The sequence below is a fragment of the Sphaerodactylus townsendi genome, linkage group LG15 (genome assembly GCF_021028975.2).
Source record: "Sphaerodactylus townsendi isolate TG3544 linkage group LG15, MPM_Stown_v2.3, whole genome shotgun sequence".
Taxonomy (NCBI): domain Eukaryota; kingdom Metazoa; phylum Chordata; class Lepidosauria; order Squamata; family Sphaerodactylidae; genus Sphaerodactylus; species Sphaerodactylus townsendi.
The window spans coordinates 34,004,705-34,074,097 of record NC_059439.1 but is presented as its reverse complement, the minus strand read 5'-3'; the positions used below and the strand labels follow the sequence as shown (position 1 = coordinate 34,074,097).

Here is a 69,393-nt window from a genome sequence, read left to right as displayed (position 1 = left end):
CTCCCCCCCGCAATCCCCAAGCACCAAAGAAAGACGATGGGGTCCCTTTTTCAACTGCCACCTCCCACCTGTTTGTAACCTGTTTTTCTCAGAAATTCCTTTCATGACACATTGACAAATCCGGGTGTTCCCAAATGTCACCTGATGCCGTTGTTATTTTCGTTATCTGGTCAGATGAGTTATGCTGAGGAAATGATCAAGAATGGGATGTATTCAGCTTGGATGTTGATTAGCAAATAGCCTGAAGTGTTTCTGAAGTTCAGCATTCCACTTAAGATGCAAAACTTATCCCACGCTGAACACTTACGTTACGTCGAGCGCTTGGGGGCTCATAGTGGACTCTCCTCACATTGATGTTCTTTTAATCTTAGCATTATGACCAGAGGTGGGATCCAGCAGGTTCTCACCAGTTCCCGAGAGTGGGTTACTAATTATTTGTGTGTGCTGAGAGGGGGTTACTAATTGGGTCTGCTTTTCCGTTAGAAATTCCATTAGGTCCAAAAATCATAAAGTCCTGTTGTTTCCTATGTGGCTGGTTAGCGAAGGTAGAAAACGGGATCATTCTCCCTGTTGGGCTTTTTTAAAAACATGTTTTAGTAATATGGCCAAGTTCCTTGTTTAAGGAAAGTATCCTTCTTTTGATTTCTAAAAACAAAATGAAGTATTTGAAAGTATTAAGTATTTGACAGGCAGTCAATTAGAGGAGAAGTAGTTGTTTCTGTTGGCAGTAGACGATAGGACTTGCTATAATGAGTTTAAATTATGGACAGAAAGATACCAGCTGGAAATTAGGAACTTTTTTTTTACAGTAAGAGTTTTTTTACAGTAACAGAGAAATTATTAATGCCCCGCCCCTGGAATGCCTGGCCACACCCCCGTCGTGCCCCGCCCAGCCCCATTGGTGCTACGCCACTGTTTGAATCCCACCACCATGGGAACCTGTTACTAAAATTTTTGGATCCCACCACTGATTATGACTTGAGGACAATAAGCCACTTTTTAAAAAACCTAAATAAATTTGATACGATGCCATTCCAAAAATACTTTCCTGGGAATTATCCCCACTGAATAGGGTTGAGTAGAGTTCTGAGTTTAAGAACACTCTCAGGGTCCTCATAAAGAAAACATAACTGTGTGGACCTTTAGGAAGGTAAAGTTTTTTAAAGTCACTTTTGGTAAATATACTACTGATCTATGATTGTAATAAATTCAGTTAGTTCATTCTGCTCTACCCTGCATCTTATTATTTATTAGATTTATTATTGTGTTCATTGTTGTTTATTGTGCAGTAGCTTATGTTACAAAATGTGTGTGTAGGGGATGATAACTTAATTGGGGAAGGGGGAAAACTATTTGGGACCCCCGTTGACTGTAACTATCTTAGGCTCATTCCGCACATCCAGAATAATGCACTTTCAAACTGCTTTCAGTGCTCTTTGAAGCTGTGCGGAAAAGCAAAATCCACTTGCAAACAGTTGTGAAAGTGGTTTGAAAATGCATTATTTTGCGTGTGCAGAAGGGGCCTTATCTTCTCTTATTCCCCCTTGTTTCATATTCTCCGCACCCCTCATTCATATTAGCTTCTCCCCTTCTCATCCTTTTCTCTCTCCTTTCCCCCCCAAGCTCGGCTGGTAAGGACCCCCACGGATGCATTTTCTACCAGATCTTCACCGAGGGGCACCCAACCCAGGCGGTGCCCACTGTTCAGCAACTCCTGGAAGGGTCGCTTGTCACTGCAGACCTCAAGTTCACAGAGGTGAGATACAGAAGGATGGTAGCACCGTCATTTTGCCTGCACCGCACAGGCTCTTTACTTGCTCCATCCCATAGTCTGAGGCCAGATCAAAGTGGCTCGTGAGATATATATTTTTTTAAAAAGTAGTACTATGTTTCCAGCAACCTAATAGTCATCAATAACAACTCAGCTCCCCAATTTCCAATTCCAATTCCAAAGCCTTTATTGGCATTATAAATTACAGAGTTAGTAAAAAGGGGCATTTATCTACTAACTGAGACATTCAAACATTAAAATACATTAAAACAACGTTGAACATTCACAACCATGCCTTGTAAACCGCACACATAAAATAATTTAGCCGTTAGTACTATGTAGGCAATGATTGCGCCTGACCAAATAGTGCCTCAAAAAACTTGCAACATTCTCACATACAAGATCACAGGAACCGTTGAGTAGAAAATTCATAACAGATGGTGGCCTGACAGCGTTTGAGCTCTCTATCAATGGACAGATGTGCATAGAGCGTAACGACTCGTATATTGGACATTCCAATGGTACATGTTGAACAGTCTCAGCAACGGCCATATTACATTGACATAACCTGTTCTCATATGGAGTGTTATTATACCTGCCAAGAGTCATAGCGTTAGGCAGAGCGTTAAAACGAGCCAAAGTGTACGCTCTGCGTTGTTTGGGATTGCACAGAATGTACAGATAGTTGGCACAGTGACCTGATCGGACAATTCCCAAGGCCTGTGGAAAGCAGCTCCCCCCCCCCTGCAACATTTCCAGTTTCTCTCGTTCAACTAAAACAGATTTAATTTCGTTATGAATTCTGATGGCAGACATAGTTTGGAGCTCCCCAATTTAAAATATCTCGAGGAGACCATTCCGCAAGCTAGAAGCAGGCTATGAAGGCAGCTAAAAGGGAGCAGCAGTGGCATAGGAGATTAAGAGCTCGTGTATCTAATCTGGAGGAACCGGGTTTGATTCCCCTTATCTGGGGAATTCAGATTAGCCTGTACACTCCCAAACACGCCAGCTGGGTGACCTTGGGCTAGTCCCAGCTTCTCAGAGCTCTCTCAGCCCCACCTACCTCACAGGGTGTTTGTTGTTAGGGGGGAAGGGCAAGGAGATTGTCAGCCCCTTTGAGTCTCCTGCAGAAGAGAAAGGGGGGATATAAATCCAAACTCCTCCTCCTCCTCCTCTTCTTCTTCTTCTTCTTCTTCTTCTTCTTCTTCTTCTAAAAATGACAGGATACTTCCAGTTAAAACTGTAACAGGCACACAGAGAGAGGTTTGGAAGGCTACCTTAACTGGTGGACAGTACAAATTATGAATTCAGTGAATTACAAAGGTTCTGCTAATAGTGGAACCTTCTACTAGTGGAACATTCATTTTTCACTGGAGTAAAGCTTTCGTACCAGGTGAAAGCTCCATCATTAGGACAGCAGCGTTCAACCCAATATAAGGCAATGTGTGATGGACCACGAAAGGAAATTGTTCCACAAGTTGTATATGAGGTAGTTCTTCTTACGACAGGGGAAGGTCTACTATTGAGGGAATGGATCTGCTAGATTCAACTCCGCAGTTTTTATGACAACTCTGCGGAATAGTAAGCATAAGCATAAGCATTTTATTGTCATTGTGCACGCACAACGAAATTTACAGCAGCATTCCTCGATGCACACAATTTCAGACTCATCCCCCATCCTCACTTTCCCCTTCCTCCACCCATCCCTACACAGCCCCAAACACATCAACACGAAGCTGCGGAGTTTAGCATAGCCACAGGTCTAGAGTAGAAGCTGTCTCTAAGCCTCTTTGTCCTAGTTTTGATTGACCTGTATCGTCTGCCGGATGGTAACAGTTCAAAAAGAGAGTGTGCTGGATGAGACGGGTCTCTCAGAATATTTTGGGCTTTCTTTAGGCTTCGGGAATTATAGAGTTCCCGAAGGAGGGGAGAGGGCAGCCGATAATCCTCTGTGCAGTAGTGATCACCCTTTGGAGCACCTTCCTATCTGCCACTGTGCAACTGGAGAACTGTACACAGATGCAGTAGGTTAAGACACTCTCTATAGCACAGCGGTAAAAGGACACCAGGAGTTTTCCATCCAGTTGTTGTTTCCTTAAAAGTCTCAGATAGTACAGTCTTTGCTGGGCCTTCTTAACCACCGCGGCAGTCTGTACGCCCCAGGTCAAGTCCTCTTTAATCATAACGCCCAGAAATTTAAAACTAGCCACCCGCTCCACTTGATCTCCATTTATAGTCAAGGGCTGAATTCCTGAGCTATTCCTTCTATAGTCCACTATAAGCTCCTTTGTCTTGTTAGTATTAAGAACCAGGTTATTTTCCCTGCACCATGAGAGCAGTCGGTCCACCTCACTCCGATAGGCAGACTCATCCCCTCCAGAGATGAGCCCCACCACCGTTGTGTCATCGGCAGATTTGTACCTGAGTGCCACAGAAGTGTCCCTCGACAACAACGCATCCCTTCTTCCATCCTTGCTCATTCCTGTTGCTTCCTTGTTCCCCACCAGGCCCCTTCCTGTCTCATCCTGCAAATGCCGAGGAACGGGAAGAACTTCAAGGCCTTCTGCACCATCCAGCCCAGCCTAGAACTTGACCTCACCGACCTTCTGGAAGACAGTAAGGAAAGAGACAGAAGCTGGCGCAAAAGCCTTCTGGGGATTTGTGGGGGAAGGGGGCAGGGTGAGGACACAGGGTGCTGGCCAATCCGTCCTGTGCACAGCCGGATGTTCTTTGCAAGCTGCAATGTTAGGTTTTTCAGGAGGTTATTTTTGCATGGAGCATCCAAGTGTGCTTCCACAGTGGCCTCACAGCTCTCAAAGCATTAGGCGCCTCTGGTTGTCGAGACTGACTGGCTTGTGTCTGCCTGAACCATTTGCAGCCCCTCGGGAGTGCTGTATCTGTCAAGGGCTGGCAGCGACAGAGTGTCTGGATTGCTACGGGGATCACAGCTTTGGTTTTGGACGCATCAAGCAGTTCTGCAAGACCTGCAGCCAGCAGGTATGTCGTGGGGGTCGGTTTCTCAGCGTGGGAGACTTTGTGTTAGAACCCACTGACAATGGTTTCAGCCTTCAACACCCCAGGGAAAGTGCCTCCCTTTGCAGAATTGGTCCACGAGAGCCTGACCCTAGCAGGGGCGTACCGCACAGGGGGACATATGGGGACAAATGCCCCTGGGCTACGGCCATTTAGTCCCGTGGGGGATGGAAAATCGCCCCCCACACCCCTCCTCCTTCTCCACGTGTCCATACACTGACTTCAAGACCCAGTGCAAAAAAAAGTTGTTTAGTCGTGGTGGAGGACGGTGGCCGTCCATATGGGCGGGGGGGAGAGGGGGTAGGAAAAACTCAGATTTTGCACCAGGCTACGTTTTTCCTAGATATGCCTGTGGAACCTAGGCCCCTTCCGCACACGCAAAATAATGCGTTTTCAAACCACTTTCACAACTGTTTGCAAGAGGATTTTGCTATTCCGCACAGCTTCAAAGAGCACTGAAAGCAGTTTGGAAGTGCATTATTCTGCATGTGCGGAATAAGCCCTAGTCACGTGACTGCACAGAACTCCTCCACAAGAAGCATGCACAAGTTTAGCCAGGAAACTAACTACTGTCCGTTCAAGTCAAACCTTTGCAACAAATCAGAGTGGACATGTAGGGCTTAAGATCCAACCATAAACGACTGTAGAATACAGAGTGGTCATGACAGTCTGTTATAAGAGCCTGTAAAAAGACTACGTTCCGGTCCAGTCAGCTGCTTACATCTTGTAATGAAGGAGAATACTGAAAGTTGGTGCCAAGAACCGGTGCCAGAAGGAAGTGAGGAAGAACTAATCCAATCCAATCCAAAAACCTTTATTAGGCATAAACCAGAAAGTACCATACATTCCAAGTACAAAAACAGAATCATTGTTATATATCATGTAGAACATGGATTAAAAATGTAGCGACTGCTTCAGAAATTTCTACATTAGCGCTGTTCAATAGCTTAGACATTTTTAGTTTGTCTGCGAGAAACATAAATTCTAGAGGTAGTAAAGCTCCCAGATCAGTTCTAATATCATGATACCTCAAACAGTAAAGCAGGATATGAGGGATTGAGTCCATAGCGTTGGGATAGTACCGACAACAACGCTCACTTTGTGGGATGTTAAGGAAACAGCCTTGAAAATAGACAGAGGGGAATGAGTTGCACCTTGCTCTTGTCACGATCCATCTGCAATTATAATTAACAAGCTGTTCGAAATATACAGCAGGGCTAGATTTCGGGGGTGTGATCAAATAGTATAGAGAGGAAGAACTACAAAAGAAGGAACGACAGGATCACCTATTAGCTCAGGAGCATATGGTGTTGCCTTGTTCCGAGTTCGACCCTCGGTCTACCAAGCTCTGAATTTTCTGCTCTGACAGGCAATAGTTTCTCCACAGTTTTGAATAGGGGGCTTTTACTCCGCCTCCTACCTGATCCTTTCAACCTGGGTCTGTCTTAAGAACATAAGAACAAGCCAGCTGGATCAGCCCAGAGTCCATCTAGTCCAGTTCTCTGCTATTCGCAGTGGCCAACCAGGTACCTTTGGGAGCTCACATGCAGGATATGAAAGCAATGGCCTTCTGCGGCTGTTGCTCCCGAGCACCTGGACTGTTAAGGCATTTGCAATCTCAGATCAAAGAGGATCAAGATGGGTAGCCATAAATCAACTTCTCCTCCATAAATCTGTCCAAGCCCCTTTTAAAGCTATCCAGGTTAGTGGCCATCACCACCTCCTGGGGCAGCATATTCCAAACACCAATCACACGTTGCGTGAAGAAGTGTTTCCTTTTATTAGTCCTAATTCTTCCCCCCAGCATTTTCAATGGATGCCCCTGGTTCCTAGTATGCGTTGAGAAAAAGAAGAAAAATCTCTTCTCTCTTGGTCCAAGCATTTTTCTACTCCCATGCCATACAATTTTATGAAAAGACTTCAATCCTATCCCCCCTCAGACGTCTCCTCTCCAAACTGAAGAGTCCCAAACACTGCAGCCTGTCCTCACATAGGGGAAGGTGCTCCAGTCCCTCAATCATCCTCGTTGCCCTTCTCTGCACTTTTTCTGTCTCTTCGATATCCTTTTTGAGATGTGGCGACCAGAACTGGACACAGTACTCCAAGTGCGGTCGCACCACGGCTTTATATAAGGGCATGACAATCTTTGCAGTCTTGATGCAATGCTGACGCTCTACCGCCGAGCATCGACCCCTCTTCACCCTCTCCTTTTATGTCATTTTCATGGCACTTGGCTTACCTTCACAGGTTCACAAGCACCGTGCCCGGCGCTGCCACAAGCCCCGCCCGTTGCATCTGCCCGAAGAGCTTTCCCGTTTGGGCCATTTGCCCAGCGTCATCCCCCGACAGACCATGCAACTCTTTGCCATCCTCTGCATCGAGACCAGCCACTACGTAGCCTTTACCCGCCACGGCTCTGGTGTCCACCAGTGGCTCTTCTTTGACAGCATGGCCGACCGGGAGGGTAAGCAGCCCACAAGGAGAAGGCAAGAGCCTCGTCCTGGGAAGAACAGGAATTGTGACTCCTGGGGGAAGAACTCTTTAGGGATCTTTAGGGATGTTTGTACCTCTATCTCTTGACAACCAGCGTGGTGTGGTGGTTAAGAGCAGGTGGATTCTAAACTGGAGAACAAGGTTTGACTCCCCACTCCTCCACCTGAGTGGCAGAGGCTTCTCTGGTGAACCAGATGTGTTTCTGCACTCCTACATTCCTGCTTTGTGACCTTGGGCTAGTCACAGTTCTCTCCAAACTCTCTCAGCCCCACCTACTCCACAAGGTATCTGTTGTGGGGAGAGGCTGGGAAAGGAGCTTTTAAGCCACCTTGGGTCTCCTTACTGGAGAGAAAGGTGGAGTATAAATCCAAACTCCTCCTCCTCCTCCTCCTCCTCCTCCTCCTCCTCCTCCTCTTCTTTCTTCTTTCTTCTTCTTCTTCTTCTTCTTCTTCTCCTTCTCCTTCTCCTTCTCCTTCTCCTTCTCCTTCTCCTTCTCCTTCTTCTTCTTCTTCTTCTCCTCCTCCTCCTCCTCCTCCTTCTTCTCCTTCTCCTTCTCCCTTCCTCCTCCTTCCTTCTTCTTCCTCTTCTTCTTCCTTTCCTTCCTTCTTCCTTCTTCTTCTTCTTCTTCTTCTTCTTCTTCTTCTTCTTCTTCTTCTTCTTCTTCTTCTTCTTCTTCTTCTTCTTCTTCTTCTTCTTCTTCTTCTTCTTCTTCTTCTTCTTCTATGTTCATCTTTGGCCCCTTCCAGTCCTCCATTTCCCTCTCTTGCCTCCTCATCTAATCTATATGTTGCGATGGTCACGTATCTTTTCGCTTCTTCACTTTGCTATCTCAGACTCTTCACCGTTTGTTCTCCCCTCATTCCTCTGCGTTTCAGGTGGTCTCAATGGCTTCAACATCCCTCGCGTTACGACCTGTTCAGAGGTGGCGGACTACCTGGAAATGTCCCCGAAAGAGCTGCAGGGCCTGGACCCCAAGACCTTGCCCACGTGTGCTCGCCGCCTGCTCTGTGACGCCTACATGTGTTTCTACCACAGCCCTTCCCTTGGCCTCTACAAATAAGCCGCTTGCTATAGAACTCAAGGATTTCAGCCAGAGCAATCGGGCATGGGTCTGGAGTCCTGGAGCGAACTTCACTTGGGGGTGCGTCACAAGATGTGGGTCTTCAATCAGAGCAACGGGGATAAGCGGCAGAAGCCTGATCCGGCCAGAAGTCTGGAGATAGACGCTACAGCCAAAGACGGAACCTGTGGTGGGATTCAGCCAGTTTGCACCACTTCAGCAGAACTGGTTGTTAAAATGGTGCTTGTAAACAACCAGTTGTTAAATTCTTTGAACCCCACCACCGGAACCAGTTGTTGAATTATTTGAATGCCACCACTGGAGCAGCTGTGTTCTCGCCCTAACTTGACTGAAAGAATGCAAACCCTGGTTGACTGCAGCTGCCAACTGTAGTTTAAGAAATTAGTGGAGATTTGTGGGTGGGGGGTGGAGCCTGAGGAGGACAAACTTTGGAGCGGGGATGAGATGTGAGTCCACCCTGCCATTTCCTGTAGGCGAATTGATTTCTGTTGGCTGGGTATCAATTGTAATTCCAGGAAAACCGTGATACTGGTTACCCTAACACAGTGGTGGCGAACCTTTGGCACTCCAGATGTTATGGACTACAATTCCCATCAGCCCCTGCTGGCAGGGGCTGATGGGAATTGTAGTCCATAACATCTGGAGTGCCAAAGGTTCGCCACCACTGCACAGGTACTAGCCCACACGGAGTCTTTCCATGAGGTCAGTGCTGCCCGGAATCCAGTTCTGCCTGCCCTTCTCTATCCCACTTCTGTACCGTGTTTCCCCGAATATAAGACACTGTCTTATATTAATTTTTGCTCCCAAAGATGCGCTATGTCTTATTTTCAGGGGATGTCTTATTTTTCTGTGTTCTGTTCGTCGGGCATGCTTCCAAACAAAAACTTTGCTATGTCTTACTTTCGGGGGATGCCTTATATTTCACACTTGAGCAAAACCTCTACTATGTCTTATTTTTCGGGGATGTCTTATATTAGGGGAAACAGGGTATGTATTGCTGGTAGGCAGGACAGGTTATAACTGGCCCCTTCCGCACATGCAGAATAATGCAATTTCAATCCACTTTCAAGGCGCTTTGCAGCTGGATTTGACTGTGCGGAATAGCAAAATCCACTTGCAAACAATTGTGAGAATGGATTGAAAGTGCATCATTCTGCATGTGCGGAAGGGGCCACTGAGGGCAAAACATTTCACAGATGAAAAAATAAGGACGATTTTGTACTGATAATCGATACCTCTTGTTTAGATCTCTTCCAGTTTGGGTTTCGGCCTGGTTATGGGACTGAAAAAAACGCCTTGGTAGATGCCGCCTACCAGGAGATGACCAGAGGAAGCGTGACTTCATTGTCTCCAGGGTTAGAACCATGGAATCATAGAGTTGGAAGGGGCCAGACAGGTCATCTAGTTAACTCCCGGCTCGATGCAAGATCAGCTTAAGTCATCCTTGAAAAAATGTTCATCCAGTGGCTGTTTGAAGACCGCCAGAAAGTGGGCTGGGGGGGTCACCACCTGATTCCACAGTCGAACTATTCTCACTGTAAATTATTTTCCTAATATCAAGCCGGTGCCTTTTTGTCAATAATTCAAACCCTTTTTTATTTTATTTTTATAGATAATTTACAAAACAAACAAAAATGGAATCAAATCATAATCACAATAAATTCTAGAGACGAATACAGGAAATGCAATTATACATATCATATAAAAATGAAAAAGAAAATATTGATAATGGAAGTTTTAATAATCCTAAGTATGTTAAAAATGCACTGAGTGGTGGTGGTTATAAATTTCTAGTATTTTTCTCACAAAATAAAAGTTTTATTGGCATATTATTGTTTATCATCACGGTTAATCGTTTTAACTATTTCCACTTTTGGTTTCTTGATAATTAATATACACTATTTCAGCAATATTCTTCACATTTTACCATTGTTTTCTTTTTTTGTGGAATAGTATAAATAATATGCTTTCTGCAACCCCTTCCGCACACGCAAAATAATGTGTTTTCAAACCACTTTCACAACTGTTTGCAAGTGGATTTTGCTATTCTGCACAGCTTCAGAGAGCATTGAAAGCAGTTTGAAAGTGCATTATTCTGCATGTGCGGAATGAACCTGCGAGTGGTCTAGTTCTGCGGATGGTCTAGTTCTGCTGGTGGTCTAGTTGTGTATGATCATAATGAAGGGGGCATCTACTATTAGAGGGAGTGGTGTGTGATAGTCACTGGTGGAGAGCCAGCATGGTGCAGTGGTTAAGAGCAGGTGGATTCTAATCTGGAGAACCGGGTTCGATTCCACACTCCTCCTCCATCACTTTACTGCATCACTGGTAACTACATTGACATTCCTGTGGCAACACCCCATAGAGTCATCTTACGTCACAATGGGCCACTGGCCTATAAGCAGGCTGGGCAGGTATCTCAGGCCAGAGGTGTTGGGGTGCCTCAGCTCGCAGGTGCTATGTCTGCTGCTCCTTGCGCTTACGTGACGAACCCATCAGGTCCCAATGGCAAGATTCCAGCGCAATAGGAGCGCCGGCCCCCATTGCCGCTGGATGCGGAAAGGAGGTCGCCGAGGAAGGGGTCGGTCTGGATGGAGGAGGAAGAGAGGAAGAAGAAGACATGGCAGGAGGAAAGGTGAGATTGTGGTTCAGTGGTTGAACATCTGTGTGACATGCAGAATGTCCAGTGTTCAATTCCAGGCATTTCCAGTTGAGGACTTGATCGAAAAGACCTCTAACCAAGACCCCGGACTGATTTGACCCAGATGATTTTGATAGATACAGGCTCTAATTTAATCAAAGGCAGCTTTAGGCATTCCTGAGTTGCAGATGTTCACATATGTCATGTGCCAGTCTTGAACTATGAAGACAGCTGGAGTGGCCTGGGTAAAATCTAGGATTTGGGCACACGCTGACGTAGAGGGCATAAAGATGGCCAATTATCTCAGACTCCTTCTGGGAAGGGTGGGATAATATTGGGATATCACAGAAATTCTTAGTGACAACTTGGAACGTGTCCAAAAAAAGGATTTAAGGGGTCATGCAAGGATAGAAGGCTGGGTTGTCAATAAGGGGGAACTGGACAAGAGCTGAGCAGAAAATCTGGTCAAATCAGACGAGCTTTTTTTCGTCACCCTCTTTTCCGGTACCTGAACAGAATGGACAGACCAATTCATAGCAAAAGTAACTTCCTTTACTTAACCTTTCCTTTATTCAATAGCATTCATCCAATTTCTCATGGGTTGACTATGCATAACCATCTTTCATAACCCAATGAGTTATGGATGGAAAGGACTAACTCCTGTAGAAGCTACCACTTTTCATTCAGTTCTGGGGGGTGTTCCTGAACAGCCTTGGCTTCTCTTGACTGTTTCTGTATGTTTGCGTGTCAACAAGAGAAGAGGTCTGTCTGGTAACAGCCATGTTTGTGATATCTCTATAGAGAAAGGGTTGTTGAAACCAGAGACATACTTGGGTTCTTTTCTGCCACTCGCGTCCTTCCTGACACATGCTCCAAGCACAGTAGAAGAAGAAGAGGAGTTTGGATTTATATCCCCCCTTTCTCTCCTGCAGGAGACTCAAAGGGGCTTACAATCTCCTTGCCCTTCCCCCCTCACAACAAACACCCTGTGAGGTGGGTGGGGCTGAGAGAGCTCCAAAAAGCTGTGACTAGCCCAAGGTCACCCAGCTGGCGTGTGTGGGAGTGTACAGGCTAATCTGAATTCCCCAGATAAGCCTCCACAGCTCAGGCGGTGGAGCTGGGAATCAAACCCGGTTCCTCCAGATTAGATACACGAGCTCTTAACCTCCTACGCCACTGCTGCTCTTTTGTTCATTGGACTTTAATTTTGATATATGTTTTTATCCAGGCCGCAGAGGCACTTGTGGGGGGAGGAGGAGAAGACGACGCCATTAAACTCCGGACCTCTCGCCTCCCACCAATTTCAAAGCCAGGCTATGAGGTAATGAAATCCGTCCGCTGTCAAGGACCCTGAGGCCATCTGCCCCTACAAGATTCTAAGAGCCTGCTTAAAAGAAAACACTGTCCTCCAACAATAAACTGTGAGAGTTCACCATAACATGATTTTTGTGGTTCACTATGAGACACAGAGGGAATTGGTCACTGAGTGACTGGTTTTATTTAAGGGGATTTGTGGGAACACCAGACAACTACATAGGCAAGAGTTCTGATAAATGGGAGCACTGTTTCATACACTTTCACTGATGGGTTTACATCAAAGACTCACAGAATCACTGCCTCTTTCTTGGTCCATTCCAGTTCAAAAGTACCGTTTGCTCACACACAGATATACCTTCCTGCTCCTTCCTCTCAGTAGGGACAGATGGCCTTTGAAAAGAATTATGGGATTATCTCCTAAAATTTAATTCCCACGAAGAAACATCTGCTGACCATTCAGAGAAATCAGAATAATAAGGAAATGTTCAACATGGTCTTTATGGCTTATTTCTCTGTAGTGTGGCTGGTTTACCATTTATTGTCTCAAAGCTATGAAATAAAAACAACACTTTAAACAATTAGAAATCCAGTCTCTAGTCACAAACCATAGTGGGCTACTTCTGGACAAAATTAGGACCCAGGAAGGAAAAGGCTAATAGTCAACCTTTTTGTTCAGAGTCTTTTCTTCGGAGCACTCTGATTACGGCTGCGTGGACATCTTTATTTCTCAGGGTGTAAATGATAGGGTTAAGAAGGGGGGTGATCATAAGGTAAAAGACTGCGATTCTCTTGTCAAAGTCAGAACCCGATCCCAACCCTGGTCGCATGTACATGGTGATGACTGTACCATAGAACACCGTAACCACTACGAGATGGGAGGCGCACGTGGAGAAGGCCTTGCTCCGCCCCGCTCTTGACTTCATGTGTAACACTGACGACAGAATGAGTCCATAAGAGGTCAGAATAATTGATAATGGACCCAGAAGGATCAGCGCGGCTGTGCCCAAAACAACCCTTTCCGTAAGATGCGTGTCACCGTGTGCGAGCTTCAGCACTACCGGCAACTCGCAGACAAAGTGGTTGACGCGGTTGGGGCCGTAGTAGGGATGGCGGAAGGCGCAGCTCACGTTTATGGTTGCCAGGAGGATACCTACTCCCCAGCAGAAGGAAGCGAGCAGCAGTCGGCGCCACCTGTCCATGGCAGCTGCGTACGTCAAGGGGTGGCAGATGGCCAAGTAGCGGTCATAGGCCATGGCGCTCAGCAGAACGCACTCAGTGCCGCCCAGGGTCAAAATCAAATGCATCTGGACTGCACATCCTCTGAAGGAGATGGTTCTGTTTCCAGACAGAAGGTTAAACAGCGTCTGAGGCAACGAGTTGGTGACGTAACACATCTCCATGCCCGCCAGCTGAGCGAGGAAGAAGTACATGGGGGTGTGGAGGCGGGAGTCCACCCACACCAGAAGGATGACCGCTCCGTTCCCCACCAGAGTGAGCAAGTAAGTAATGAGGATGAGCACAAAGAGAAGAACCTGTACCTTGTGGTGGTTGGAGAGTCCCAGCAATACAAACTCAGTGACGGAGGTGAAGTTCTGAGCCGCCATTTTGGTTCCTTGCTTTCAGGGGGAAAAAGGAGAGAACAGGAGAGACGGTGGCCGTCTCTAGGAATGAGGCAGCTTGTAAAAAACAGGCATGGGTTCTCCCATTACTTTCATAAGCGAAGAAGAGAGACAAAGAAAAGTTGACTTACAACTCCTTTCCTTCCCCTCCCCGAAGTACTGACCTTGTTAGGCGGGTGGGGATGGGAGAGTTCTGAAGAACCATGAATGGTCCAAGGTTGCTCCATGTGGAGAAGCAGGGAAACAAACCCAGCTCACCAGATTAGAGACCACCGTTCACGTGAAGGAGTGGGGAATCGAACCCAGTTCTTCAGTTTAGAGTCCACTGCTTTTAACACTACATCACACTGGCTTTATGCTGAAAAAATGCCTAGCTGCATCTCTCTAAGTTTCTGAATAGAGAAATCTGGTTCATGGAGATCCTTTATCTGGAAATATAGAGAAACTGATGCATTCAAAGTGTAGACTCTTGGTCTAGGAGGCCAGTTTTGTAAACGGCTTTGGCCCCTGCTCTTCCAAGCAGTCTGCAGTTACTTCAAATGTGAGAATCCGCACAAATTGGCTCCTTTCACTGCCTAAGAAATCTCAGCTTTGAAAAACCTGACAGCAATCTATCCACCCCTTTCTGGAACTGTATCATGGTCTTTTAGGTAGCTGATAAAGACTGTAGATCTGCTTCCCTGGGACTGCTTCAGTCCCTTGATATCTTGGAATGGCTAATTGTTAGTTGTTTGTTAGCTTTACCTCTTGGGGCTGTTGAGCAAACTCAATAATTAGCTGTTGGGGGGGGGAATTCCTTGCAGGGCAATTTCAAACTGAGTTGTCCCCCTCTAAACCCATTAACTTCAGCAAACTTGGAAGATTCTCACAATGCGTAGGATGGGGCTATCAGTTTTACATTATTTATTTACTTCCATGATGCACATAGTCAGTTTGTTTACCCTGTTTTGGCAAGGGAGAAGAATAGCATATTTTCTGTGTTTTATCTGAAGCCCGCCTGTCTTCCGAGGAAATGAGAATGGGCATTTCTGCAAGATCTGTTGGCAAGCCTAACATCTGACCAGTGGCCAACTGAGTAGGCCTTCAAGATGCAAACTATTTTTGCAACCAAACAGAAAGGAAGGGCAGGGCTGGTGGATGATTCAAAGTTGTGAGCCCAGGCCACATTTCCACTAATGGTTGCAAGATACGGTCGTGGTCACATGGGTGACGGAAGGGGTCAAATGACTCTCCTAAGATGCATGGGGAATCTACTCAAATGGGTTTAAGTCAGTGGTGGGATTCAGCAGGTTCACACCACTTGAGCAGAACCAGTTGCTAAAATGGTGATTGTAAACAATCGGATGTTAAATTATTTGAATCCCACCACTGGTTTAAGTCTGTCATTTGCGAGCTCAGGTGGGGATTGGCCAATCACAGTGCCAGCCTCCTGCCCATGAAGAATTGAGGAGATGGAGAAAAAAATGGACTGAATTAAGTTTATCAATAACTGGAAACACAGAGAGAGGGGGGGAGAGGGAGGGAGAGGGAGGGAGGGAGAGGGAGAGGGAGGGAGGGAGGGAGGGAGGGGGAGAGGGAGAGGGAGAGGGAGAGAGAGAGGGAGAGGGAGAGGGAGAGGAGAGGAGAGGGGGGAGAGGGAGAGGGAGAGGGAGAGGGAGAGGGAGAGGGAGAGGGAGAGGGAGGGGGAGAGGGAGAGGGAGAGGGAGAGGGAGAGGGAGAGGGGGAGGGAGGGAGAGGGAGGGAGGGAGGGAGGGAGGGAGGGAGAGGGAGAGGGAGGGAGGGAGAGGGAGGGAGGGAGAGGGAGGGAGAGAGAGGGAGAGGGAGGGAGGGAGGGAGAGGGAGGGAGAGGGAGGGGGGGAGGGAGGGAGAGGGAGAGGGAGGGAGGGAGAGGGATAGGGAGGGAGGGAGAGGGAGGGAGGGAGGGAGGGAGAGGGAGAGGGAGGGAGGGAGAGGGAGGGAGAGAGGGGGGGAGAGAGATTTTTTTGAGTTTGAGGACTCGGACCTAGTAGAGAAAAGTGTGACTCCTGCTAATTTAGTAATCATAAGTAAGAACTAATTGAATTAAATTTTCTTTATTTTGATTAGGAAACAATTGTTAAATTTTCAACTGCATTTATAATTGGTGCAGAAGAAATCAGGAGCCAAGAGTTTTTCTTCTCTTTGGGGGCATATTTTAATTTCTATTGGTTGGTTTCCTTAAAAATTCAAACAACCCTCAATAAAACTGTAAATTGCTTAAAGGTAAATGTACCGGTCTTTATGTCACTATCGTACCAGAATGTCTAAAGTTGCCTAAACTGTGCTTTGAAGCTTTGCAACTGTTGTGGATTCTTTTAGCTGTTGTGCACTTGCTTGGGCTAACCAATAAACATGGTAGTTTTCTAGAATAAAGACTTTGAATCAATTGCCTTGATATGGGTACTGGGCTCCCTTTCCTGGAATTTAAATTTCCCCCCATGGTAGTGAATTCTCTGCCACATTTCTGCCACAGGAGGCGGTGATGGCCACTAACCTGGATAGCTTTAAAAGGGGTTTGGACAGATTTATGGAGGAGAAGTCAATTTATGGCTACCAATCTTGATCCTCTTTGATCTGAAATTGCAAATGCCTTAACAGTCCAGGTGCTCGAGAGCAACAGCCACAGAAGGCCATTGCTTTCACATTCTGCATGTGAGCTCCCAAAGGCACCTGGTGGGCCACTGCGAGTAGCAGAGAGCTGGACTAGATGGACTCTGGTGTGATCCAGCTGGCTTGTTCTTATGTTCTTATGTTTTCCTGGAAAACTGAGGGCCGGAGCTCTCCACAGCTCTTTTGGAGAGGCCACCCTTGACTTGCTCCTCTCCCTTCCAACGGTCTTGCCATGGGATGACTCGAGTTCATGGAAGTCTTTCTTCCTAGATCAGACCAGAAACCTTTATTAGGCATCAAAATAGAACATCAACAGAGTAGAAACAAACAAAATGAAGTAGCTGCAAAAAAAATGTATACGTACATATCCAGCATTCATGGAGGTTCATATAAACAGGAAAAGAAGAAGAAGAAAACCAAGGAATTCAGAGTGTTAGGGCCTTTCCTCACTTACCTTAAGCCCTGCGCTACTCTCCTCAAGTAGCGCAGGGTCCTGGGGTACTCCCCACAACATGGGCGGCGACAGCGCAGCCGCCCCGATGCTGCCGCTGTCGCGCCCCCTCAGCGCGCAGCATCCCTGGCGCTGGAGAAAACAGAGCCTTTTGATGACCGCGCGCTCTGCGGGGTCATGGGGACTCCCGGGCGCACACCAGGGATGCCGCGCGCTGGGGGGATCGGGGTGAGTGGGGAAACGCCCTTAGTCAGAAACTTGGCCACCATTTCCAACATTACAGGATCCTGGTTATTCAAGAGGTAGTTCAGTATAGAATTAAGGGAACAGGGGCCTGCCAGGAGAAAATAGTTGGGTATAAATCCCATGAATTTCAGGCAAACCAACAGGGTGTGCTCAAGCAACTCTTCGAGAGTTTGGCAGCAAGTGCAAGCACGCTTCCGATATGCAGATTTCAGAAACCTCTCTAGAGATAACGTGAGAGGGAACGTGTTGATTCTTGCCCTGGTGATTACCCATCTCAGTTTAGGGTCAGACAGTATATTTTAATAATCAGCTATCTGACATTTCCCGGGTATACTGTCAAAATGGAGGGGTGGACAGAAGCTCCTTGCTTTACCAATTGATGATTGCTATTCCTGATCAAATAATCGCTCCTTAATCTTTCTTCCTAACATATAACATACGTCTCTGGCCTGTAACCCCATTGGCTGCTGACAACGAAAGGAATAATAGAAGGAATTCATGGGTAATGGAGGAGTTTGGACTTATACCCCCCTTTCTCTCCTGTAAGGAGTCTCAAAGTGACTCAGAAACGTCTAGCATAAGCATAAGCATTTATTGTCATTGTGCACGCACAACGAAATTTACAGCAGCATTCCTCGATGCACACAATTTCAGACTCATACCCCATCCTCACTTTCCCCTTCCTCCATCCATCCCTACACAGCCCCAAACACATCAACACGAAGCCGCGGAGTTCAGCACCACCACAGCTCTAGAGTAGAAGCTGTCTCTAAGCCTCTTTGTCCTGCCGGATGGTAACAGTTCAAAAAGAGAGTGTGCTGGATGAGACGGGTCTCTCAGAATATTTTGGGCTTTCTTTAGGCTTCGGGAATTATAGAATTCTTCCAAGGAGGGGAGAGGGCCGCCGATAATCCTCTGTGCAGTAGTGATCACCCTTTGGAGCGCCCTCCTAGCTGCCACTGTGCAACTGGAGAACCATACACAGATGCAGTAGGTTAACACACTCTCTATAGCACAGCGGTAAAAGGACACCAGGAGTTTTCCATTCAGTTGTTGTTTCCTTAAAAGTCTCAGATAGTACAGTCTTTGCTGGGCCTTCTTAACCACCGCGGCAGTCTGTACGCCCCAGATCAGGTCCTCTTTAATCTTAATGCCCAGAAATGTAAAACTAGCCACCCGCTCCACTTGATCTCCATTTATAGTCAAGGGCTGAATTTCTGAGCTATTCCTTCTATAGCACTAGCATAGAAGAACAGTTTGGGTTTATACCAGGCTTTCCTAAAGAGTGTCAGCTTACAACCACCTTCCTTTCCTCTCCTCACAACAGACACCTTGTGTGGTAGGTGGGACTGATAGAGTTCTCTCAACAACAACCAAGACAGTAACTGAGAGAACTGTGACTAGCTCAAGGTCACCCAGCAACCTTCATTTGTAGGAGCGGGAAAACAAATCCAGTCCACCAAATTAGAGTCTGCTGCTCATGTAGAGCAGTGTGGAAACAAACCCAGTTCTCCGGACTATAGTCCACTGCTCTTAACCACCACACCATGCCAGGTCTCCAGGTATTAACGTTGTAACTTGGTTTTGAAGACCCATCTTTGGAACACTTTAACCGCTGCATTATGGACATCCTTGTTCCGCAGGGTGTAAATGAAGGGGTTGAGTAGAGGGGTGACCAAAACATAAAAGACGGCAGTTCTCTTGTCAACGTCGGTAGCTGTGCCCGACCGAGGTCTCATGTACATTGAGATGACTGTGCCGTAGAACAAGACGACCACAGCCAAGTGAGACACACAAGTGGAGAAAGCTTTGTGCCGTCCGGACGCTGACGGCATTTGCAAAACAGAGGCCAGAATGAGGCTGTAAGACGTCAGGATGACCGAAAGGGGAACCACGAGGATCACAACCGCTGCCCCAAAGATGACCGCCTCTGTCATTCGGGTGTCAGCGCATGCCAATTTCAGAACGAACGGCAGCTCACAGGTAAAGTGGTTGACACGGTTGGGGCCGCAGAAAGGGAGGCGAAGGGTGCAGCCCACATTCAATGTGGAGAGAAAGATGCCACCTGCCCGAGCGCCCGAAGCCAGCTGCACCCGGCGCCACCTGCCCATGGCGATGACATAAAGCAAAGGGTGGCAGATGGCCAAGTACCGGTCGTAGGCCATGACACCCAGCAGAAGGCCCTCAGTGCTGCCCATTGTTAATCCAACGTACATCTGTAAGGTGCAACGGGTGAAGGAGATGGCTCCATTGCCAGCTAGCAGGTGAGCTAGCGCTTGAGGCACCGAATTACTGATGTAGCAGATTTCCAGGCTGGAAAGGTGTGTTAAGAAGTAGTACATGGGGGTCTGGAGGTGGGAATCCACCTGAATCAACATGATGATGATCAGGTTCCCCATGACGGTAAGCAAGTAGAGGAGGAGGAGGACCACGAACAGCACAATCTGAATCTTGCGGTTGTTGGAAAGTCCCACCAAGTTGAACTGTGTGACAGAGGTGATGTTCATGCTATCCTGGGCTCCTGCCTGCAGAGAAAGGAGAGAAAGACATTTTTCAGAAAGGGTTCATCCTAAAAGAAGAAGCACCGCTTCATTGTCTGAAATACGGTATAGTCTGTCTCAGAAAAGGTATTGGTGGTGTTGTACATTCCTCCTCCACAGAACTCAACATGCTGGACCTTCTTTGTGGTAGAACGCTCTGCCTGTATCCTAGAAAGCCAGGGTGGTGTAGTGTAAAGACCAGGTGGATTCTAATCTGGAGAACTGAGTTTGGTTTCCTACTCCTCCACCTGAGTGGCGGAGGCTTATCTGGTGAACCAGATGTGTTTCCACACTCCTCTGTTCCTGCTGGGGGACCTTGGGCTACTCACGGTTCTCTCAGAACTCTCTCAGCCCCTCCTATTTCACCACGTGTCTGTTCTGGGGAAAGGAAGGGAAAGGAGTTTGTATGTCACCTTGAGTCTCCTTGCAAGAGAGAAAGGTGGGGTATAATCCAAACTCTTCTTCTTCTTCTTCTAGTGCAGTGGTGGCGAATCTAGGGCATGGGTGCCAAAGGTGGCACTCAGAGCCCTCTCTGTGGGCACGCACAAACAGAGTCGCCCCCCCACACACACACACATCTAGGCTGGCCTGGGCCGCTGGACTCAATTATTAGCATTAAACCTAAGACCTAGTTTTGGGGAAGTGTAGGTAACCCTGTTAAGCGATGTTAAACCTCACTGATTTTGATGTGAAGAACAAAAGCGTGATCCTTTACCTGGGAGTAAGCTCAGTTGCTGGCAATGGGGCTTGCTTCTGAGTAAACCCTCCTAGGATCGTGATTCACCCATTGGAAGAGTTGCATGGTTGCTTCAAAGCAAAGCCACCGACTACCACCAAGCTTACTCCCAAGTAACGCACGCCTCGGAGCCAACCGCTTTTTCTAAATGAAAACCTCAGTATTCAGGTTAAATTGCCGTGTTGGCACTTTGCGATAAATAAGTGGGTTTTGAGTTTCAATTTGGGCACTTGGTCTCAAAAAGGTTCACCGCCACTGTTCTAGTGCCTACCTAGTATTGCTCCCCACCGCCCATCCATTTGCAAGTAAAAATACATTTTGTCATTCAGTTTACCATATCAAAGTACCATGTTCAATAATGCACAAAATAATAGTTTTGACTAAGGCAGTGAATAAAAATGAATTATCGTATTCGTTCGGGACTATATTCTAATACGGAAGCATACCATTTTCTTGACCCCTGCACCTCAACTGACCGTACGAACATCTTTTTCTGAGACAGAGTATAGTGAAGAAGAACTGCCTTCCAGATATTATGGGTGGAGACTGTTTTTTGCATTTCTGGCTCCTCCCTGCAGGTTTCATTAAAGAAAAACATATTGTTCTCTCCTTACACAGGTGTAAGTTGGCAGCTAGGAAAATAAGGGACAATCTAGTGTCTATGAGAGCAGTTACCCAAAATTGATCTTATTGGTTGATTGGATGCCCTGACGGTGTTATGTTTTTTAAAAATCATTTTAAGGTTATTTATAAGCTTGAGCGATGCTGAAAAACATCAGTAAAATTCGGATGCAGCTTGATTCGGCTGTAAAATTTTTGTTCTAGCCGAATCAGCCGAATTCCTGATTTGGTATAATTTGTACTTCTGTGATTCTAATTTTAATGATAGTATGTATTTTATAAAATGTGAAATTAGTTTACAATATTTTGTAAAGGCTTAAGGCCATATGCAAGGAAACTCTATTCACCATACAGATGTAAATAGCTTGTTCTTCCTTCCTTTATCATCACAACTGGTCTGGGAGTTGGATGAGGGCTGGGATGAAATCGTGATGCATTCTTGTTGTCCTAACACATTCCATGGTAGATTAAGGTTGGGAATTTAAGCCTCTCAGATCTTTACCTAACCAAAGCACTACCAGCACAATGTGGTGGATAAGAGCAGGCATATTCTAATCTGGAAAATTGGGTTTGATGCCCCATTCCTACACATGAGCGGCAGACGCTAACCTGGAGAACTGGAATTGTTTCCCCACCCCTTCACCAGAAGCCTGCTGCGTGACTTTGGGCCAGTAACAGTTCTCTGAGAACTCTCTCAGATCCACCAACCTGACAAAGGCGTCTGTTGTGTAAAATCTTCTGCAACAACCTTGAAATCCATTGCTTTCACATCCTGCATGTGAGCTCCCAATGGCACCTGGTGGGTCTCTGCGGGTAGCAGAGAGCTGGACTAGATGGACTCTGGTCTGATCCAGCTGGCTTGTTCTTATGTTCTTAACACATATAATTTCTCAGGAGCTGCTTGCTTGCATAAGCTTGTGAGCAACTAGAAACGCCAGCGGGGATACAGTAAATGCAAGCAGCTACAATGATTCTTTTCTTAGATTTCCACTTCTTTTGCTCTGGATCCAACCCATTCGCGAGCTAAGAATATTGGTTTTCTAGGCTTTTGGACAAAGGGGACAGGGCCTGCATACATAGGTTCTACACCAACATTAGACTAAATGTGTTTGGTGCTGTCGTGGTGTAGTGGTTGAGAGTGGTGGACTCCAATCTGGAGAACTGGGTTTGATTCCCCACTCCTTGACATGAGTGGCAGGACTCTGCTGTGGTGAACTAGGTTTGTTTCCCCACTTGTGCACATGGAGGCTGATGGTGGCCTTGGGCTAGACACAGTTCTCTCAGAACTCTCTCAGCCCGGCCTACCTCATAAGGTGTGTGCTGTGATGAGAGGAAGGAAAAGCGTTTGTAAGCCACCATGAGACTCCTTACGGGAGAGAAAAGCAGGGTATAAACCCAATCTAATCTTCTTATTCTAGGATGTGTGATCCCATTTCCCTGTCTACTTGTATTGTGTAGTGGTAGTGACTGTAGCAATGGAAATTAAAAAGGAAAAATCATTGAGAACTCCTGCATTTTTTGCATTTTTCTAAAGACCAAAATGTGTGTGGGGAGGGGAATGCCCCCTCTTGACAAACTTAGGCCTTGAGGTCAGTGCAAGTTCCAGTAGAATAACACGTCAAGGCTGAACTCTTCTTCAGTTCAATTCAATTTACTGTGCCCATGACAACCAAAACAGCAAATGGAAATCTGCTCCCCATAATCCAATCCCAAATTGTAGAATCTTATTTTACCTCCATGTTTCTCCCGGGGTTTTTCAAGATCTACCCACAGGCACTGAGGAAAAGTTGCCCCATGCAGCTCTGTATAATCCTTCCCTTCCCCAGAGTGGTGACCTTGTTAGGCAGGTGGGGATGGGAGAGTTCTGAAGAACCATGAATGGTCCAAGGTTGCTCCATGTGGAGAAGCAGGGAAACAAACCCAGGTCACCAGACTAGAGGCCAGTGTTCACGTGAAGGAGTGGGGAATCGAACCCAGCTCTTCAGTTTAGAGTCCACTGCTTTTAACACTACATCACACTGGCTTTATACTGAAAAAATGCCTAGCTGCATCTCTCTAAGCTTTCGAATAGAGAAATCTGGTTCATGGAGATCCTTTAACTGGAAATATAGAGAAATTCATGCATTCAAAGTGTAGACTCTTGGTCTAGGAGGCCAGTTTGGTAAACGGTTTTGACCAATGCTCCTCCAAGCAGTCTGCAGTTACTTCAAAAGTGAGAATCCACACAAATTGGCTTCTTTCACTGCCTAAGAAATCTCAGCTTTGAAAAACCTGACAGCAATCTATCCACCCCTTTCTGGAACTGTATCATGGTCCTTTAAGTAGCTGATAAAGACTGTAGATCTGCTTCCCTGGGATTGCTCCAGTCCCTTGATATCTTGGAATGGTTAATCGTTAAGTTGTTTGTTAGCTTTACCTCTAGGGGCTGTTGAGCAAACTCAATAATTAACTGTTTGGGGGGAAAGTTCCTTGCAGGGCAATTTCACACTGAGTTGTCCCCTTCTACGCCCATACACTTTAACATACTTGGAAGATTCTCACTCTGCGTAGGATGGCGCTGTTAGTTTTACATTGTTTATTTACTTCCATGATGCACACGTTCAGTTTATTTACCCTGTTTTGGCAAGGGAGAAGAACAGCATATTTTCTTTGTTTCATCTGAAGCCCACCAGGAAATGAGAATGGGCATTTTTGCAAGATCTGTTGGCAAGCCTAACATCTGATCAGTGGCCACTTGAGTAGGCCTTCAAAAATGCAAGTTATTTTTGCAACCAGACAGACAGACAGAAAGGGCAGGGCTGGTTGACAGGCCACATTTCCACTAATGGTTGCAAGATACTGTAGTGGTCACATGGGTGAAGAAAGGGATCACATGACTCTTCATGTGAAATCTACCCAAATGGGTTCAGGTCTCTCATTTACTAGCTCAGGTGAGGATTGACCAACCACAGTTCCAACCTCCTGCCCATGAAGAATTGAGGAGATGGAGAAAAAATGGCCTCCAAAGAGACTGAATTAAGTTCATCAATAGCTGGAAAGCCCTGGTAGACTTTTTGCTTAAAACACGCACGCGCATGCGCACGCGCACACACGCACACACACACACACACCCCAACAGCTGATTTCTGAGTTTGAAGACTAGGAGAATAAGACAATGGGCCTAGTTGAGAAAAGTGTGACTCCGGCTAAATTAGTAATAATAAGTCAGAATTAATTGAATTAACATTTCTTTATTTTAATTAGGAAACATGTTAAATTTTGAACTACAATTATAATTAGTGCAGAAGGAATCAGGAGCCCACCCTTTTTCGTAGTAGAGTTTTCCTTCTCTTTTGGTGCATATTTTAATTGCTATTTTTTGGTTTCCTTAAAAATTCAAACAACTCTCAATAAAACTGCAAATTGCTTACATGAAAATATACCTGTCTTTATGTCACTATGATACCTGAATGTCTATAGAATGCCTAAACTGTACTTTGAATCTTTGCAACTGCTGTGGATTCTGTTAGCTGTTGTGCACTTGCTTTGGCTCACCAATAAACACGGTAGTTATCTACAATACAGACTTGGAATTGATTGCCTTCATTTGGGTACTGGGTTCCCTTTACTGGGGTTTAAATTTCTCAAATTTGACAGGTTCTTTCGACAATACATTTCTTCTCTTTGTCAAACGCATTGGGTGGTTTAATAAGCTTTACATCGCTACTTTTAAAAAAGTCCACACCATGCCGCACCTCAAGATATTAATGTTGTAACTGGGTTTTGAAGGCCCATCTTTGGAACACTTTAGCCGCTGCATTATGGACATCCTTGTTCCGCAGGGTGTAAATGAAGGGGTTGAGTAGAGGGGTGACCAAAAGATAAAAGACGGCAATTCTCTTGTCAACGTCAGTAGTTGTGCCTGACCGAGGTCTCATGTACATTGAGATGACCGTGCCGTAGAACAAGACGACCACAGCCAAGTGAGACGCACAAGTGGAGAAAGCTTTGTGCCGTCCGGACGCTGACGGCATTTGCAAAACAGAGGCCAGAATGAGGCTGTAGGACGTCAGGATGACCGAAAGGGGAACCACGAGGATCACAACCGCTGCCCCAAAGATGACCGCCTCTGTCATCCGGGTGTCAGCGCATGCCAGTTTCAGAATGAACGGCAGTTCACAGGTAAAGTGGTTGACACGGTTGGGGCCGCAGAAAGGGAGGCGAAGGGTGCAGCCCACATTCAATACAGAGAGTAGGAAGCCACCTGCCCAAGCACCTGAAGCCAGCTGCACCCGGCGCCACCTGCCCATGGCGATGACATAAAGCAAAGGGTGGCAGATGGCCAAGTACCGGTCATAGGCCATGGCACCCAGCAGAAGACCTTCGGTGCTACCTAGGGATAATGCAATGTACATTTGTATGACGCAACGAGTGAAGGAGATCACTCCATTGCCAGCTAGCAGGTGAGCTAGCATTTGAGGTACTGTACTACTGATGTAGCAAATTTCCAAGCTGGAAAGGTGTGTTAAGAAGTAGTACATGGGGGTCTGGAGGTGGGAGTCCACCTGAATCAACATGATGATGATCAGGTTCCCCATGACGGTAAGCAAGTAGAGGAGGAGGAGGACCACGAACAGCAGAATCTGAGTCTTGCGGTTGTTGGAAAGTCCCACCAAGATGAACTGTGTGACAAAGGTGATGTTCTCCATGCTATCCTGGGCTCCTGCCTGCAGAGAAAGGAGAGAAAGACATTTTTCAGAAAGGGTTCGTCCTAAAAGAAGAAGCACCGCTTCATTGTCCGAAATACTGTATAGTCTGTCTCAGAAAAGATATTGGTGGTGTTGTACATTCCTCCTCCACAGAACTCAACATGCTGGACCTTCTTTGTTGTAGAATGCTCTGCCTGTGTCCTAGAGAGCCAGCGTGGTGTAGTGGTTAAGAGCAGGTGGATTCTAATCTGGAGAACCGGGCTTGATTCCCCACTTCTCCACCTGATGAGTGGTGGAGGCTTATCTGGTGAACCAGCTGTGTTTCCACACTCCTACATTCCTGCTGGGTGACCTTGGGCTAGTCACAGTCCTTCAGAACTCTCTCAGCCCCACCCACCTCACAAGGTATCTGTTGTGGGGAGAGGAAGGAAAACGAGCTTGTAGGCCACCTTGAGTCTCCTTATAGGAGAGAAAGGTGGGGTACAATCTAAACTCTTCTTCTTGTCCTCGTCCTCCTCCTTCCCCTCGTCCTCGTCCTCCTCCTTCCCCTCCTCCTCCTCCTCCTCCTTCTCCTTCGTCTTCATCTTCTTCTTCTTCTTCTTCTTCTTCTTCTTCTTCTTCTTCTTCTTCTTCTTCTTCTTCTTCTTCTTCTTCTTCTTCTTCTTCTTCTTCTTCTTCTTCTTCTTCTTCTTCTTCTTCTTCTACCTAGTTCTGCTCCCCACCGCCCATCCGTTTGAAAGTTCAACATATCAAAGTACCATGTTCAATAATGCACAAAATAATGGTTTTGACGAAGGCAGTGAGTAAAAATGAATTGTAATTATCGTATTCGTTCAGGACTATATTCTAATGTGGAAGCCTAACATTTTCTGGACCTCCACTGACCATACGAACATCTTTTTCTGAGACAGAATATAGTGAAGAACTGACTTCCAATCTCTATTGCGCTAAGGGTGGAGATTGGTTTTTTTTTTTCATTTCTGGCTCCTCCCTTCATCTGCAGCTTTCATCAAAGAAAACTATTTTGCCCTCTTCTTACACAATTGGCAGCTAGGAAAATAAGGGACAAATGCTGGCCAGCAACAAGAAAACATGAACAAACCCTTCATGTCATGAAATGAGGATGCTTCAATGGATGCTAAACCTGACTCTGTTCGACCACGTGCCGAACGATGACATATGGCAAAGACTTAAAATAACACTAATTAACCGATACATGAGGCAGGCACGGCTAAGATGGTATGGCTACGTCTTGCGCAGTGAGGAAACATCCGTAGCAAAGACAGCCCTGCACCTTGAACCTGGTGGATGCTGCCCATGAGGCAGACCCAAAACACGGTGGATGGACACAGTCAGTGAAGACCTGCGGACAAAGAACCTTACCCCGGAAGACACTCAAAATCGTGACCTTTTAAGAGACAGTTTCAAAACTGACCCTACACATGCAGGAAACCAGTCCAGAAAGAAGAAGAAGTGTCCATGAGAGCAGTTACCCAAAACTGATCTTATTGGTTGATTGGATGTCCTGACTGTGTTATTGTTTTTTATCATTTTAAGGTTATTCATACTCCTGTGATTCTAATTTTAATGTTAATATGTATTTTATAAGATGTAACATTAGTTTACAATGAGCCCTTAGGGGGAGGGTGGGTTATAAATTTAATATAATAATAATATTATAATAATGTTTTGTAAAGGCATATGGCCATATGCAAGTAAACTCTATTCACTACACAGGTATAAGTAGCTTGTCCTTCCTTCGTTACTATATCTTCACAACTGGTCTGGGAGTTAGATGAGGGCTGGGATGAAATCAAGGGATGGATTCTTATTTATTTTTATTTTATTAAATTTATATCTCACCCTATCTCCATAGGGCTTGCTGTCCTATTAAGGTTGCGAATTTAAGCCTCTCAGATCTGTATCTAACCAAAGCACTACCCGCGCAATGTGGTGGTTAAGAGCACATCTAATCTGGAAAATTGGGTTTGATGCCCCATTTCTTTATATGCTTGAGCGACACCAAAAAAAATTCGGTAAAATTCGGATGCAACTTGATTCGCCTGTAAAACTTTCGTTATAGCCGAATCAGCCGAATTCCTGATTTGGTATAATTTTTACTACTGTGATTCTAATTTTAATGTTAATATGTATTTTATAAGGTGTGACATTAGTTTATGATATTTTGTAAAGGCTTTTGGCCATATGCAAGTAAACTCTATTCACCCTGTTCTTCTTTCCTTACTTTATCCTCACAACTGGTCTGGGAGTTGGATGAGGGCTGGGATGAAATCAAATGATGCATTCTTGTTGTCCTAGCATATTCCATGGTAGATCAAGGTTGGGAATTTAAGCCTCTCAGATCTTTATCTAACCAAAGCACTACCTGCGCAGTGTGGTGGTTACGAGCAGGTATATTCTCATCTGGAAAATTGGGTTTCATGCCCCATTCCTCCACATGAGCGGCAGACTCTAACCTGGAGAACTGGAATTGTTTCCTCACTCCTTCACAAGGAGCCTGCTGGGTGACTTTGGGCCAGTCACAGTTCTCTGGGAACTCTCTCAGACCCACCAACCTGACAAAGGCATCTGTTGTGTAAAATCTTCTGCAACACATACCATTTCTCAGCAGCTTCTTGCTTGCGTAAGACTGTGAGCAACTAAAAATGCCAGTGGGGATACAGTAAGTTTGACTCAGCGCAAGCAGCTACAATGATTCTTTTCTTAGATTTCCACTTGTTTCGCTGTGGCTCCAACCCATTCCCACAGCTGAGAACATTGGTTTTCTAGGCTTTTGGAACATACATAGGTTCTACACCAACATTAGACTGAACGTGTTTGATGCTGTCGTGGTGTAATGGTGGAGAGTGGTGGACTCTAATTTGGAGAACTGAATTCGATTCTCCATTCATCCACATGAGCAATGGATCAAAGAACTGGATTTGATTCCCCACTCCTCGATATGAGTGGCAGGACTCTACTGTGGCGAACCAAATTTGTTTCCCCACTTCTGTACATGAAGCCTGAAGGTGACCTTGGACTTGACAGTTCTCTCAGAACTCTCTCAGCCCCACCTTCCTCATAAGGGGCCATTGTGATGCGGGGAAGGAAAGGAGTTTGTAAGCCACCTTGAGACTCCTTACGGGAGAGAAAAGCAGGGTATAAACCCAATCTAATCTTCTTCTAGGATGTGAGATCCCATTTCCCTGTCTTCTTGTATTGTTTCAATTCTCGTGTGTGTAGTGGTAGGGACTGCAGCAATGGAAAATAAAAAGGGGAAATCAATGAGAAGTCCTGCATTTTTTGCATTTTCCTAAAGATGGGGGGGGGGAATGGCACCTCTTAGGCCTTGTGGTCAGTGCAAGTTCCAGTAGAATTTAGGCCTTGTGGTCAGTGCAAGTTCCAGTAGAACAAAATGTCAAGGCTGAATTCTTCTTCGATTCAATTCAATTTACTATGTCCATGACAACCAAAACAGCAAACTGAAATCTGCCCCCCATAATCCAATCCCAAATTGCAGAATCTGATTTTACCTTCATGTTTCTCCCAGGAGTTTTCAAGATCTACCCACAGGCACTGAGGAAAAGTTGCCACATGCAGCTCCGCATAGTCCTTTCCTTCCCCTCCCCACAGTCGTGACCTTGTTAGGCAGGTGGGGATGGGAGAGTTCTGAAGAACTGGTCCAAGGTTGCTTCATGTGGAGAAGCAGGGAAACAAACCCAGCCCAGCAGATTAGAGGCCACTGTTCACGTGAAGGAGCGGGGAATCAAACCCAGTTCTTCAGTTTAGAGTCCACTGCTCTTAACCACGTCATCACACTGGCTTTATGCTGAAAAAATGGTCCACTTAGCCTAGCAGCATCTCTCTAAGTTTCCGAATAGAGAAATCTGGTTTATGGCGATTCTTTAACTGGAAACATAGAGAAATTCATGCATTCAAAGAACAGGCTCTTGGTCCAGGAGGCCAATGCTCCTCCAGGCAGTTTGCAGTTACTTCAAATGTAAGAATCCACACCACTTGGCTTTTTTCACTGCCTAAGAAACCTCAGCTTGGAAAAACCTGACAGCAATCTACCCTCCCCCTTCTGGAACTTTATAATGGTCTTTTAGGTAGTTGATAAAGAGTGTAGATCTGCTTCCCTGGGATTGCTCCAGTCTCTTGATATCTTGGAATGGCTAATTGTTAGTTGTTTGTTAGCTTTACCTCTAGGGGCTGTTGAGCGAACTCGATAATTAGCTGTTTGGGGGGAAAGTTCCTTGCAGGGCAATTTCAAACTGAGTTGCCCCCTTCTACGCCCATTAACTTCAGCATACTTGCAAAATTCTCACAATGCGTAGGCTGGCACTATCAGTTTTACATTCCATGATGCACACTTGTATTATTATTATTATTATTATTATTATTATTATTATTATTATTATTATTATTATTATTATTATTATTATTATTATTATTATTATTACCATCATCATCATCATCACCACCACCACCACCACCACCACCACCACCACCACCACCACCACCACCACCACCACCACCACCACCACCACCATCATCATCATCATCATCATCATCATCATCATCATCATCATCATCATCATCATCATCATCATCATCATCATTAATTAAACTTGTATACTGCGCTCCCTCGGAGGGCTTACATTCCATGATGCACACGTTCAGTTTATTTACCCTGTTTTGGCAAGGGAGAAGAACAGCATATTTTCTTAGTTTTATCTGATGCTCACAAGGAAATGAGAATGGGCATTTTTGCAAGATCTGTTGGCAAACCTAACATCTGACCAGTGGCCAGTTGAGTAGGCCTTCCAAAATGCAAGTTATTTTTGCAACCAGACCGACAGAAAGGGCAGGGCTGGTTGATGATTCGAAGTCGTGAACACAGGCCACATTTCCACTACTGGTTGCAAGAGACTGTCGTGGTCACATGGGTGAAGGAAGGGATCAAATGACTCTTCATGTGAAATCTACCCAAATGGATTTAGGTCTCTCATTTACTAGCTCAGGTGGGGATTGACCAACTCCAGTCCCAACCTCCTGCCCATGAAGAATTGAGGAGAAAAAAATGGCCTCCAGAGAAACTGAATTAAGTTTATCAATGACTGGAAACCCCTGGTAGACTTTTTACTAAAAAAACACACACACACACACACACACACCATCAGATGATTTGTGAGTTTGAAGACTAGGAAAATAAGAAAATGGACCTAGTAGAGAAAAGTGTGACTCCTGCTAAATTAGTAATAAGTCAGAATTAACTGAATTAACATTTCTTTATTTTAATTAGGAAACCTATTAAAATTTTAACTACATTTATAATTAGTGCAGAAGGAATCAGGAGCCCACCCTTTTTCATAGTAGAGGTTTTTTCCTCTTTATGTGTATATTTTAATTGCTATTTGTTGGTTTCTTTAAAAAATCAAACAACCCTCAATAAAACTGTAAATTGCTTATATGAAAATATACCGGTCTTTATGTCGCTATGATACCTGAATGTCTATAGAATGCCTAAACTGTACTTTGTATCTTTGCAACTGCTTTGGATTCTGTTAGCTGTTGTGCACTTGCTTTGGCTAACCAATAAACATGGTAGTTATCTACAATACAGACTTTGAATTGATTGCCTTTATTTGGGTACTAGGCTCTTTCCTAGAGTTTAAATTTCTCAAATTGGACAGGTTCTTTCAACAATACATTTCTTCTCTTTGTCAAATGCATTCGATGTAATAAACTTTACATCGCTACTTTTTAAAAAGTCCACACCATGCTGCTGCTCAAGATATTAATGTTGTAACTTCGTTTTGAAGACCCATCTTTGGAACACTTTAGCCACTGCATTATGGACGTCCTTGTTCCGCAGGGTGTAAATGAAGGGGTTGAGTAGAGGGGTGACCAAAACATAAAAGATTGCAGTTCTCTTGTCAACGTCAGTAGCTGTGCCCGACCGAGGTCTCATGTACATTGAGATGAGCGTGCCGTAGAACAAGACGACCACAGCCAAGTGAGAAGCACAAGTGGAGAAAGCTTTGCGCCGTCCGGACGCTGACGGCATTTGCAAAACAGAGGACAGAATGAGGCTGTAGGACATCAGGATGACTGAAAGGGGAACCAGGAGGATCACAACCGCTGCCCCAAATATGACCGTCTCTGTCATCCGGGTGTCAGCGCATGCCAGTTTCAGAATGAACGGCAGCTCACAGAAGAAATGGTTGACACGGTTGGGGCCACAGAAAGGTAGGCGAAGGGTGCAGCCCGCATTCAATATGGAGAGTAGGAAGCCACCTGCCCAAGCACCTGAAGCCAGCTGCAGTTGGCACCACCTGCCCATGACACTGATATAAAGCAAAGGGTGGCAGATGGCCAAGTACCGGTCGTAGGCCATGGCACCCAGCAGAAGACCTTCGGTGCTACCTAGGGATAATGAAATGTACATTTGTACGGCGCAACGGGTGAAGGAGATGGCTCCATTGCCAGCCAGCAGGTGAGCTAGCATTTGAGGCATTGTACTACTGACATAGCAGATTTCCAGGCTGGAAAGGTGTGTTAAGAAGTAGTACATGGGGGTCTGGAGGTGGGAGTCCACCTGAATCAACATGATGATCACCAGGTTCCCCATGATGGTAAGCAAGTAGATGAGGAGGAAGACTGCAAACAGCACAATCTGAGTCTTGCGGTTGTTGGAAAGTCCCACCAAGATGAACTGTGTGACAAAGGTGATGTTCTCCGTGCTATCATGGGCTCCTATCTGCAGAGAAAGGAAAGAAAGACATTTTTCAGAAAGGGCGCATCCTAAAAGAAGAAGCAATGCTTCATTGCCTGAAATACTGTATAGTCTCAGAAAAGATATTGGTAGTGTTGTACATTCCTCCTCCACAGAAATAAGCATACTGGACCTTCTTTGTGGTAGAACAATCTGTCTGTGTCCTACTGCCTATCTAGACCTCCTCTGCATCCTTTTGAAAGTAAAAATACATTTTGTCATTCAGTTGATCAAAGTACCATGTTCAATTGTGCACAGAATAATTATTTTGATGAAGGCAGCGCTTAAAAATTTATGATCATTGTCGTATTCATTTGGGACTATATTCTAATGTGGAAGAAGACCATTTTCTTGACTGCTGCATCTAAACTGACCATATGAACATTTTTTTTGAGACAGAGTATTGTGAAGAACTGCCTCCAATCTCCACTGCCTTGAGGGAGGAGATTGTTTTTTGCATTTCTGGCTCCTCACTTCATTTGCAGCTTTCATTACAGAAAACTATTTTGCCCTTTTCATTCACAGGTGTAAGTTGGCAGCTAAGAAAAAAAGGGACAATGTAGTGCCTATGAGAGCAGTTATCCAAAATGTATCTTATTGGTTGATTGGATGCCCTAAAGGTGTTATGGTTTTTTATAATTTAAAGGTTATTTATATGCTTGAGCGACACCAAAAAAAATTCGGTAAAATTCAGACGCAACTTGATTTCCCTGTAAAATTTTCGTTCTAGCCGAATCAGCCGAATTCCTGATTTGGTATAATTTTTACTACTGTGATCCTAATTTTAATGTTAATATGTATTTTATAAGGTGTGACATTAGTTTATGATATTTTGTAAAGGCTTTTGGCCATATGCAAGGAAACTCTATACACTCTGTTCTTCTTTCCTTACTTTATCCTCACAACTGGTCTGGGAGTTGGATGAGGGCTGGGATGAAATCAAGTGATGCATTCTTGTTGTCCTAGCATATTCCATGGTAGATCAAGGTTGGGAATTTAAGCCTCTCAGATCTTTATCTAACCAAAGCACTACCTGCGCAGTGTGGTGGTTACGAGCAGGTATATTCTAATCTGGAAAATTGGGTTTGATGCCCCATTCCTCCACATGAGCGGCAGACTCTAACCTGGAGAACTGGAATTGTTTCCTCACTCCTTCACAAGGAGCCTGCTGGGTGACTTTGGGCCAGTCACAGTTCTCTGGGAACTCTCTCAGACCCACCAACCTGGCAAGGCATCTGTTGTGTAAAATCTTCTGCAACACATACCATTTCTCAGCAGCTGCCTGCTTGCATAAAATTGTGAGCAACTAGAAATGCCAGTGGGGATACAGTAAGTTTGACTCAGTGCAAGTAGCTACAATGATTCTTTTCTTAGATTTCCAGTTGTTTTGGTCTGGATCCAACCCATTCCCAGAGCTAAGGATATCGGCTTTATAGACTTTTGGACAAAGGGGGCAGAGCCTGCATACTTAGGTTCTACACCAACATTAGACTGAAACTGTTTGGTGCTGTCATGGTGCAGTGGTTGAGAGTGGTGGACTCTAATCTGGAGAACTGAGTTTGATTCTCCTCTCATCCATATGAGCAGTGGACAGGAGAACTGGGTTTGATTCTGCTCTCCTTGACATGAGCGGCAGGACTCTACTGTGGTGAACCAAGTTTGTTTCGCCACTTCTGCACATGAAGCCTGATGGTGACCTTGGACTAGACCAGGGGTAGGGAACCTGCGGCTCTCCAGATGTTCAGGAACTACAATTCCCATCAGCCCCAATTGGCCATGCTGACAGAGGCTGATGGGAATTGTAGTTCCTGAACATGTGGAGAGCCGCAGGTTCCCTACATCTGGACTAGACACAGTTCTGTCAATCCTCTCTCAGCCCCACCTACCTCATAAGGTGTCGATTGTGCTTAGAAAAAGGAAAGGAGTTTGTAAGCCACTTTGGAGTTTGTAAGCAGGGTATAAACCCAATCTACTCATCTTCTTCTAGGATGGGTGGTCCCATTTCCCACTCTACTTGTATTGTTTCAATACTTGTCTGGCTGTAGGGATGGAAATTAAAAGGGAAAAATCAATTAGAAGTCCTGAATTTGTTGCATTTGTCTAAAGACCAAAAGGTGTGGGGGGGGATGGCACCTCTTAGGCCTTGTGGTCAGTGCAAGTTCCAGTAGAATTTAGGCCTTGTGGTAAGTGCAAGTTCCAGGAGAATAAAATGTCAAGGCTGAATTCTTCTTCGATTCAATTCAATCTACTATGCCCATGACAACCAAAACAGCAAACTGAAATCTGCTCCCCATAATCCAATCCCAAATTGCAGCATCTGATTTTACCTTCATGTTTCTCCCAGGGGTTTTCAGGATCTACCCGCAGGCACTGAGGAAAAGTTGTCCCATGCAGCTCCGCATAGTCCTTTCCTTCCCCTCCCCACAGTCGTGACCTTGTTAGGCAGGTGGGGATAGGAGAGTTCTGAAGAACTGGTCCAAGGTTGCTTCATGTGGAGAAGCAGGGAAACAAACCCAGCCCACCAGACTAGAGGCCACTGTTCACGTGAAGGAGCGGGGAATCAAACCCAGTTCTTCAGTTTAGAGTCCACTGCTCTTAACCACGTCATCACACTGGCTTTATGCTGAAAAAAATGGTCCACTTAGCCTAGCAGCGTCTCTCTAAGTTTCCGAATAGAGAAATCTGGTTTATGGCGATTCTTTAACTGGAAACATAGAGAAATTCATGCATTCAAAGAACAGGCTCTTGGTTCAGGAGGCCAGTTTGGGAAACGTTTTTGACCAACACTCCTCCAGGCAGTTTGTAGTTACTTCAAATGTAAGAATCCACACAACTTGGCTTTTTTCACTGCCTAAGAAACCTCCGCTTTGAAAAACCTGACAGCAATCTACCCTCCCCCTTCTGGAACTTTATAATGGTCTTTTAGGTAGCTGATAAAGACTGTAGATCTGCTTCCCTGGGACTTCTCCAGTCCCTTGATATCTTGGAATAGTTCATCGTTAGTTGTTAACTTTATCTCTTGGGGCTGTTGAGCGAACTCAATAATTAGGTGTTTTGGGGGAAAGTTCCTTGCAGGGCAATTTCAAACTGAGTTGCCCCCTTCTATGCCCATTAACTTCAGCATACTTGGAAAATTCTCACAATGCGTATGTAGGCTGGCACTATCAGTTTTACATTCCATGATGCACACCTTATCATCATCATCATCATCATCATCATCATCATCATCATCATCATCATCATCATCACCATCACCATCATCACCATCATCATCACCATCACCAACACCATCACCATCACCAACACCATCATCATCATCATCATCATCATCATCATCATCATCATCATCATCATCATCATCATCATCATCATCATCATCATCATCAATTAAACTTGTATACTGCGCTCCCCAGGAGGGCTTACATTCCATGATGCACACATTATTTACTTCCATGATGCACACGTTCAGTTTATTTACCCTGTTTTGGCAAGGGAGAAGCACAGCATATTTTCTTAGTTTTATCTGATGCTCACAAGGAAATGAGAATGGGCATTTTTACAAGATCTGTTGGCAAGCCTGACATCTGATCAGTGGCCAGTTGAGTGGGCCTTGAAAAAATGGCCTCCAAAAAAACTGAATTAAGTTTATCAATAACTGGAAATCCCTGGTAGACTTTTTACTTAAAACACACACACACACACACCCCAACAGCTGCTTTGTGTGTTTGAAGACTAGGAGAATAAGACAATGGGTCTAGTTGAGAATAGTGTGACTCCGGCTAAATTAGTAATAATAAGTCAGAATTAATTGAATTAACATTTCTTTATTTTAATTAGGAAACATGTTAAATTTTTAACTACATTTATAATTCTTGCAGAAGGAATCAGGAGCCCACCCTTTTTCATCTTTTTCTTCTCTTTTGGTGCATATTTTAATTGGTATTTGTTGGTTTCCTTAAAAATTCAAACAACCCTCAATAAAACTGTAAACTGCTTAGATGAAAATATACTGGTCTTACTATGATACCTAAATGTCTATAGAATGCCTAAATTGTACTTTGAATCTTTGCAACTGCTGTGGATTCTGTTAGCTGTTGTGCACTTGCTTTGACTAACCAATAAACATGGTAGTTTGCTGCAATACAGACTTGGAATTGATTGCCTTTATTTGGGTACTGGGCTCCCTTTCCTAGAGTTTAAATTTCTCAAATTGGACAGGTTCTTTCGACAATACATTTCTTCTCTTTGTCAAATGCATTGGGTGGTTTAATAAACTTCAAATTTCAATTTTCAAATACCTTTAATGGCATATAAATAGTTTAACATGAACATTGCAAGATAACAACAGCCTCTACAACTTCTGACGAGTTAAAATAACACCATTTAAAAATTTAGCCACCACTTTCAACAGCTCGTAGTTGTGGTTGTTTAAAAGATATATAATCTTCTGTTTATCTGTAATGCCTTCACTTCCATGCAGGGAGGGGATTATGTGCTTCTTCCTAACTATCTCATAAAAAGAACAATTAAGCAACATATGAAATACTGTTTCCACAGAACCCATGCCACATGGGCATTTCCTTTATGCGGAATTCCGAGGTGGCGTCCAAGGCTAAAGGAGGAAGGCAGGGCATTACACCTAGCTAAGGTGATTGCTCTACGCCACAAGGCCTCAACCAGGAGACAAAGGTACTGGGCTACAATTAATCCATCCATGGGTATTCCCAGAGAGATCGGGGAACAGGTTTTATTAGCTTCTTCTAGCATCTGTTGGAACTCTTTATCAAAAAGTTTCTTCTTGATAGCCCCATAGACCTCCTGCTCTGTAAACATTAGCAGGTCATCCAAGGAAATGCACAACTCATTAAGTTTAATAAACTTTACATCGCTACTTTTTAAAAAGTCCACACCATGCCGCTGCTCAAGATATTAATGTTGTAGCTTCATTTGGAAGCCCCATCTTTGGAACACTTTAACCACTGCATTATGGACATCCTTGTTCCGCAGGGTGTAAATGAAGGGGTTGAGTAGAGGGGTGACCAAAATATAAAAGACGGCAATTCTCTTGTCAATGTCAGTAGTTGTGTCCGATCGAGGTCTCATGTACATTGAGATGACCGTGCCATAGAACAAGATGACCACAGCCAAGTGAGAAGCACAAGTGGAGAAAGCTTTGTGTCGTCCGGACGCTGACGGCATTTGCAAAACAGAGAACAGAATGAGGCTGTAGGACGTCAGGATGACCGAAAGGGGAACCAGGAGGATCAGGACTGCTGCCCCAAATATGACCGCTTCTGTAATCCAGGTGTCAGCGCACGCCAGTTTTAGAATGACCGGCAACTCACAGAAGAAGTGGTTGACACGGTTGGGGCCACAGAAAGGGAGGCAAAGGGTGCAGCCCACATTCAATATGGACAGCAGGAAGCCACCTGTCCAAGCACTTGAAGCCAGCTGCAGCTGGCGCCACCTGCCCATGGCGATGACATAAAGCAAAGGGTGGCAGATGGCCAAGTACCGGTCATAGGCCATGGCACCCAGTAGAAGACCTTCGGTGCTACCTAGGGATAATGCAATGTACATTTGTACGGCGCAACGGGTGAAGGAGATGGCTCCATTGCCAGCTAGCAGGTGAGCTAGCATTTGAGGCACTGTACTACTGATGTAGCAGATTTCCAGGATGGAAAGGTGTGTTAAGAAGTAGTACATGGGGGTCTGGAGGTGGGAGTCCACCTGAATCAACATGATGATCACCAGGTTCCCCACAATGGTAAGCAAGTAGATGAGGAGGAAGACTGCAAACAGCACAATCTGAGTCTTGTGGTTGTTGGAGAGTCCCACCAAGATGAACTGCGTGACAAAGGTGATGTTCTCCATGCTATCCTGGGCTCCTGCCTGCAGAGAAAGGAGAGAAAGACATGTTTCAGAAAGGGTGCATCCTAAAAGAAGAAGCTATGCTTCGTTGCCTGAAATACTGTATAGTCTCAGAAAAGATATTGGTGGTGTTGTACATTCCTCCTCCACAGAAATAAGCATACTGGACCTTCTTTGTGGCAGAATGATCTGTGTCCTAGTGCCTATCTAGACCTCCTCTGCATCCTTTTGAAAGTAAAAATACATTTTGTCATTCAGTTTATCAAATACCATGTTCAGTTATGCACTGAATAATGGTTTTGACTAAGGCAGCTCTTAAAAATTAATTATAATTAACGTATTCATTCGGGACTATATTGTAATGCGGAAGCATACCATTTTCTTGACCGCTGCACCTAAACTGACCATATGAGACAGAGTATAATGAAGAAGAACTGCCTTCCAATCTGCACTGCTTATGAGTGGAGATTGTTTTTTGCATTTCTGGCTCCTTCCTTCATCTGCAGGTTTCATTAAAGAAAACGATATTGCCCTTTTCATACACAGGTGTAAGTTGGCAGCTGGGAAAATAAGGGACAATGTACTGTCCATGAGAGCAGTTACCCAAAATTGACCTTATTGGTTGATTGGATGCCCTAACGGTGTTATGCTTTTTAAATCATTTTAAGGTTATTTATAAACTTGAGCAACGCCGAAAAAATTCAGTAAAATTCGGATGCAGCTTGATTCGGCTGTAAAATTTTCGTTCTAGCCGAATCAGCTGAATTCCTGATTTGGTATAATTTGTACTTCTGTGATTCTAATGTTAATGTTAATATGTATTTTTTAAAATGTGAAATTAGTTTACAATATTTTGTAAAGGCTTAAGGCCATATGCAAGTAAACTCTATTCACCATACAGATGTAAATAGCTTGTTCTTCTTTCCTTTATCCTCACAACTGGTCTGGGAGTTAGAAAAGGGCTGGGATGAAATCGTGATGCATTCTTGTTGTCCTAACACATTCCATGGTAGATTAAGGTTGTGAATTTAAGCCTCTCAGATCTTTATCTAACCAAAGCACTACCAGCACAATGTGGTGGTTAAGAGCAGGTATATTCTAATCTGGAAAATTGGGTTTGATGCCCCATTCCTCCACATTAGTTGCAGACTCTAACCTAGAGGACTGGATTTGTTTCCCCACTCATTCACAAGAAACCTGCTGGGTGACTTTGGGCCAGTCATAGTTCTCTGGGAACTCTCTCAGACCCACCAACCTGGCAAGGCATCTGTTGTGTAAAATCTTGTGATTGTGAGCAACTAGAAATGCCAGTGGGGATACAGTAAGTTTGATTCAGTGCAAGCAGCTACAAGGATTCTTTTCTTAGATTACCACTTGTTTTGGTCTGGATCCAACTGAGTTTGATTCTCCTCTCATCCATATGAGCAGCGGACAGGAGAACTGGGTTTGATTCCGCACTCACTGACATGAGCGGCAGGACTCTACTGTGGTGAACCAAGTTTGTTTCTCCACTTCTGCACATGAAGCCTGATGGTGACCTTGGACTAGACACAGTTCTGTCAAACCTCTCTCAGCCCCACCTACCTCATAAGGTGTTGATTGTGCTTAGAAAAAGGAAAGGAGTTTGTAAGCCACTTTGTGACTCCTTACAGGAGAGAAAAGCAGGGTATAAACCCAATCTAATCATCTTCTTCTAGGATGGGTGGTCCCATTTCCCTCTCTACTTGTATTGTTTCAATACATATGTGGCTGTAGGGATGGAAATTGAAAGGGAAAAATCAATGAGAAGTCCTGAATTTGTTGCATTTGTCTAAAGACCAAAAGGTTTGGGGGGGATGGCACCTCTTACCAAACTTAGGCCTTGAGGTCACTGCAAGTTCCAGTAGAAGAAGAAAAAGAAGAATTTGGATTTATATCCCCCCTTTCTTTCCTGCAGGAGACTCAAAGGGACTTACAATCTCCTTGCCCTTCCCCTCTCACAACAAACACCCTGTAAGGTAGGTGGGGCTGAGAGAGCTCCGAGAAGCTGTGGCTAGCCCAAGGTCACCCAGCTGGCATGTGTGGGAGTGTACAGGCTAAGCTGTATTCCCCAGATAAGCCTCCACAGCTTGGGCGACAGAGCTGGGAATCAAACCCGGTTCCTCCAGATTAGATACACAAGCTCTTCAGCCAATTCAGGAATGGTATTTACTATGCCCTTGACAACTAAAACAGCAAACTGAAATCTGCTCCCCATAATCCAATCCCAAATTGTAGAATCTGATTTTACCTTCATGTTTCTCCAGGGTTTTTTTCAAGATCTACCCACAGGCACTGAGGAAAAGTTGCCCCATGCAGCTCTGCAAAAGCGACCCATGACCCATCTTCAGTTGCCAATTGTCTAGTGACACGTCCCTCTAAGAGGGAAAGCAGAAGCATTTGCAGTCCCATAGCTATAAGCAAGATCTTCAGCTCCTCTGAAGTTAATTATGGGTCATAGATATACACAAAAAGCAATATATAAACCATGTCCTTCATTGGCTTAAAATATTCAGTTTTGCTCTATGCTGCTGACTGTCAGAAGGTTTTCACTGTTCCAACATCTAGGATTGGGTGGAAAATCCTAGCCCTTCTAAATTTTATTTTTATTTTTAGCTTTTCTTGACTGGGAGAGGTTTTTCAGTACTCCATGCCCTACAAGCTGAGATCCTTCAGCTGGAGATGCCACGATCCTTTACAAACAAAACAAAAATTGGAACCTACCATCTGGCTACTAAATCACTCTTGTACTGGGTGCTGTGTGGTTTCCGGGCTGTATGGCCGTGTTCTAGCAACATTCTCTCCTGACGTTTCGCCTGCATCTGTGGCTGGCATCTCTTGTACTTTTCCTAACAGTTTCAAAGGCTACTATGTTGGTGGTCAATCCCACAAAACCATTCCCAGTGTCAAGTAACGAACAGCATGCTGTCCCTGCCCTGCGAATTGTCAAAGGTTTGAGGATTCAGGAAGCAAATAAAGATGGCAGATCTACTCTATGGGGAGCAGTCTGATCCCTTGGAGCTTTATGGTGGATTATTAATTGTCTGTTATAGCTTGCTCTGTCTCTTGAGTCAGAAGCACTTCAGGTTCCATCCAGTATGAAAAAAAACCTGTTTTCTCAACTTTTCACAAGGCCTCCAGGAAAACTTTGTCAATTAGCCTGCTAGCAGTGGCGTAGGAGGTTAAGAGCTCATGGCGTAGGAGGTTGGAGCAGCAGTGGCGTAGGAGGTTAAGAGCTCGTGTATCTAATCTGGAGGAACCAGGTTTGATTCCCAGCTCTGCTGCCTGAGCTGTGGAGGCTTATCTGGGGAATTCAGATTAGCCTGTACACTCCCACACATGCCAGCTGGGTGACCTTGGGCAAGTCACAGCTTCTCGGAGCTCTCTCAGCCCCACCTACCTCACAGGGTGTTTGTTGTGAGGGGGGAAGGGCAAGGAGATTGTAAGCCCCTTTGAGTCTCCTGTAGGAGAGAAAGGGGGGATATAAATCCAAACTCTTCTTCTTCTTCTTCTTCTTCTTCTTCTTCTTCTTCTTCTTCTTCTTCTTCTTCTTCTTCTTCTTCTTCTTCTTCTTCTTCTTCTAGCAGCAATACATTGGATGCATCCTTGCACAAAGAAAAAGAAATGCAAATTTTTAAAATTGGGATTTATGGAAACTGGATATAATCAAATGCGTATTGTCTTTAATTTGCTCCCATTTTTTTAAAAAAAGAGTTGTAAACAGTCATATTGTGTGTATAAAGTGATGTCAACTGACTTATGGTGACTCTGTAGAGTTTTCAAGGCATCAAGGAGAGGTTGTTTGCCATGGCCTCCCTCTGCATAGTCTTCCTTTGGTGGTCTCCCCTCCAGACCCTACTTAGCTTCCCAGATTTGATGAGAGGGCTATACTGACCCATAAAACTCCCAAACAGTCATAGTGGCCCAAAAAAAATCCAGGACAAGTGAGAAAATTCAAGTAATGCCTTTTTTATTTGGGGTAATCGAATGACAAAGAATATTGTCCAAGTTTCCAAGTATCTAACACCTCCAGCAGTTAAACAAAGAGTCAGTAATGTCCAACTTCACTACATACGGCATGAAAGTCTACTTTTTTTTCTCCTTAACTGTTCAATTTTACACCATTTGCTTGATGAAAGGTTCATAATGTGATGAGTATTTCCTCTGGTGTTCTCCTCTGGATCACTAAGAGTTGCAGCTTGGATCACCCCAGGGCATAAGATTTAAAAATGCAAATGTTCCTTAGTTATGCGTCATTTATGTTGCTTCTATGGCCCCTTCCGCACATGCAGAATAATGCACTTTCAATCCACTTTCACAATTGTTTGCAAGTGAATTTTGCTATTCTGCACAGTAAAATCCAGCTTCAAAGTGCATTGAAAGTGGATTGAAAATGCATAGGTTGTTTGCCACGGCCTCCCACTGCATAGTCTTCCTTTGGTGGTCTCCCATCCAGACCCTACTTAGCTTCCCAGATTTGATGAGAGGGCTATACTGTACCATTAAACTCCCAAACAGTCATGGTGGCCCAAAGAAAATCCAGGAAAAGTGAGAAAATCCAAGTAATGCCTTTTTTATTAGAGATAATCAAATGACACAGAATACTGTACCAGCTGTCAAGAATCCAACACTTCCAGCAGTTAAACAAAAAGTGGCCAGTAATGTCCAACTTCACTACATATCACATGAAAGTCTACTTGTTAATCTTGAGTAGCCCCAGTATAGTGTTGTCCTTGCGAGAAGAAGAAGAGTTGGATTATATCCCCCCTTTCTCTCCTGTAGGAGACTCAAAGGGGCTTACAATCTCCTTTCCCCTCCCCCCACACAACAAACACCCTGTGAGGTAGGTGGGGCTGAGAGAGCTTAGAAGAGCTGTGACTAGCCCAAGGTCAAGCAGCTGGTGTGTGTTGGAGTGCACAAGCTAATCTGAATTCCCCAGATAAGCCTCCACAGCAGAGCGGGGAATAAAACCCGGTTCCACCAGATTAGAGTACACCTGCTCTTAACCACTACGCCACTGATGCACCTTATTTATAGTGACAAATAGATATTTATGTATCTATTTCTCACTATACTACTTGGTGTCTGTAGCTCAAGCCCCACCGGCCCATCATCTTGGCTGCGGCATCATGAACGTCTTTGTTCCTGAGGGTATAGATGATCGGGTTCAGCATGGGAGTGACCACGGCATAAAAAACCGCAATCCACTTGTCATAATTCGAATTTACCTTGGCCGAAGCAATTGGATCAGGTGCATGAACATGGCGGTGGCGTAGAACAGGGAGACCACGGCCAGGTGGGAGGGCGATGTATGAGAAAAGCCTTGGCGTTCTTCCAGGCAGTTTCGATCGTATTTGCAACACAGACCAGAGAATCATCCCATAAGAGGTCAGGATTAAAGAAAGGGGAAATAGAAGGATGAACGAAGAGAAGATGACCACTATTTGCTCTGTAACTCGGATGTCGGCACATGACAGTTTCAACAGCAGTGGCGCCTCACAGCAGAAGTGGTTTATGCGGTTGGGCCCACAAAAGGGGAGGCGGAGGATGGAGGACATAGTTATTGAAGCGAGAATGGCGCCAATCACCCAGGAGGCAAAGGCTAACTGCAGCGAGTGCCACCCACCCATGGCGACTGTGTAGACGAGAGGGCGGCAGATGGCCAAGTAGCGGTCATAGGCCATGGCAGCCAAGAGAAAACATTCAATACTGGCCAGGGAGGTAGCAATGTACATCTGGGCGACACAATGAGTGAAGGGGAGGACTCCATTTCCAGCCATGAGGTGAGCCAACATCTGGGGCTCAGTGGTCGTGACAAAACAGATCTCCAGGGTCGAGAGGTTTGTGAGGAAGAAGTACATCGGTGTCTGGAGGTGGAAGTCTGTCAGCACCAGGACAATGATCATCAGGTTCCCCAAAACGGTAAAGGAATAGGTAAGGAGGATGACCACAAAGAGCAACATCTGGGTCTTGCGATGGTTGGTAAGTCCCACCAAGATGAACTCCTGGACGGAGGTGAAGTTTTCAGCTGCCATCCGGACTTCCTGGAAAAGGGGAAACACACCCATCAAATTCTGCAAGAAAACCAAACCAAAGTAGCAAGATCTCACTAAAATCTCTTGTTCTTCATTATATGACTATAAGCCCCATCCAGAAGGGGGGGCTGGTGTACTTGTGGGAGCAGCAGTGGCGTAGTGATTATGAGCAGGTGCACTCTACTCTGGAGAACAGGGTTTGATTCCCTGCTCTGCCGCCTGAGCTGTGGAGGCTTATCTGGGGGAAATAGATTAGCCTGTGCACTCCAACACATGCCAGCTGAGTGACCTTGGGCAAGTCACAGTTCTTCGGAGCTCTCTCAGCCCCACCCACCTCACAGGGTGTTTGTTGTGAGGGGGGAAGGGAAAGGAAAGTGTAAGCCCCTTTGAGTCTCCTTACAGGAGAGAAAGGGGGGGTAGAAATCCAAACTCTTCCCCTACTCTTCTTCTACACTGGTGGATTTACACAATGGTAAATTGTGTAACTGACCCAGCAGAGGGTCAGTTTCGCCAGCACACACACAGAAGGCTGTGGAGCATCCCAGTGTCCCTGTTGTCCCTACCAGCATAGCAAGGGTGAGACACGGGCAGGCTGGGATAAGAGCCGACATTCGTCATCTCCCTCCTGGTCCTTGATGGTGCAATGCCAGAAAACGGCAGCCCACACTTAAGCCAACCTTTTGGCTGGTGCAGGTGCTGTTCAGCCTGTTAGGGCTTCTCGGCGGCAAGAAGGCTTTCAGACCCTCCCACACCACTGGGAAGCCTCTTAGGAGGCAGTGGGGCAGCTTCAGCACCACGGCCAGCAGCCCGACTTGTGAATGGGGCTGAATGCCTCTTACGTATGTCCGTTCTGTTATGTCACAAATGACTTGTGATTCCAGCAAGAGACTATCAAGGCAAGTGATTAAGCAGAGGTTGTATGTCATGGCCTTCCCCTGCATAGTCTTCCTTGGTGGTCTGTAGTCGCGCCACGAGGTCAGCGTAAGAACGAGACGAGACAAGGTGATTTCATCTGGTGGAGAGCGCCAGCAGCGGGAGCGCGGGTGTCCGTGTTCCTAGCGACTCTGCCGCGTGCTGGTTCCTGGCACCTTTTATTATGATTCTAGCGGGGGCGTGTAGAAGGGCGGAACGGGGGGAATTCCGGGAGAGCGGGAGAGCGGGAGACTGAGAGGTCATCATGTGATGCATGATCTCACCTGGCTGCTACGTGCGGAGAGGAGCATCAGCGTCTGGGCCTAATCCTCACCTGGGGGCAAGACCATTGTCCCTTTGTCTGGGACACCCGGTGGTTGTGAGCCAGGTAGTTCATGACCCGTGACTCATCGGGGGATGAGGGGTGGGGGAGCGGTGCGACCAGAAGGCCGTAGGAGCGCCGGTGTGCCAGCGCTCTACTTACGGTGCTGCTGGGTCAGCAGCTCATCCCTACAGTGGTCTCCCATCTAAGTGCCCACCTGCTACTCTTCTAAGATCCTATGACATGGGCTATACCCAACCATTCCACAGCCAGATGTGTTTCCACACTTCTACATTCCTGCTGGGTGACCTTGGGCTACTCACAGTTCTCCCAGAGCTCTCTCAGCCCCACCTGCCTCACAAGGGGTCTGTTGTGGGGAGAGGAAGGGAAAGGAGCTTGTAAGCCACCTTGAGTCTCCTTACAGGACAGAAAGGTGGGGTCTAAATCCAAACTATTCTTCTACTGCAGACCGACATGGTTACCCATGTAAAAAATCTGGACTTAGTTTCACAGAAGACACAATTTAACTAGGCACAGCGATCTCCCAAAAATGTAAGCCCTGCTCAGCACCATGCGTCTCTCAGTGACTTCTCACTCTTTGCCATGCTCAGCAACGTCCACAGAGAAGTGCTTACAAGCAGCATCTAAGCTCAGAAAACCTTGTGGGGTCCCCATAAATGAGCTGCAACATTTCCTAAACCACCACACTACTAAACCATTATGTATTTACCAATTTTCTTCATTTATACCCTGCCTTCTTATGTACCTGATCCTCATTTATACTCCTGAAATGTCTTACATGTTTCTCCTCTGCTTTGCCTTCACAGCAGCCTCGCAACCAGATAACTCACCGTTACATTGATTCTGTTAAATAAATGATTAAAAAGAGACCCTAAAATACTTTTTTTCCCTGTTCTTGCAAATATTCTACAGTATTGTAAGAGCTCTCGTGATAATTTACTTTTGGATCGTGCAGACATTATCGCATACTGCATCTCCTGTCGGGGAAATGAAATTCATATCACCCGGCTATTGTCAGACATATTTCATCTTCTCTTAAAATTTGAACCGTCATCATTAACCAATATTAACCAAGAAGTAAGTCTGTCAAATTCCCATGTACTTTGATATATACAATTTTAATTTATGCCGTGCTCATTCTTCTTTTAAGTTCAGGAATAATATTCTGTTCCTTTGGAGGGTTTTGTGTTTACTTTTTTTATTGTCCAAAAGCGAATGAGCTAAATAGACTTTTCTGGAATAAAGACAAATATGATTTTAAAGAGTTCTATCCGTAGAAGAAAACTAGCCATCTAAAATGTAAAGGTGTAAGAGGGACAGGTGTGATCTTACCTTTCTGCTCCTCTCCTGGATATTCCACCACCCGCATGAAGTTTCTTGTCCCTCTGACTTATTTTAAGCAAAAGAACAATTAGATATGTTGCAATCAGCTTTCTAATGGAAGATGCTAGAAAATGAGATGGACATTCACTGGTCTAGTCAGGGACTTCAGATGGAGAAGGAAATTTTCTACACACTGCTCTAAAATGGTCACCCATGGCAGGGTTTCTGTAGCTTTATTTGTGCCATTTTTACCCATTTCTGACCCAAAACTGGCACTCAGAGTATTTTAAAGTCAAGCTATATAGTTTAGAAAGCGCTTCTCAAGAAGATAGAGATCCAGGCATGGTGGAAGGATTTCTAACAGTTGCTTCCTCCTCTTGCCTCATTGTAGGTGTGGTGGTTAAGAGCAGCAGACGCTAATCTGGAGAACCAGGTTAGAATTCTCACTCCTCCACATGAAGCCTGCTTTGAGCTAGTCATGGTCCTCTCAGAACTCTCCCAGTCCTACATGCTTCACAAGGTTTCTGTTGTGGGGAGAAGAGAAGGGGACCGTAAGCCACTTTGAGACTCCTTAAGGTAGAGAAAAGTGGGGTACAAAAACCAACTCTTTTTCTTCTTCTTCAAGGCAGCAGACAACTGAGAGAAGAAGAAGTTCAAAACTGGTTATGGGAAGTGTTTGGGGCTATCTCCTCCAGAAGATGTAGCTTGTCTCTTCTGAACAAGAATAGAAAGCATACAGAATCTCCTAGCTGCAAACCTCAGCTGTATGAAGTTCCTCTGGGATTAATTATGGACAAACACTACTAAAATATGACTATGGGACAATATTAGCTTTTGAAAAAGAATTACTTAGCTTTGCAGGCGAAACATCAGGAGAGAATGCTACTAGAATACGGCCATACAGCCCGGAAACCACACAGCACCCCAGTGATTCCGGCCGTGAAAGCCTTCGATAATAGCTTGCACTATTTGTCAGAGGCGTAGCAAGTGAGAAAAGCGCCCAGTGCACTGCTGCGTCCTCCGCCCTGGAACGCCCCATCCCCCCCTGGAACGGCCAAACCACACCCCTGGAACGCCCTCGCCACACCACCACAGGGGTGTGCGCCCGGTGCATCACGCACCCCCCAGTCCCCTTGAAGCTACGCCTCTGATATTTGTTAATCTTGAGTAGCCCCAGTCTTTGTATTTATGTATCTATTTCTCACTATATTACTTGGTGTCTGTAGCTCAATCCCCACCTGCCCATCATCTTGGCTGCGGCATCATGAACATCTTTGTTCCTGAAACAGAATAGAAAGCGTACAGAATCTCCTAGCTGCAAACCTCAGCGGTATGAAGTCCCTCTGGGATTAATTATGGACAAACACTACTAAAATATGACTATGGGACAATATTAGCTTTTGAAAATGCATTATTTCATTTATTTATTTTATTTTATTTATTCGATTTGGTAAGCCGCCCTACCCCCCAAAGGGCTCAGGGCGGTGTACAACAAATAACAACACAATAAAACAAATCGAATAACCCCAGTTAAAATATGCAAAGCCTTAAAACTATAAAACTACGGCAGCAGTAGTAGCCTTCAATAAATAATTGATTAGTAATAGAAGACATCTGGCACCCAACCCCAGTGATCAAACCCTGGGAAGGGAGGGGATTGGCAGGGGGTCCAATAGATAGCCAGTGTGCAGGACAACAGGACAACGAAACGTCAGGAGAAAATGCTACTAGAATACGGCCATACAGCCCGGAAACCACGCAACACCCCAGTGATTCCGGCTGTGAAAGCCTTCGACAATAGCTTGCACTATTTGTCAGAGGCGTAGCAAGTGAGAAAAGCTCCCATTGCACTGGTGCGTCCTCCGCCCTGGAACGCCCTGAATCCAAGTAGGAACACCATCTGAATGATTCTGTATGAAAACTGGCCAAGTATAGCCACTTTGATGGCGTAGGACAGTGGTGGCGAACCTTTGGCAATTGGCCATGCTGGCAGGGGCTGATGGGAATTGTAGTTCACAACATCTGGAGTGCCAAAGGTTTGCCACCACGGGCGTAGGAGGTTAAGAGCTCATGTATCTAATCTGGAGGAACCGGGTTTGATTCCCAGCTCTGCCGCCTGAGCTGCGGAGGCTTATCTGGGGAATTCAGATTAGCCTGTACACTCCCACACACGCCAGCTGGGTGACCTTGGGCTAGTCACAGCTTCTCGGAGCTCTCTCAGCCCACCTACCTCACAGGGTGTTTGTTGTGAGGGGGGAAGGGCAAGGAGATTGTAAGCTCCTTTGAGTCTCCTGCAGGAGAGAAAGGGGGGATATAAATCCAATTCTTCTTCTTCTTCTTCTTTTTCTTTTTCTTTTTTTTTCTTCTTCTTCTTCTAATCATAACAGTATGAACGCAAAAGAATATATACACTGAGGAAGATTATTCTTTCGAAAACGCTCTACAGCGCGCAAAGCGTCCTGCAAAGGTGATGCAAAGGTGATTGCAAAGTTTATCCAGCGTCCTTTGCTATTGAATCCAATGTTCTTCCAGCGTTTGGAAAGGGCTCGTCTTCTCCAGCACGTCTAATTTATGATCTTCTTCTGGCGGTTGGTAAGCCACCGGCTCCCACATGCCTATGTGATTTATCTACACCATCCCAAACTGACTTTTGAAAAGTTGCCTGTACTCATGAATGGTCTCCTGTCTGTGGGATTTATGAATGAACTTGATTTCAGTGCAATTCTGTTTACGTATAAGAATGTATTTATAATACTATTAATGCGTTCAGACTTGTCATTTAAGCTACAAATCAGTTTGTTGTACTTCCCTGTTTTGGGCGAGTGTTTCTCTGGAGGTAGCTCATCCAGTTTCGCCGCTTTCCTTTTCTCCCCCTCGCCTTTCGTTTTCCTCTCACCTATTTAAAGTGTGTCATCTTTCTTAGATGCAGGAATATATGAAGTTCTGGTTTCTCTCTTATGAACCAAGGATTTGACTCTGAACGCTCATTATCTTTCTAATTTTTCTGTTGGCACCTTTTCATATGATGTCATTTATTTATTTTTAATTCGATTTATATGCCGCTCTCTCCACAAGGGCTCAGAGCGGCTTACGACAGTAAACAACATAAACAATTCAATTAAATAAACAATTACAACAATTATAATGATTAAAATCCAATATAATTTAGATAAAACACATTAAAAATTTTAAACAACCAACTAAAAGCATAAAAACTTCAGATCAGAGTTAAAACAGACCAGCAACATAAGCCATATAAAGAAATAGGGGATTAAAGATTTAGGGCCTGCAGCAATGCAATTAAGGAGAATTATTTCGGTTTTGGGTGAATAGAAATTAAATGATGTTAGGTGGCAGAGGGTTCCACCAATAGGAGCCAGGGCAAAATCAGCCCTGGCCCTCATTTAGACCAATCTGATGCTAGCAGGACAGGAAACCACCAGGAGGTCAGCAGTTTATTATATAATATTATATAATAAAATAGTTTGAACTGTTGGTTAATCTTGAGTAGCCCCAGTATAGTGTTGTCCTTGTGAGAAGAAGAAGAGTTGTATTATATCCCCCCTTTCTCTCCTGTAGGAGACTCAAAGGGGCTTACAATCTCCTTGCCCTTCCCCCCACACAACAAACACCCTGTGAGGTAGGTGGGGCTGAGAGAGCTCCGAGAAGCTGTGACTAGCCCAAGGTCACCCAGCTGGCGTGTGTGGGAGTGCACAGGCTAAACTGAATTCCCCAGATAAGCCTCCACATCTCAAGCAGCAGAGCGGGGAATCAAACTCGGTTCCTCCAGATTAGAGTACACCTGCTCTTAACCACTACACCACTGATGCTCCCTATTTATAGCGAGAAATAGATATTTATTGTATGTTATTTGTATTGTTTATTGTATTTGAATTTTATGTTGTCCACCGCCCAGAGCCCTTCGGGGGTTGGGCGGGATGTAAGTTTGAAAATAAATAAAATAAATAAATGAATTTATGTATCTATATCTCACTATACTACTTGGTGTCTGTAGCTCAAGCCCCACCGGCCCATCATCTTGGCTGCGGCATCATGAACGTCCTTGTTCCTGAGGGTATAGATGATCGGGTTCAGCATGGGAGTGACCACGGCATAAAAAACCGCAATCCACTTGTCATAATTCGAATTTACAGCCGAGCGGGGGATCAGGTACATGAACATGGCGGTGCCGTAGAACAAGGAGACCACGGCCAGGTGGGAGGCGCATGTAGAGAAAGCCTTGCGTCTTCCGGCAGTCGATCGTATTTGCAACACAGACCAGAGAATCATCCCATAAGAGGTCAGGATTAAAGAAAGGGGAAATAGAAGGATGAACGAAGAGAAGATGACCACTATTTGCTCTGTAACTTGGATGTCGGCACATGACAGTTTCAACAGCAGCGGCACCTCACAGCAGAAATGGTTTATGAGGTTGGGTCCGCAAAGGGGGAGACGAAGGGTGAATATCATAGGTATTGAAGCGAGAATGGTGCCAATCGCCCAGGAGGCAAAGGCTAACTGCAGCGAGTGCCACCCACCCATGGCGACTGTGTAGACGAGAGGGCGGCAGATGGCCAAGTAGCGGTCATAGGCCATGGCAGCCAAGAGAAAACATTCAATACTGGCCAGGGAGGTAGCAATGTACATCTGGGCGACACAATGAGTGAAGGGGAGGACTCCATTTCCAGCCATGAGGTGAGCCAACATCTGGGGCTCAGTGGTTGTGACAAAACAGATCTCCAGGGTCGAGAGGTTTGTGAGGAAAAAGTACATCGGTGTCTGGAGATGGAAGTCCGTCAGCACCAGGACAATGATCATCAGGTTCCCCAAAACGGTAAAGGAATAGGTAAGGAGGATGACCACAAAGAGCAACATCTGCGTCTTGCGATGGTTGGTAAGTCCCACCAAGATGAATTCCTGGACAGAGGTGAAGTTTTCAGCTGCCATCCGGACTTCCTGGAAAAGGGGAAACACACCCATCAAATTCTGCAAGAGAACCAAACAGTAGCAAGATCTCACTAAAATCTCTTGTTCTTCATTATATGACTATAAGCCCCATCCAGAAGGGGAAGCTGGTGTACTGGTGGGAGCAGCAGTGGCATAGTGGTTATGAGCAGTGGTTATGCACTCTACTCTGGAGAACAGGGTTTGATTCCCTGCTCTGCCACTTGAGCTGTGCAGGCCTATCTGGGGGAACTAGATTAGCCTGTGCACTCCAACACATGCTAGCTGAGTGACCTTGGGCAAGTCACAGTTCTTCGGAGCTCTCTCAGCCCGACCCACCTCACAGGGTGTTTGTTGTGGGGGGCGGGGGAAGGGAAAGGAAATTGTAAGCCCCTTTGAGTCTCCTTGCAGGAGAGAAGGGGTGGGTGGAAATCCAAACTCTTCCCCTACTCTTCTTCTTCGCTGGTGGATTTACACAATGGTGGAATTGCCCTCCCTCGGCCACTTACCCCAGCAGAGGGGCAGTTTCGCGAGCACGCACACAGAAGGCTGTGGAGCATCCCAGTGTCCCTGCCGCCCCTGCCGGCATAGCAAAGGTGACACGGGCAGGCCAGAATAAGAGCCAACATTAGTCAGCTCCCTCCTGGCCCTGACGGTGTTACACCTGAAAACGTCAGCCCACACTGAAGAAGAAGAAGAAGAAGAAGAAGAAGAAGAAGAAGAAGAAGAAGAAGAAGAAGAAGAAGAAGAAGAAGAAGAAGAAGAAGAAGAAGAAGAAGCAGCAGCAGCAGCAGCAGCAGCAGCAGCAGCAGCAGCAGCAGCTCTTAACCTCCTACGCCACTGCTGCTCCTTTTGGCTGGCGTAAGTGCTGTGCAGCCTGTTAGGGCTTCCCGGTGGCAGGGAGGCTTTCAGACCCTCCCACACCACTGGGAAGCCTCTTTGCAGTGGGGCGGCTGCAGCACCACGGCCAGTAGCCCGACCTGTGAATAGGGTTGAATGCCTCTTACATACGTCCGTTCTGTTATGTCACAAATGACTTGTGACCCCAGCAAGGGGCTAACAAGGCAAGTGATTAAGCAGAGGTGGTTTGCCATGACCTTCCTCTGCATAGTCTTCCTCGGTGGTGTCCCATCTCTAAGTGCCCACCTGCTTATCTTCTAAGGTCCTATGGCATGTGCTATACCCAACCATTCCACAGTTCCATCAGTACCTCTTAAGTGACCCTAAATTTGCTGCCACAGGAGGTGGTGATGGCCACTAACCTGGATAGCTTTAAAAGGGGCTTGGACAGATTTATGGAGGAGAAGTTGATCTCTGGCTACCAATCTTGATCCTCCTTGGATCTGAGATTGCAGCGTCTTAGTCATCTGATTCTTGTGCTCAGTTATTGTTTTCACATAGGGAAGTTCAGCATTTGAGTAATATCAGAGTAGAGTGCTATTGCTTTCACATCTTTCATGTGAGCTACTAGCGGCACTCAGGCCACTTCTTATGTTCTTATGTGAGTAGCAGAGTGCTGGACCAGATGAACTCTGGTCTGATACAGCAGGCTAGTTCTTATGTTCTTATGTAAATTGTCACAGGGTTCCATGGTTTGAACTCCTTGTTTTGAAGTGTTTGTCATTCACCTTACAAAATTACTGATTTGCTGCATGTGCTATGATAAACATTAACCATAATAATAATTATTGTCATACTGTTTCACATAAAGATGTTAGCAGACTGTATATTCCTCCACCACAGAACAAAACATGCCAGACCTTCTTTGTTGTAGAATGCGCCACCTGGGTCCTAGAGCCATCCTAGCTCTTTGAAAGTTTCAAAGTAAAAATACATTTTGGCATAAATGGTCTTGTATCAAACTACCATGTTCAATAATGCACAAAATAAAGGTTTTGACAAAGGCATAAACGAATAAATTCTCATACTCATTTGGGACTATATTATAATGAGGAAGCATACAATTTTCTCAACAGCTGCATCTCAAACTATCTTTATGTGAAACAGAGTCCAGCTATCAGTATTTGTGTTTAGTAGTGAATCTAGACACAGCTAGAGTCAAATACCATAGCACTTTAGAGACCAACACGATCTCCCAGGGTATCAGCTTTTACGACAGCCAGCGTAGTGTAGTGGTTAAGAGCAGGTGGATTCTAATCTGGAGAACCAGGTTTGATTCCCCACTCCTCCACCTGAGCAGCAGAGGCTTATCCACATCCTGAGCAGCAGAGGCTTATCTGGTGAATCAGATGTGTTTCCACACTCCTACATTCCTGCTGGGTGACCTTGGGCTAGTCACGGTTCTCCCTGAACTCTCTCAGCCCCACCTGCCTCACAAGGGGTCTGTTGTGGGAAGAGGAAGGGAAAAGGAGCTTGTAAGCCACCCTGAATCTCCTTAGAGGAGAGAAAGGTGGGGTCTATATCCCAAACTCTTCTTCTTCTACTGCAGACCAACATGGTTACTCACGTAAAAAGTCTAGACATAGTTTCACAGAAGGCACAGTTTGACTAGGCACAAGTTGTAGTTTAAAGAATAAGATGTAAGTTCCGAAAATGTGTAAATTCCTTAAGGTTATGTTTTGCCATTCGTGTATATAATTTGGTTTTAAAATGTGTCTTAATCTGTGGATTTGTCATGTAATTTGAAAGGCCTATGGCTAACAAATAAAGACTGGTGACTCAGGCAATGTTGTAGTTTAAAGAATAAGATGTAAGTTCCGAAAATGTGTAAATTCCTTAAGGTTATGTTTTGCCATTCGTGTATATAATTTGGTTTTAAAATGTGTCTTAATCTGTGGATTTGTCATGTAATTTGAAAGGCCTATGGCTAACAAATAAAGACTGGTGACTAGGCACAGCCATCTCCTGAAAATGTAAGCCCTGCTCTGCACAATGTACCTCCCAATGACTTCTCATTCTTTGCTATAAGAACATAAGAACATAAGAACAAGCCAGCTGGATCAGACCAGAGTCCATCTAGTCCAGCTCTCTGCTACTCGCAGTGGCCCACCAGAATTGTGCCTTTGGGAGACTCACATGTAGGGATGTGAAAGCAATGGCTCGTTGCTGCCAGTTGCTGCTACTCCCCGAAGCACCTGGACTGTTAAGGCATTTGCGTAAATCTCAGATCAAAGAGGATCAAGATTGCAGCCATAAATCGACTCTCTCCTCCATAAATCTGTTCAAGCCCTTTTTAAAGCTATCCAGGGGCTAATTTCACCCACTTTACCTCACTCAGCTAAACTGCAACTCGCGTAAGCCCTTCAAGTATCGAAAGCCTCCGTGGCTTCTGGCTACCACGGAGACATTTGTTCCCCACACGCTGGCAATTCTTGGAAATAACGCTGGCGTAGCAAAGAGCCGGAGCTGCAATGAGGGTGAGAATGGAAGCCCGACAATACTAACGCGGCATTATTAAGGCCATGAGTTACGTGGAAGTGGGCGGCCAGCCGTAGGGCGGGTCTCCAGATAATGTGATTGGCTGGGAAGAGGTTGTTTATGATAGGTTCGCCTGACGAAGCGCAGTGCGCGAACGTCATCAAAAGAGGCTTAACAGCCCTCTATTAAGATCGCCGGCACATACGCTGACGCCAGCAGTAAATCGTTGGCTGCGGCTTTCTGTGGAGGCATAACGTCATCAGCAGTGTTTGGAAGTGAAAGCAGAAGCCAGCTCGCCACGCACGCCTCTTGTACTTCCTTCCCCATTCGGCCGAGCGCCGACATTATCTTCCATTTGCTCGCATCGGCTTTCGAAACAAGTTGGTCAAGACGCGTGAAGACGCGTGAGCTTCGACTGCGTCGCACGACGCGTGTTCACTGCCATCGCTTCAAGCGCTGCGCCACCTTTAGACGGGGACCGCCCCCCCACTTATCAGATAGGCGCCCTTGTTCCCTGATTGGCCGTGAGCTGCAGCCGTCACAGCCAGAGTAATCATCAGCCGTAACTTAGCCGAGTTCCCTTCACTAACCTCGCCGCACCAGCGAGGTTTTAAAAAAGTTGCTCTTTTTTAAGCGGGAGACTACTCGCGCAAAGCAAGAGCCAGGAGGGGGAGAGAGGTAAATCCCCAGCGGCCCCGGCCAGCAGTGCAGTGGCGCTTGGAGATGTGGGGAGCCCAGGACCCCGCGTGGCTTTTAAAGAGGGGTGACCCCGCTGTGGGGCTTATGGTGAGGCGGATGAAGTGACCCCAGGTTGAGTGGGTCACCACCCCTCCTAACGGCGATATTCCAAACACCAATCACACGTTGCGTGAAGAAGTGTTTCCTTTTATTAGTCCTAATTCCCCTGCAGCATTTTCAACGGAATTGCCCATCCCTGGTTCTAGTATTGTGGAGGAAAGGAGAGAAAAATTTCTCTCTGTCAACATTTTCTACCCCATGCATAATTTTATAGACTTCAATCATATCCCCCCTCAGACGTCTCCTCTCCAAACTAAAGGAGAGTCCCAAACGCTGCAGCCTCTCCTCATAGGGAAGGTGCTCCAGTCCCTCAATCATCCTTGTTGCCCTTCTCAAAGGGGCTTCTTACAATCTTTCTTGCCTCTCCCTCAGCAACAAACAACACCCTGTAGGCAGGTGGGGCTGAGAGAAACTCCAAGAAAGCTGTGACTAGCTCCAAGAGTCCACCCAGCTGGCGCAGTGTGGGAGTGTACAGGCTAATCTGAATTCCCCAGATAAACTCCTCTCCATAGTTCCAGGGCGCAGAGCTGGGAAATCAAACTTCCGTTCCTCCAGATTAGATAATTTGTGCACAACAAACACACTGTGAGGCAGGTGGGGCTGAGAGAGCTCCAAGAAGCTGTGACTAGCCCAAGGTCACCCAGCTGGCGTGTGTGGGAGTGTACAGGCTAATCTGAATTCCCCAGATAAACCTCCACAGTTCAGGCGGCAGAGCTGGGAATCAAACCCGGTTCCTCCAGATTAGATACACGAGCTCTTAACCTCCTACGCCACTGCTGCTCCTACACCACACACTGCTGCTCCTACACCATTACATTAATTCTGTTAAATAAATGATTAAAAAGAAACCTTAAAATACTTTTTTTTCCTGTTCATGTTTTTTTTTCTGTTCATGCAAATATTCTACAGTATTTTAAGAGCTCTCGTGATAATTTCCTTTTGGATCATGCATCTCCTGTCGGGGAAATGAAATTCATATTGTCAGCTATTGCCAGACATATTTCTGTTCCTTGTTTTTTTTGTGTGTGTTTACTTTTTTCTATTTTCTAAAAGCTAATGAGCTATACAGACTTTTCTGGAATAAAGACAAATATGATTTTAAAGAGTTCTATCCGTAGAAGAAAACTAGCCATCTAAAAATGTAAAGGTGGAAGAGGGACAGGTGTGATCTTACCTTTCTGCTCCTCTCCAGTATATTCCACCACCCACGTGAAGTTTCTTGTGCCTCTGACTTATTTTAAGCCATACAACAATTAGACATGCCGCAACCAACTTTCTAATGGAAGGTGTTGGAAAATGAAATGGACGTTCACTGGTCTAGTCAGAGACTTCAGATGGGGAAGGAAATTTTCTCCACACTGCTCTGAAATGGTCAGGGTTTCTGAAGCTTTATTTGTGCCATTTTTACCCATTTTTGAGCCAAAACTGGCACTCAGAGTATTTTAAAGCCAAGTTTATATAGTTTAAAAAGTGCTTCTCAGGAAGGTAGAGATCCAGGCACGGTGGAAGGATTGCTAGCTGTTGCGTTCTTCCTCTTGCCTCATTGTAGACAAGTATGGTGTAGTGGTTAAGAGCAGCAGACTCTAATCTGGAGAAGCAGGTTTGAATTCCCACTCCTCCACATTAAGCCTACTTTGGGCTAGTCATGGTTCTCTCAGAACTCTCCCAACCCTTCATGCTTCACAAGGTTTCTGTAAGCCACTTTGAGACTCCTTAAGGTAGAGAAAAGAGGAGTATAAAAACCAACTCTTTTTCTTCTTCAAGGCAGCAGCCAACTGAGAGAAGGAGAAGTTCAAAACTGGATATGGGAAGTGTTTTTTGGCTGTCTCTTCCAGAAGATGCAGCTGGTTCCTAAATGAGTATAGAAAGTGTGCAGAATTTCCTAGCTGCAAACCTCAGAGGTATGAAGTTCCTCTGGGATTAATTATGGACACTGAAGCCACAAACACTACTAAGATATGACTTTGAGACAATATTAGCTTTTGAAAATGCACGGCTTAACTTTGTGTTTTTGATCATCAGTTAGAAGAAAGCTGGATAAAATTAAGAGAAAGTTTGAGCACTACCACCTAACAAAGTTGTCTTCCCCCCCCCCCAGAATGCTATCTCTGTTATATCATCTTTACCTACTAAATGTGTGGAGGCAGATGTAGCTTTGAAGGTATTCTCCGGTGAAGGATGTCTATACTCGTTTTGGTTCAAACCCACCTCTTCGCAGGACTCTGCCCACTGCCTGATGAATATCCTTGTTCCTCAGGGTGTAAATGACAGGATTGAGGAGAGGGGTGACCACCACATAAAACACAGAAATGTGTTTGCCACGATCTGAGGATGCGGCGGATCGTGGAATCAGGTACATAGAAACCAGAGTTCCATAGAACAAGGTAACGACCACAAGGTGGGAAGCGCAGGTGGAGAACGCTTTATGCCATCCGGTGGCGGACCGTATTTGCAACACGGAGAAGAGAATGACAGCGTAGGAAATCAGGATAATAGAAATAGGAATCAGGATGCCCAAGGCAGATAGTGCAAAAACCACCACCTCAGTGGTGTGGGTATCATCGCAGGCAAGTTGTAGCACCACCGGCAACTCACACATGAAGTGGTTCATACGGTTGGGACCACAGTAGGAGTGGCGAAGGGCACAGCCCACAAATACGGTACCAAAAAAAAGACCTATTGCCCAACAGCTAGATGCCAGGAGCATTTGTTGCCACCTGCCCATGGCAACAGGATACAGCAAAGGCTGGCAAATGGCCAGGTAACGGTCGTAAGCCATGACCGCCAGCAGAGAGCATTCGGCAGCGCCCATTAACATGGCAGCCAATATCTGGACCATACAACGAGTGAAGGAGATGGCTCCTTTTCCGGCCAGCAGGTGAGCCAGCATCTGTGGTTCTGTGCAGGTGACATAGCAGATCTCTAGACATGAGAGGTGCATCAGGAAGTAGTACATGGGTGTTTGGAGGTGGGAGTCAGACCGTACCAGCGTGATGACCGCCAGGTTCCCCATGATGGTCAACGTGTAGGTCAGAAGGATCACCACAAAAAGCACAATCCGGGTCTTCCGGTCGTTGGAGAGTCCCACGAAAATGAATTCTGTGATCAAGGTGACGTTCTCAACAACTACTGTGGCCTCCTCCCTGCAGGGAAAAGGGGTAGCACCAAGATGAAGTGGTTGTTCTTGATTTTAGGGAAATTAGGTCAACAAAAGGCATTGTTCTGTCTGTACCAAATTCAAGTAAACAGAAAACCTGGTTACCGGTACTAAAAAAACACCAAAACCAAAAACCAGAGACATTCAAGTGCAGCTGAAATAAACTCCACCCAGACACATGCTCACGCAATGGCAAATGCCGTCACAAATGAACTCCACCTTGGATACATGCCAATGCACCTCACACACACACACACACCACAGACACACACGTGCTTGTGAAGTGGACAAAACATATAACCAGTGGTGGGATTCAGCCAGCTCCAGAGCTTAGGGGTGATATTTTTAAAGGTAGAGGCACCAAATCTTTAGCGGAGCTTTTGGTCCCTTATGAGAACCCCCCAAGTTGGGTGAAGATCCAATTTTATGGGTCCCCAAATGGAGGAAAATGGGGGGGGGGGGAAGCTATAAAATTGGATCCCTTGATCGAAACTGAACCAAACTGTTGTAAGGAGAGCAGCAAAGCTACAAATGTTGGTGCCTCCGCCTAAAATAACAGCCCCCAGAGGCCCGCAAAGACTCCACAAGAGTGCTGTGCTGTTGAAAATGTTCCCACCATTGCAAAAATGGTGGGAAAATTCGTCTTACTTCAATCCTCTGGTTTAAAATTGCTTGGCCGACATTCTTGGAATGGTAGGATTTTTTTTTCCAGCAATACCTCTTTGAGGTATCTTTGCAGTGTTCTGGGAAGGGGGGGGGGGATTGAGGCAGAGCCATCTAATTTTCCATGGGTCTGCAGGTACTTCTCCTTACAAGAGTCCCTGAGTTTGATTTCCCCTTTTCCTCTATTTGACCTGCTGACCCAATATTCACCAAACTTGGGGGTTCTCATAAGGAGAGGCACCTGCAGACCCACGGATAATTTGGTGCCTGTACCTTATAAAACAGCCCCTCTCCACAGCTCCAGAAAGATTTGACATAGAGTAGCATGGAGCCTTAAAGGGATTAACTTTTGAAAGGGAACAGCTCTGATGTTAATGGGGAAAAAATTGTTGGGCTTGGGGGGGGGGGCATATTTTTTAAAGTAGAGGCACCAAATTTGCAGCATGGCTCCTGGTGCCTCTCCTCAACTTCCAAGTTTGCTGAAGATTGGGCTGGGGGGGGGGGTCCAATTTTATGGAGGCTCCAAATTTTCCTCCATTGTTTCCAGTGGAGAATGGATGGGGGCACCCTTTTGGAGGACCCTTTTGGAGGACCGACACAATTTGACCCCCTTGCCCAAACTTCACCTAACTTGTAGGTTCTTGTAAAGAGGGTCACTTGTAGCTGCCCTGAACATGTGGAGGTTCTTCTAAAAAAAACCCACCACCATCCCGAGCCCTGCAAAAATAATGAACCAAAAATAATGAACCTGAAAGAAAGTTGGAAAAATATAAAAATTGCCTTGGGGGGGAGGCAAATTTCTTTTAAAAAAACAGCAGCAGCAGCAGCAGCAGCAGCAGCAGCAGCAGCAGCAGCAGCAGCAGCAGCAGCAGCAGCAGCAGCAGCAGCAGCAGAAGAAGAAGAAGAAGAAGAAGAAGAAGAAGAAGAAGAAGAAGAAGAAGAAGAAGAAGAAGAAGAAGAAGAAGAAGAAAAGAAAAAGAAAAAGAAAAAGAGAAAGAGAAAGAGAAAAGAAAAAGAGAAAAAAGAAGAAGAAGAAAAAGAAGAAGAAGAAGAAGAAGAAGAAGAAGAAGAAGAAGAAGAAGAAGAAGAAGAAGAAGAAGAAGAAGAAGAAGAAGAAGAAGAAGAAGAAGAAGAAGAAGAAGAAGAAGAAGAAGAAGAAGAAGAAGAAGAAGAAGAAGAAGAAGAAGAAGAAGAGGACGAGGACGAGGACGAGGACGAAGACGAGGACGAAGACGAGGACGAAGACGAAGACGAGGAGTTTGGAATATATACCTCACCTTTCTCTCCTGTAAGGAGACTCAAAGTGGCTTACAAGCGCCTTTCCCTTCCTCTCTCAATCCAATCCAATCCAATCCAATCTAAAAACCTTTATTAGGCATAAACCAGAAGTACCATACATTCCAAGTACAAAAACAAGGTCATTGTTATATATCATGTAGAACATGGATTATAAATGTAGCAACTGCTTCAGAAATTTCTACATTAGGGGCTGTTCAATAGCTTAGACATTTTTAGTTTGTCTGGGGGAAACATAAATTCTAGAGGTAGTAAAGCTCCCAGATCAGTTCTAACATCATTATACCTCGAACAGTAAAGCAGGATGTGAGGGATTGAGTCCATAGCGTTGGGACAGTACCGACAACAACGCTCACTTTGTGGGATGTTAAGGAAACGAAGATAGACAGAGGGGAATGAGTTGCACCTTGCTCTTGTCATGACCCATCTGCATTATAAATAACAAGCTGTTCTAAATATACAGCTGGGCTAGATTTCGGGGGTGTGATCCCAAAGTATAGAGGGGAACAGGAGCTTTGTGCAGCACTCAGGAGAGATTGGTATTCCTGGCCGTACAGTCTGATCTTTAGATGATGGTCAATTTCCGTGGTGGTAAGCATGTGAAGAGACTCCCATGAGAAACTCAAGGAGAACATTTTTTTTTCAATATGGAGCCACCACTTCGAAAGCTGAAGCTCCCTCATTTCTAGCAAAGATAAACTTTTTGGATCTGTGCAGAAGCATAGACGCAGCCAAAACTTAAACGTTACAGCCCATGCCCTAGTTTCTAATAGATGTTGCCCTGATTCCAGACAGAGCACACCATAAGGGACACAATGTGGGGTGCCAAATATCTTATATAGGAAGTTTGATTGGATACGTTCCAGGTTCTTGTGCCAAGCTTGGATCCAGACAGGGATACCATACAATAGGTACTGGACCACCTTGGCATTAAACACCTGGAATAAACCTCCCACCATGGATGTTAAAAAATCTCAGAACTGCAGTGGACAGATTCTTGCAACCTTTAATAGTATTGTTCCTATGAGTGGTCCAGCTTAACTTATGGTGAAATGTTATCCCAAGGTATTTGAACAGTTTGACTTGCTCTATGTCAGCCCCTTGGATGGACCATCTCGTGGGTCTAAAGATGTTGGAAAAGACCATTATTTTAGATTTCGCAGGATTTATAACCAACCTGTTATTTCGGCAATACTCTTCACATTTGATCAGGGAGTTTTTGAGACCTAACCTTGTTCTCGATAGCAAGACTGCGTCATCGGCATAAAGGAGGATGGCCAAAGGAACACCATTCGGATAAGGACAATGAGGGTTGGAGTTATTCAAAATGGGGGTAAGATCGTATAAGGTGCCAACACACAGCCCTGTTTTACCCCCTTTGAGACCAATATTTTGGGTGTCAGAGGACCTGATGACGAACAACTTATCTGGCAGGTGGGATTACCCTTCCTCTCTCCATAACAGACAAGATGGGGCTGAGAGAGTTCTGAGAGAACTGTGAGTAGCCCAGGGTCACCCAGCAGGAATGTCGGAGTGCGGAAACACATCTGGTTCACCAGATAAGCCTCAGCCACTCAGGTGGAGGAGTGGGGAATCGAACCTGGTTCTCCAGATTAGAATCCACCTGCTCTTAACTGCTACACCACGTTGGAGAGAGACAGGAAAGGCAGGGAAATTGCCTTAACCACACCCTCAAATGTTGGTCTCTAGTCTCAAATCTAGATATTCTACTGCAGATAAACACAGCTACTCTCTGAAATTATCTTAACCATTGTTTACTTAATTCACATATAACACTGTCATCAGATGTGAATAAATTTAACATACACATAACATAAACCATAACTTTAAATAGTGAATTTAAAAGGAGTTCAGGGGGTGAGCTGTCCCAACCTTCCCATCCCCATCCCAATCAAATCCATTTCCCACTTGTTGAATATAATCTTACCTTTGCACTTTTCCCTGCCATTCCTGGACATCCAAGGCAGAGAGCTTCATGTCACCGATTAGAGTAGTGTGCTTCAAATGCCAGAAGGGATTTAAAACTTTTGGATTCAATATGTTTAAAGATCATGAGGAACCTCACTAGACTGCCAGAGTCTCTGCACTCAGAGGCATATACCTCAGAACTAGCCACATGCTGAACCAGGTTTGTCTCATTTTTCCCAATTTTGAGTGACAGCAGACATTAAATTAGATGTCTTTCTGAACCCCTAATTCCTGCCATCTCCTAACTGGAGTTGCCATAGATCGAACTAGGTATCCTCTGAATGTAAAACGAGTGCCACGAAGCTATTCCTCCTGACTTGGATCTTGCAGGCAAAATCAGCGACTTCTCTGCTACAAGGTCTGTGGAGATCTTTGCTGATTTTTGACAGACCAACCTGTAGCAGCCTAAATTCGCAGTGGTTGGGTCCTCTAGAATGAGAACTGAATCTCAAGCTGTAAGACAGCAGTTATTATCTGAACTGATTTATAAAAAGAGTTATAGTCACTGTATGTGTTACTGATCTGGGGCATATTGCTTCATAGACTGCTTCTGGAGACCAGAGTCTGAGTAAAAAGAGACAGTAATCGTCAGGATGGCCCTCTTTGCCAAAGACGCCCTAAACTCTAAGGCTGAGAGAGCTTGAGACCCAATCCTAACTCCTAACCCTCGCTCTGCTGCAAACCATCACGGCTACTCTCTGAAATTAGGGTTGAAAGAGAAGTTGCTTTAGGCTGAATAAGACAAGTAATCTCAGGTTTGACGGCAATATTTTTACTGGATGCCCGAGGTCTTTTGAGATGTGTGCAAAGCATATACACTGCATTCTACATGGTATACTGTGATAGCATATGATTAAAAAAATGTTCAAAGCCTACTGAGTCTGGGGGCTACTCCAGCTGACTATTTGCTAGCCAAACTGGCTAGTTGCTAGCCAGGCTGGCTAGTTGCTAGCCAGCCTGGCTAGTCGCCACCTACTCTCAGGATTAGAAAACGACAGCATAGTGAATGTTTTCCCTCACCATCTGATTGCAAAGGTGTGAAGATTCAGGAAGATAATAACTCCTGCAGTTCTATTCTACAGGGGCTATTGTGGTCCCTCGAGCGCTGTCCTCTTTGAGTTTATTAACAGTATGTCATTTATTTCCTCAGTGTCTTTGAGTCTAAAGCATTTAACGGAACAAAAACAAGAAAGGAAAGTTGCTGTCAGAGCAATCCTGAGAAGTTACAGCAGTCTAAAGCCATTTATTCCAGTGTAGGAGTGGGGATACAAACCTAGTTCACCAGATTAGAGTCTGCCACTCATGTGGAGGAGCGGGGAATCAAGTCCAGCTCTTCAGATTAGAGTCCCAAAAGGGTGCTTCCATGAACATAGTACTTCTTTCCCTGGGGAGCTCACATTGCTTTTACCTTTTCCTCTAACCTTCTCCTAATTTAAAATCAGCCATTTTGTTAAAGTGTGGGTGTTGACCTTTAAGGCCTTGCGCGGCCTGGGACCCTCGTACCTTCGGGACCGCATTACCCCATTTGTCCCAACTCGACCTCTGCGATTAGCAGAGGCCAATTTACTGGAGGTCCCCGGCCCCTCAATGATGCGGCTGGCCTCCACTCGAGCCAGGGCCTTCATGGCTCTGGCCTCTGCCTGGTGGAACACTCTCCCTCCAGCTGTCCGGGCCCTGCGGGACCTTGGGGATTTCCGCAGGGGCTGTAAGACTGAGTTGTTCCACCGGGCCTTTGGAGAGACCGGCCGCTGAGGGGGCCCTGCCCCCTCCTCTTTACCCCCATGGGCCCTAATACCATTAGGACCCATTATTTCGCATTAGGAGGGTTTCATAAGGGCGCGGGCGATGCTTTAAGATATGACTGTGGTTTTTAGCTGATGTTTTATCTGTACACCGCCCTGAGCCCTTCAGGGATAGGGCGGTATACTAAATTCAATTAATAATGATGATGATGATGATGATGATGATGATGATGATGATGATGATGATGATGATGATGATGATGATGATGATGATGATGATAATAATAATAATAATAATAATAATAATAATAATAATAATAATAATAATAATAATAATAATAATAATAAAGTGGTCATTTGGTTTGAAGCAGGGTTACCAATTGCCTCGATTTAGCTGGAGCCAAAGGGATGGGACCTTCGCCCCAGGGAGGGGGTGGGCATCTGTCACTCTTTTGTGGAGGCATGGTCTTCAAGACATCTCCCCTCCAAAAATATTTCAAACATATAGCAGAACTCAGTCCGTCAGCTGAGGGCAGTGCATGCACGTATAAGCACAGGCGCACACGTTTGCAAACATCTGTTGTCTTTATTTGTCACTTGTTTGTATCCTGCCTTCCGCCCCAATGGGGATCAAAAGCGGCTCGCACCGGTCTCCTCTCCTCCGTTTCATCCTCACAACAACCCTGTGAGGTGGGCTAGGTGAAATATGACTGGCCCAAGGCCACCCATAAAGCTTCCATGGCACAGTGGGGATTCGAACCCGCGTTTCCCAGAACCTAGTCCAACACTTTTAATCACGACACCATGTGGGTGCTCACACAAACACACAAAATTACAACAACAAAAGTTAATGTGATTTTTTTCCCCTTAGAGTAAAAACCCCACATTTAAAAAGCTTATTTAAAAAAACCAGGGGGCATACATTGAAAATGCTGGGGGGAAGAATTAGGACTAATAAAAGGAAACACTTCTTCATGCAACGTGTGATTGGTGTTTGGAATATGCTGCCACAGGAGGTGGTGATGGCCACTAACCTGGATAGCTTTAAAAGGGGCTTGGATAGATTTATGGAGAAGTCGATCTATGGCTCCCAATCTTGATCCTCTTTGATCTGAGATTGCAAAGGCCTTAACAGACCAGGTGCTCGGGGGCAACAGCCGCAAAAGGCCCTTGCTTTCACCTCTCCTGCCTGTGAGCTCCCAAAGGCACCTGGTGGGCCACTGCGAGGAGCAGAGAGCTGGACTAGATGGACTCTGGTCTGATCCAGCTGGCTTGTTCTTATGTTCTTATGTTCTTATTTACGTGAGTCATCCTTGGCAGTTGGAGTAAACAGTCCCCTTTTCTTCACAAATGCCACTTTACAACACCACTGCCTCGTGGACATCCTTGTTCCACATAATGCAATTGAGACGTTTCAGAAAAGGGGTAACTACATGATATAACCTGGGGATTTTGTCATTTTCAGGAGATTTTCCTGACCGGAGTCTAACATTGGCAGAGATTGTGGTGCCATAGAACAAGGTAGCTACCACGAAGTCAAAGCTGCATTTAAGAAAGACTTTGGCCCCTTCCAGGGGTGGGATCCACAAATTTCAGTAACAGGTTCCCATGGTGGTAGGATTCAAACTGTGGCGTAGCGCCAATGGGGCTGGGCAGGGCATGACGGGGGCATGGCCGGGCATTTCCCGGGGGCGGGGCATTCCTGGGCGGGGCTGTGGCAAGGACGCAGCCGCTGCTCCGGTCCTTGGGCGGGAAATGAATGCACGCAGGCGCAGGCTGCCACGCATGCCGGTGCACCTCCTGCTAGACTGCTTCAAGTTCTGCGCGCTACTGCTGAGAGGAGGGGCGTAACTAAGGCAAAAATCACGTGGCAAAATCACCAATTAGTCACCCCCTCTCGGCACACACAAATAATTAGTAACCTACTCTCGGGAACCTGTGAGAACCTGCTGGATCCCACCTCTGGCCCCTTCCGCACATGCAGAATAATGCACTTTCAATCCACTTTCACAATTGCTTGCAAGTGGATTTGGCAATTTCTCACAGTAAGATCCAGTTGCAAAGTGCATTGAAAGTGGATTGAAAGTGCATTATTCTGCATGTGCGGAATGGGCCTTTGAGAGGACCATATTGAAATGAGATGCTTATTTTATATGTGCTTTGTTTTAAATGCTGTTGGAATGTTTTCATGTCCAATCATTCACTAGATTTATGCACCGCCCTTCCAAAGCTCGGGGTGGTTTACAATACAGTGAATATCACAACAATATGAAATTAAAAACCAACACTTATTGCCATATGAGTGTTCAGCACTGTGAGTCAGAGATATCCACTCGGCCAACAGTAATCTGGAGAGTAATAGAACAAACCAGTGGGCTAAATCTGGAGGAACACCGGTCAGAAAAGTTCAGTTTTGCAGGCTGTACAAAATTGGGTAGAATTGCACTTGGCGGAAAGACAGCACGGAGTTATTTTAAACAAAATAAACAGCTAATAGTTGTCCTTGGGATAGTCGTTCTGTCTGGACCTAGCCTTCCTCACAGAGTTATGGCCAGGATCAAACAGAGGAGATCACAATTTTTGCTGCTTGCGGCTCCATGAATAAAGAATACGATAAAAATGTAATAACAAAAAAGTCAGTGTTTTAGTTTAGGCAACTGGCCAATGTCAACACATAGACTCCTTCCGCACATGCAGAATAATGCACTTTCAATCCACATTCAATGCACTTTGCAGCCGGATTTTACTGCGCAGAATAGCAAAATCCACTTGCAAACAATCGTCAAAGTGGATTGAAAGCGCATTATTCTGCGGAAGGGGCCTCAGGTTTTCTTTACGATTGCCACCTTCGCACCAGCTTGGCCATCGCTTCGTGGATATCCTTGTTCCGCAGAGTGTAAATAAGAGGATTCAGAAGAGGGGTGAACACGAGGTAAAACACGGCGACCTTCTTGTCGTTATCCGCAGCCTCTCCTTCGTGGGGTATAATATAGTTAAGGGTGCTTGGGCCATAGAACACGAGGACCGCCAACAAATGGGACCCGCATGTCGAGAAGACCTTGCGAAGACCGGTGGCCGACCGCATTTTCAACACGGAGAACAGAATGAGGCAATAGGAGGTCACGATGAGTAGAAAGGGACCCAGGATAACGACCCCTGCAAACACGACAATGATTAACTCTGTGACACTCGTGTCATCGCACGCCATCTTCACCACCATGGGAATCTCACAGACAAAGTGATTGATGCAGCAGGAGTGGCAGAAAGTGTGCCGAAAGGTGAGACTGGAGCATATGGCCGCAATGGAAAAGCCGGCTAACCAGCAGGCTGAAGCAAGTTGGAACTGGCGCCGTTTTTCCATGATAGTGACGTACACTAAGGGGCGGCAGACGGCTAAGTAGCGGTCGTAAGCCATGACTCCTAGCAGGAATGCTTCAATACAACCTAGAGACAAGGTGGTGTACATCTGTAGCGCACAACGGGCTAAGGAGATCACTCCACGACCTGTTAGAAGCTGATCCAACAACTGGGGAAGGTTGGTGGTGACAAAACAGATCTCTGCACTCGAAAGGTGTGATAGGAAAAAATACATGGGGGTCTGTAGGTGGGACTCCAACTGTACCAGCGCTATGACCCCGAGATTCCCCACAAGGATAAAGATGTACATTAGCAGAACAAGCACAAAGAGGAGGATTTGAGTGGTGCGGTCACTGGAAAGTCCCAGCAAGATTATTTCCTTTGTGGAGTTGAGGTTGTGGGTCGCCATTCTGAGCTTCTCCCTGCAGGGCGAGAGAGACGTTCATACTGAAACTGAGGAGACAGGCCTTTTTATTGAAGGGCTTGGGGCTGAATAAAAAACCTCCCACGTTTAGCTTTTAAAGTTTTTCGCTTCCCTCGCGGCAAACAGTCTGCTAAGTAATAATAAACCTGTAATGGCATATATATAAATTATACAATGGAAATTAAAATTGGCTGGTAAAAGAGTTTAAAAAAAACAAGCACCATGAGAGCTGAAATATTAAGCCACTGAATTGGGATTGAGTCTGCTAAGCATTTGGGAACGCTCAGTGATGACAACACACAAGAATCTAGCAGTTTGTTCGATGGTAACAGTTGAGTTGCTGTCTAACAAGAACAAAGTTTTGACAGCATCTGTAGTGTTGCCTAGAGCAGCTAAGAGAGGATTAAGTAGTCTTTCCCGCTCTACAGCATATAGAGGGCAATATAATAGAACATGATGGACGGTTTCTTCAAGACCAGGATTGCAGGTGCAAGATCTAT

At 45.4% G+C, this 69,393-nt stretch overlaps 10 protein-coding genes across 11 annotated transcripts in view; 1 reads left to right on the top strand and 9 right to left on the bottom strand.

The window, feature by feature from the left end:
• Positions 1-9,258, top strand: part of LOC125443950 (ubiquitin carboxyl-terminal hydrolase CYLD-like) — a 20,268-nt gene extending 11,010 nt beyond the window's left edge. Inside the window, exons 10-15 of one of the 2 annotated variants that reach the window (XR_007246211.1) lie at positions 1,624-1,756; positions 4,279-4,387; positions 4,650-4,768; positions 7,052-7,268; positions 8,173-8,909; positions 9,032-9,258. Coding sequence is in view for 1 of the 2 variants with exons in the window: in XM_048516360.1 (XP_048372317.1) it covers positions 1,624-1,756; positions 4,279-4,387; positions 4,650-4,768; positions 7,052-7,268; positions 8,173-8,357 (763 nt within the window). In the remaining variant the exon portion in view is untranslated. Of the gene's footprint in view, positions 1-1,623; positions 1,757-4,278; positions 4,388-4,649; positions 4,769-7,051; positions 7,269-8,172; positions 8,944-9,031 lie in introns of those variants that run through there. The other variant, XM_048516360.1, reaches the window with a different exon arrangement.
• Positions 9,259-12,995: 3,737 nt separating this feature from the next.
• On the bottom strand, positions 12,996-14,872 carry LOC125444374 (olfactory receptor 2D3-like). The gene is made up of 2 exons (XM_048516784.1): positions 14,867-14,872; positions 12,996-13,952 (listed from the first exon to the last, which is right to left on the bottom strand). The coding sequence occupies exons 1-2, from the start codon at positions 14,870-14,872 to the stop codon at positions 12,996-12,998; spliced, it is 963 nt and encodes a 320-aa protein (XP_048372741.1).
• A 3,973-nt stretch (positions 14,873-18,845) lies between these two features.
• On the bottom strand, positions 18,846-19,787 carry LOC125444373 (olfactory receptor 13C8-like). The gene has a single exon (XM_048516783.1). It carries the CDS (start codon positions 19,785-19,787, stop codon positions 18,846-18,848), a length of 942 nt encoding a protein of 313 aa, XP_048372740.1.
• Positions 19,788-24,920: 5,133 nt separating this feature from the next.
• Positions 24,921-25,865, bottom strand: LOC125444372 (olfactory receptor 2D3-like). Its single transcript, XM_048516782.1, has one exon. It carries the CDS (start codon positions 25,863-25,865, stop codon positions 24,921-24,923), a length of 945 nt encoding a protein of 314 aa, XP_048372739.1.
• A 5,800-nt stretch (positions 25,866-31,665) lies between these two features.
• Positions 31,666-35,095, bottom strand: LOC125444371 (olfactory receptor 2D3-like). Its single transcript, XM_048516781.1, has 2 exons — positions 34,971-35,095; positions 31,666-32,628 (listed from the first exon to the last, which is right to left on the bottom strand). The coding sequence occupies exons 1-2, from the start codon at positions 34,974-34,976 to the stop codon at positions 31,666-31,668; spliced, it is 969 nt and encodes a 322-aa protein (XP_048372738.1). The 5' UTR covers positions 34,977-35,095.
• A 2,477-nt stretch (positions 35,096-37,572) lies between these two features.
• LOC125444370 (olfactory receptor 2D3-like) lies at positions 37,573-40,873 on the bottom strand. Its single transcript, XM_048516779.1, has 2 exons — positions 40,784-40,873; positions 37,573-38,535 (listed from the first exon to the last, which is right to left on the bottom strand). Exons 1-2 carry the CDS (start codon positions 40,787-40,789, stop codon positions 37,573-37,575), a joined length of 969 nt encoding a protein of 322 aa, XP_048372736.1. The 5' UTR covers positions 40,790-40,873.
• Positions 40,874-43,601: 2,728 nt separating this feature from the next.
• LOC125444369 (olfactory receptor 2D2-like) lies at positions 43,602-47,211 on the bottom strand. The gene is made up of 2 exons (XM_048516778.1): positions 47,155-47,211; positions 43,602-44,576 (listed from the first exon to the last, which is right to left on the bottom strand). Exon 2 carries the CDS (start codon positions 44,565-44,567, stop codon positions 43,602-43,604), a length of 966 nt encoding a protein of 321 aa, XP_048372735.1. The 5' UTR covers positions 44,568-44,576; positions 47,155-47,211.
• A 3,927-nt stretch (positions 47,212-51,138) lies between these two features.
• Positions 51,139-52,092, bottom strand: LOC125444368 (putative olfactory receptor 2B3). The gene has a single exon (XM_048516777.1). It carries the CDS (start codon positions 52,090-52,092, stop codon positions 51,139-51,141), a length of 954 nt encoding a protein of 317 aa, XP_048372734.1.
• A 4,016-nt stretch (positions 52,093-56,108) lies between these two features.
• On the bottom strand, positions 56,109-63,379 carry LOC125444367 (olfactory receptor 2D2-like). Its single transcript, XM_048516776.1, has 3 exons — positions 63,330-63,379; positions 58,474-59,408; positions 56,109-56,299 (listed from the first exon to the last, which is right to left on the bottom strand). Exons 1-3 carry the CDS (start codon positions 63,377-63,379, stop codon positions 56,109-56,111), a joined length of 1,176 nt encoding a protein of 391 aa, XP_048372733.1.
• A 4,566-nt stretch (positions 63,380-67,945) lies between these two features.
• Positions 67,946-68,878, bottom strand: LOC125444366 (olfactory receptor 2J3-like). Its single transcript, XM_048516775.1, has one exon. The coding sequence runs from the start codon at positions 68,876-68,878 to the stop codon at positions 67,946-67,948; it is 933 nt and encodes a 310-aa protein (XP_048372732.1).
• Positions 68,879-69,393: the final 515 nt, after the last annotated feature.

Bases quoted from the DNA above. Each gene is read 5' to 3' on its own strand.
- LOC125444369 (XM_048516778.1), bottom strand. From the start codon at position 44,567: ATGGCAGCTGAAAACTTCACCTCCGTCCAGGAGTTCATCTTGGTGGGA.
- LOC125444368 (XM_048516777.1), bottom strand. From the start codon at position 52,092: ATGGCAGCTGAAAACTTCACCTCTGTCCAGGAATTCATCTTGGTGGGA.
- LOC125444366 (XM_048516775.1), bottom strand. From the start codon at position 68,878: ATGGCGACCCACAACCTCAACTCCACAAAGGAAATAATCTTGCTGGGA.
- LOC125444367 (XM_048516776.1), bottom strand. From the start codon at position 63,379: ATGAAGCTCTCTGCCTTGGATGTCCAGGAATGGCAGGGAAAAGTGCAA. The intron at 59,409-63,329 runs GTAAGATTATAT...TTTTCCCTGCAG, and splicing joins TGGCAGGGAAAAGTGCAAAG to GGAGGAGGCCACAGTAGTTG. The intron at 56,300-58,473 runs GTGGGTTTGAAC...TATCGCCGTTAG, and splicing joins GGGCAGAGTCCTGCGAAGAG to GAGGGGTGGTGACCCACTCA.
- LOC125444373 (XM_048516783.1), bottom strand. From the start codon at position 19,787: ATGAACATCACCTCTGTCACACAGTTCAACTTGGTGGGACTTTCCAAC.
- LOC125444372 (XM_048516782.1), bottom strand. From the start codon at position 25,865: ATGGAGAACATCACCTTTGTCACACAGTTCATCTTGGTGGGACTTTCC.